The sequence below is a fragment of the Mesoplodon densirostris genome, chromosome 7 (assembly GCF_025265405.1).
Source record: "Mesoplodon densirostris isolate mMesDen1 chromosome 7, mMesDen1 primary haplotype, whole genome shotgun sequence".
NCBI classification, from domain to species: domain Eukaryota; kingdom Metazoa; phylum Chordata; class Mammalia; order Artiodactyla; family Ziphiidae; genus Mesoplodon; species Mesoplodon densirostris.
In genome coordinates this window covers 107914452-107986540 of record NC_082667.1, presented here as the reverse complement: position 1 = coordinate 107986540, position 72089 = coordinate 107914452, and the positions used below count along the sequence as shown (strand labels likewise).

The 72089-nt window shown below is 38.8% G+C and overlaps 1 protein-coding gene across 1 annotated transcript; it reads left to right on the top strand.

Annotated features, from left to right (window-relative positions):
* Window positions 1-22367: 22367 nt before the first annotated feature.
* On the top strand, window positions 22368-60136 carry LOC132494257 (NXPE family member 1-like). The gene is given in 8 exon segments (XM_060105254.1): window positions 22368-22381; window positions 24145-24774; window positions 24776-24869; window positions 27295-27342; window positions 30844-31410; window positions 59632-59674; window positions 59677-59718; window positions 59721-60136. Coding segments are annotated over 8 exon segments (1854 nt in total).
* The last annotated feature ends 11953 nt before the right edge of the window (window positions 60137-72089 follow it).

The window sequence follows — 72089 nt, the reverse complement described above, 5'->3', positions numbered from 1 at the left end:
CTAAAGCAATCTGGAGAAAGAAAAACGGAGCTGGAGGAATCAGGCTCCCAGACTTCAGACTATACTACGAAGCTACAGTAATCAAAACAGTATGGTACTGGCACAAAAATAGAAATATAGATCAATGGAACAGGATAGAAAGCCCAGAGATAAACCCACACACCTATGGTCACCTAATCTATGACAAAGAAGAAGAATATACAATGGAGAAAAGACAGCCTCTTCAATAAGTGGTGTGGGAAAACTGGACAGCTGCATGTAAAAGAATGAAATTAGAACACTCCCAAACACCATACACACAAAAAAAACTCAAAATGGATTAAAACCTAAATATAAGGCCAGACACTATAAAACTCTTAGAGGAAAACATAGGCAAAACACTCTTTGACATAAACTGCAGCAAGATCTTTTCTGAGCCACCTCCTAGAGTAATGAAAATAAAAACAAAGATAAATAAATGGTATCTAATTAAACTTAAAAGCTTTTTGCACAGGGACTTCTCTGGTGGCACAGTGGTTAAGAATCCACCTGCCAATGCAGGGGACACTGTTTTAAGCCCTGGTCCGGGAAGATCCCATATATTGTGGAGCAACAAAGCCCATACGCCACAACTACTGAGCCTGTGTGCCACAACTACTGAAGTCCGTGCACCTGGAGTCTATGCTCCACAACAAAAAGAAGCCACTGCAATGAGAAGACTGCACACCACAATGAAGAGTAGCCCCCACTCACCACAAGTAGAGAAAGCCCGTGTGCAGCAACAAAGACCCAATGCAGCCAAAAATTAATTAATTAATTAATTAATTTTTTATTAAAAAAAACTTTTGCACAGCAGAGGAAACCATAAACAAAACAAAAAGATGACCCTCAGAATGGGAGATAATATTTGCAAATGAAGCGACCAACAAGGGATTAATCTCCAAAATATACAAACAGCTCATGCAGCTCAATATCAAAAAAACGAACAACCCAATTAAAAAATGGGTGGAAGACCTAAACAGACATTGCTCCAAAGAAGACATACAGATGGCCAAAAAAACACCTGAAAAGATGCTCAACATCACTAATTATTAGAGAAATGCAAATCAAAACCACAATGAGGTACCAACTCACACTGGTCAGAATGGCCATCATCAAAAAATCTACAAACAATAAATGCTGGAGAGGGTGTGGAGAAAAGGGAACCCTCTTGCACTGTTGGTGGGAATGTAAATTGGTAACAGTCTCTATGGAGAACAGTATGGAGCTTCCTTAAAATACTAAAAATAGAACTACCATACGACCCAGCAATCCCACTCCTGGGCGTATACCTAGAGACAACCATAATTCAAAAACATACATGCACCCCAATGTTCATTGCAGCACTATTTACCATAGCCGGACAAGGAAACAACCTAAGTGTCCATCAACAGAGGAATGGATAAAGAAGATGTGATACATATATACAATGGATTACTCAGCCATTAAATAAAGAACAAAATAATGCCATTTCCAGCAACATGGATGGACCTAGAGATTGTCATACTGAGTGAAGTACAGACAGAGAAAGACAGATATCATATGATATCTCTTACATGTGGAATCTTAAATAAAAGGGTACAAATGTTATTTACAAAACAGAAGTAGAGTCACAGATGTAGAAAACAAACCAGGGGATAAGAGGGGGAGGGATAAATTGGGAGATTGGGATTAACATATACACACTGCTATATATAAAATAGATAACTAATAAGGGCCTATGGTATAGGACAGGGAACTCTATTCAATACTCTGTAATGACCTACACGGGAAAAGAATCTAAAATTGAGTGGATATATGTGCATGTATAATGGATTCACTTTGCTTTACAGCAGAAACTAACACTACTTTGTAAATCAATTATACGGCAATAAAAATTTTTAATAAATAAAATAAAAATAAAATTTCTAATGATATGGTAAAGAGCTAATATTTTATGAAATAAATAGGAGACTACAAAGCAAAAAAAATATAGAAATTATAAATATCCCCTGATATTATTTTTCTCTTCAGATATTGACACATATCTTCTCCTCTTTGTACAATACCTTCTTGAAAATGTCTTCACTACCTCCTCTTCTCTGTTACAACATATCCCAGTTGGGCTTGTGTTCTACACTGCTCTTGTTGAAGTTACCTTCATATTGTCCATCCCAATGGCCACTTCTCTATCTTCATCCAGTTCAGCCTCTCAGTAGAATTTAACCAAGTTGAATAAACCTTCTTTATTTAAACCCTCACTTTCCTTTTTTGTGAGACATGACTCTTTCTGTGTTTTCCTCCTTCCTCCCTGGAGGCTCCCTCCCACTCTCCTTTGCTAATTCCACCTCTTGGCCTCTAAATTTGGAATACCCTGGGGTTCAGTCCTACCACCTGCTTTGTTCTATCTATGCTCTCATTCTGGGTGATATCCACTCTCGGGTTTACATACTACCTGTATTCAATGACTTCTAAATATGTGTCTCCAGGTCTGATCTCTCCACTGAGTTTAGGACTTGCATATCCCATTGCTTAGGACATGCATATCCCATTGCTTACTTCACTCTCCATTTACCTATCTAGGAGGCATCTCAAACCCAACATGATCAAGATGGAATTCTTGACTTATATTCCGGAACGCATTTGTCCCCAGTCTTCTCCAATTCAAAAAATGTTAGTAAGATCCATACAGTAATTAGAAGCTGACCTTGATTCATCCATTTCTTTCACTCATTCCAAAGTCCTGCCATATTTTCTTAAAATATATGTAGAAAGTCGGTCTCTTCTTATCTACTTCCATTGTCACCATCCTAGCCCAAGCTATACCACTTCTTTCCTGGATTTAGGAAATGACTGGTCTTTCTGCTTATAATCTTGACACTTCACAAGTCAATATCTACAAAGTAGCCAGATTGATCTTTTAAAATGGAAATCAGATTATTTCATATCCTTAGGTAAAATCTTTCAATGGCTTCTAAATTTCCTTCCAATGATCCACAAGGCTGTATTCTTGTCAGTCCAGTCTCCAGTCAACTGTCTCCTGAGAGATCATTCTTCCTGACCACACAATATAGAAGTAGGCCTCTCCATCTCTCCATTAGTTAATTATTTGGCCATGTTCTCTTTTCATATGACTATGTATCACTATCCAAAATGGTCTCATTAAGTTAGGTCATATATGTGATTTTTACCTGTTCTACTCAATGCTAGATTCTAAGCTCCCTACCTGTAAGGGCCTTGTGTTGTTCACTAGATGCTTTGCCCACAGCATCTAGAACCATGCCCAGAATATATCAATAGCTCAGTCTGTATGTGCTGAATAAAATGAAGATTCCTTTCACATTTGCCAGGGAGGAAGCTAGATGCAATAGTTGCTAATATCCACCTATTTAGAATTAGGAAGAGGTTTATGTATAAAATGACATGGCATGTAATAGAGACATATTCTCTTTTAGGACAATAAATCCATGATATGACACAGAGCCTCCAAGATTCATCCGATCTGCCAAAGGCCATGAGATGTGTATCCCAAAATATTTTGATGCTCTGACTCAGAAATGAAGAATTTAGGGACACAGATTGTATTTTTCACCTTTATCTATTGATGACTGCAGCCTTAAAAGGGAAAAGAGAATATGCACATATGAGTTATACCCTTTGTGTTGCCAGAAAATATTTGCTCCTTTGGAATATAAACAATGATATTGATACAAGTGGTTACCATAAAAGGCTTGACAAACTTAGAAAAACAAGAAAGAATAAAATTTGATCCCTGCCCAGAAAGTACTCACAATACAACCAAAGAGAAGAACATGTACAGAAATAACTTACAGGGGGGACCTTCAAGATGGCAGAGAAGTGAGACGTGGAGATCACCTTCCTCCCCACAAATACATCAAAAATACAACTACATGTGGAACAACTCCTACAGAACACCTACTGAATGCTGGCAGAAGACCTCAGACTTCCCAAAAGGCAAGAAAATACCCACATACCTGGGTAGGGCAAAAGAAAAAAGAAAAAACAGAGACAAAAGAATAGTGACAGGACCTGTATCTCTGGGAAGGAGCTGTGAAGGAGGAAAAGTTTCCACACACTAGGAAGCCCCTTCACTGGCAGAGACCAAGGGTGTGTAGGGGGGAAGCTTCGGAGCCATGGAGGAGAGTACAGCAACAGGGGTGCAGAGGACAAAGCAGAGAGATTCCCACACAGAGGATCAGTGCTGACCAGAACTCACCAGCCTGAGAGGTTTGTATGCTCACCCACCAGGACAGGTGGGGTCTGGGAGCTGAGGCTAGGGCTTCGGAGGTCGGATCCCAGGGAAAGGACTGGGGTTGGCTGTGTGAACACAGCCTGAAGGGGCTAGTGAGCCACAGCTAGCCAGGAGGGAGTCTGGGAAAAAGTTTGGAACTGCTGAAGAGGCAACAGACTTTTTATTATCTTTTACCACAGTTGACCACTTCCTATACTGGAACCTCTCACGTCTCTTAGGCTGTATTTTTATTTTAACATTTTTATTGAAGTATAATTGCTTTACAATGGTGTGTTAGTTTGTGATTTATAATAAAGTGAATCTGCTATACATATACATATATCCCCATATCTACTCCCTCTTGTGTCTCCCTCCCACCGTCCCTATCCCACCCCACTATGTGGTCACAAAACACCGAGCTGATCTCCCTGTGCTATATGGCTGCTTCCCACTAGCTATCTCATAAATATCATTTTAACTAGGCCACACAACTGTTAGAATACAGAGAGAACAGTTTTTTGTGTTCTTTTTTTTCTGCTTTTAAGGCTCTATCAGTACTGTTACTCAGAACTCAGTCAAAACTGAGTCCAGCATTTAAAAACTAACAGAATGCTGGGGGAGACCTTCAAGATGGCACAGAAGATGTGGAGATCACCTTCCTCCCCACAAATACATAAGAAATACATCTACACGTGGAACAACTCCTACAGAATACCTACTGAATGCTGTCAGAAAACCTCAGACCCCCCAAAAGGCAAGAAACTTCCCACATACCTGGGTAGGGCAAAAGAAAAAAGAAAAAACAGAGACAAAAGAATAGGGACGGGACATGCCCTTCTGGGAGGGAGCTGCGATGGGGGAAAAGTTTCCACACACTAGGAAGTCCCTTCATGGCGTAGACGGGGGTAGTGGGGAGGAAGCTTCAGAGCCATGGAAGAGAGCACAGCAACAGGGGTGCAGAGGGCAAAATGGAGAGATTCCTGCACAGAGAATCGGTGCTGACCAGCACTCACCAGCTTGAGAGGCTTGTCTGCTCACCCGCCGGGACAGGTGGGGGCTGGGAGCTAAGGCTTGGGCTTCGGAGGTCAGATCCCAGGGAGAGGACTGGGGTTGGCTGCATGAACACAGCCTGAAGGGTGTTAGTGTGCCGCAGCTAGCCAGGAAGGAGTCCAAGAAAAAGTCCGGAACTGCCTAAGAGGCAAGAGACCATTGTTTCGGGGTGCACGAGGAGAGGGGATTCAGAGCACCACCTAAATGAGCTTCAGAGATGGGCATGAGCCACATCTATCAGCTTGGACCCCAGAAACAAGCATGAAATGTTAACACTGCTGCTGCAGCCACCAAGAATCCTGTGTGCAAGCACAGGTCACTATCTACACCCTGCCCCCCAGGAGCCTGTGCAACCCACCACTGCCAGGGTCCCAGGATCCAGGGACAACTTCCCCAGGAGAACACACGGCATGCCCAAGGCTGTTGCAACATCATGCCAGCCTCTGCCACCATAGGCTCACTCCGCATTCCAATTATAACTACAGTACCCCTACCTACCCCCCTGCCTGAATGAGCAAGAGCACCCTAATCAGCCACTGCTTTAACTGCCTCCTGTCTGGGTGGGGAACGGATACTTGAGGGCAACATACACGCAGAGGTGGGGCCAAAACCAAAGCTGAACCCCAGGAGCTGTGTGAACAAAGAAGGGAAAGGGAAATTTCTCTGTGCAGCCTCAGGAGCAGTGGATTAAATCCCCCCAATCAACTTGATGTACCCTGAATCTTCAGAATACCTGAATACACAATGAATCATCCCAAAACTGTGGTGGTGGATTTGGAAGCAACTGTAGACTTGGGGCTTGCTGTCGGCAACTGATTTATTTCTGATTTTTATGTTTATCTTAGTTTAGTGTTTAGCACTTGTTATAATTGGTGGATTTGTTTATTGGTTTGGTTGCTCTCTTCTTTTGTTTTTTATTATTTTCTTATTTTAATAATATTTTTCAATTTATTATTTATTTATTTATTTATTATTCTTTCTTTCTTTTTTTTCTCCCTTATCTTCTGACCCACATGGCTGACAGGGACTTGGTGCTCTGGCCTGGTGTCAGGCCTGAGCCTCCAAGGTGGGAGAGCCAAGATCAGGACATTGGACCACCAGAGACTTCCTGGGCCCATGTAATACCAATCAGTGTGAGCTCTCCCAGAGATCTCCATTTCAACGCTAAGACCCAGCGCCACCCAACAGCCAGCAAACTCTACTGCTAGACGCCCCATGCCAAACAACTAGCAAGACAGGAACACAAACCCACCATTAACAGAGAGGCTGCCTAAAATCATACTAACTTCACAGAAACCCCAAAACACACCACTGGACATAGCCCTGCCCACAAGGAAGACAAGATCCAGCCCCACCCACCAGAACACAGGCACAAGGCCCCTCCACAAGGAAGCCTACACAACCCACTGAATCAACCTCACCCACTAGGGGCAGACACAAAAAAGAACAGGAACTACGAACCTGCAGCCTGCAAAAAGGAGACCCCAAACACAGTAAGTTAAACAAAATGAGAAGACAGAAATATGCAGCAGATGAAGGAGCAAGGTAAAAACTCACCAGACCAAAAAAAAAGAAGAGGAAATAGGCAGCCTACTGAAAAACAATTCAGAGTAATGATATAAAGGTCATGCAAAATCTTTGAAATAGAATGGAGAAAATACAAAAAAAAACGTTTAACAAGGACCTAAAAGAACTAAAGAGCAAACAAACAATGATAAACAACACAATAAATGAAATTAAAAATTCTCTGGAAGGAATCAATAGCAGAATTACTGAGGCAGAAGAATGGATAAGTGACCTGGAAGACAAAATAGTGGAAATGAGTACTGCAGAACACAATAAAGAAAAAAGAATGAAAAGAATTCAGGACAGTCTCAGAGACCTCTGGAACAACATTAAACACACCAACATCCAAATTATAGTGATCACAGAAGAAGAGAAAAAGAAAGGGTCTGAGAAAATATTGGAAGAGAGTATAGTTGAAAACTTTCCTAACATGAGAAAGGAAATAGTCAATCAAATCCAGGAAGCGCACGGAGTCCCATACAGGATAAATCCAAGGAGAAACACACCAAGACATATATTAATCAAACTATCAAAAATTAAATACAAAGAAAAATATTGAAAGCAGCAAGGGAAAAGCAACAAATAACATACAAGGCAATCCACATAAGGTTAACAGCTGATTTTGCAGCAAAAACTCTGCAAACCAGAACAGAGTGGCAGGACATATTTAAAGAGATGAAAGTGAAAAACCTACAACCAAGACTACTCTACCTAGCAAGGATCACATTCAGATTCGATGGAGAAATTAAAAAAACCTTTACAGACAGCAAAAGGTAAGAGAATTCAGCATCACAAAACCAGCTTTACAACAAATGCTAAAGAAACTTCTCTAGGCAGGAAACACAAGAGAAGGTAAAGACCTACAAAAACAAACCCAAAACAATTAAGAAAATGGTAGCAGGAACATACATATTGATAATTACCTTAAATGTAAATGGATTAAATGCTCCAACCAAAAGACATAGACTGGCTCAATGGATACTAAAACAAGACCCATATATATGCTGTCTACAAGAGACCCACTGCAGACCTAGGGACACATACAGACTGAAAGTGAGGGGATGGAAAAAGATATTCCATGCAAATGGAGATCAAAAGAAAGCTGGAGTAGCAATTCTCATATCAGACAAAATAGACTCTAAAATAAAGACTATTACAAGAGACAAAGAAGAACACACATAATGATCAAGAGGTCAATCCTAGAAGTAAATATAACAAATGTAAATATTTATGCACCCAACATAGGAACACCTCAATACATAAGGCAAATGCTAACAGCCATAAAACAGGAAATTGACAGTAACACAATCATAGTAGGGGACTTTAACACCCAACTTTCACCAATCGACAGATCATCCAAAATGAAAATATATAAGGTAACACATGCTTTAAATGACACATTAAACAAGATGGACTTAATTGATATTTACAGGAGATTCCATCCAAAAACAACAGAATACACTTTCTTCTCAAGTGTACATGGAACATTCTCCAGGAGGGACCATATCTTTGGTCACAAATCAAGCCTTGGTAAATTTAAGAAAATGGAAATCATATCAAGTATCTTTTCTGACCACAACGCTATGATACTAGATATCAATTACAGGAAAAAAACTGTAAAAAATACAAATACATGGAGGCTAAACAATACACTACTAAATTACCAAGAGATCACTGAAGAAATCAAAGAGGAAATTAAAAAATACATAGAGAAAAATGACAATGAAAACACGATGACCCAGAAACCATGGGATGCAGCAAAAGCACTTCCAAGAGGGAAGTTTATAGCAATACAATCCTACCTCAAAAAACAAGAAAAATCTCAAATAAACAACCTAACCTTACAACTAAAGCAATTAGAGAAAAAAAGAACAAAAAAAAACCCCCAAAGTTAGCAGAGGGAAAGAAATCACAAAAAATCAGATCAGAAATAAATGGGGAAAAAATGAAGGAAACAATAACAAAGATCAATAAAACTAAAAGCTGGTTCTTTGAGAAGGTAAACAAAATTGATAAACCATTAGCCAGATTCATCAAGAAAAAAGGGAGAAGACTCAATCAACCAAATTAGAAATAAAAAGGAGAAGTAACAACTGACACTACAGAAATACAAAGGCTCATGAGAGATTACTACAAGCAACTATATGCCAATAAAATGGACAACCTGGAAGAAATGGACAAATTCTTAGAAAAGTAGAACTTTCCAAGGCTGAACCAGAAACAAACAGAAAATATAAGCAGGCCAATCACAAGCACTGAAATTGAGACTGTGATTAAAAATCTTCCAACAAACAAAAGCCCAGGACCAGATGGCTCCACAGGCAAATTCTATCAAACATTTAGAGAAGAGCTAACACCTATTCTTCTCAAATTCTTCCAAAACATAGCAGAGGGAGAAACACTCCCAAACTCATTCTATGAAGCCACCATCACCCTGATACCAAAACCAGACAATGGTATCACAAAAAAAGAAAACTACAGGCCAATATCACTGATGAACACAGATGCAAAAATCTTCAACAAAATATTAGCAAACAGAATCCAACAGCACATTAAAAGGATCATACACCATGATCAAGTGGGGTTTACCCCAGAAATGCAAGGATTATTCAGTATACACAAGTTAATCAATGTGATACACCACATTAACAAATTGAAGGATAAAAACCATATGATAATCTCAATAGATGCAGAAAAAGCTTTCAACAAAATTCAACACGCATTTATGATAAAAAATCCCCAGAAAGTAGGCAGAGTGGGAACCTACCTCAACATAATAAACGGCATATATGACAAACCCACCACAAACATTGTTCTCAATGGTGAAAACTGAAACCATTTCCTCTAAGATCAGGAACAAGACGAGGCTGCCCACTCTCACCACTATTATTTAACATAGTTTTAGAAGTCTTAGCCACAGCAATCAGAGAAGAAAAAGAAATAAAAGGAACCCAGATCAGAAAAGAAGAAATAAAACTGTCACTGTTTGCAAATGACATGATACTATACATAGAGAATCCTAAAGATGCTACCAGAAAACTACTACAGGTGATCAATGAATTTGGTAAAGTAGCAGGATACAAAATTAATGCACAGAAATCACTTGCATTCCTATACATTAATGATGAAAAATATGAAGGCAAAATTAAGGAAACACTCCCATTTACCATTGCAACAAAAAGAATAAAATACCTGGGAATAAACCTAACTAAGGAGACAAAAGACCTGTATGCAGAAAATTATAAGACACTGATGAAAGAAATTAAAGATGATACAGATGGAGAGATACACCATGTTCTTGGATTGGAAGAATAAACATTGTGAAAATGCTATACTACCCAAAGCAATCTACAGATTCAGTGTAATCCCTATCAAACTACCAATGGCATTTTTCACAGAACTAGAACAAAAAATTTCACTATTTGTATGGAAATACAAAAGACCCCAAATAGCCAAAGCAATCTTGAGAAAGAAAAACAGAGCTGGAGGAATCAGGCTCCCTGACTTCAGACTATACTACAAAGCTACAGTTATCAGAACAGTATGGTACTGGCACAAAAACAGAAATATAGATCAAAGGAACACGATAGAAAGCCCAGAGATAAACCTACACACTTATGGTCTCCTTATCTTTGATAAAGGAGGCAAGAGTATACAATGGAGAAAAGACAACCTCTTCACTAAATGGTGCTGGGAGAACTGGACAGTTACATGTAAAAGAATGAAATTAGAACACTTCCTAACGTCATACACAAAAATAAACTCAAAATGGATTAAAGACCTAAACGTAAGGCCAGACACTATAAAACTGTTAGTGGAAAACATAGGCAGAACACACTATGACATAAATCACAGCAAGATCCTTTTTGACCCACCTCCTAGAGAAATGGAAATAAAAACAAAAATAAACAAATGGGACCTAATGAAACTTAAAAGCTTTTGCACTGCAAAGGAAACCATAAACAAGACGAAAAGACAACCCTGAGAATGGGAGAAAATACTTGCAAATACAACAACTGACAAAGGATTAATCTCCAAAATATACAAGCAGCTCATGCAGCTCAATATCAAAAAAACAAACAACCCAATCCAAAAATGGGGAGAAGACCTAAACAGACAGTTCTCCTAAGAAGATATACAGATTGTCAACAAACACATGAAAAGATGCTCAACATCACTAATCATTAGAGAAATGCAAATCAAAACTACAGTGAGGTATCACTTCACACTATTCAGAATAGCCATCATGAAAAAATCTACACACAATAAATGCTGGAGAGGGTGTGGAGAACAGGGAACCCTCTTGCACTGTTGGTGTGAATGTAAACTGATACAGCCACTATGGAGAACAGTATGGAGGTTCCTTAAAAGACCAAAATTAGGACTACCATATGACCCAGCAATCCCACTACTGGGCATATACCCTGGAAAACCATAATTCAAAAAGAGTCATGTTCCACAATGTTCATTGCAGCTCTATTTACAATAGCCAGGACAAGGAAGCAACTTAATTGTCCAGCAACAGATGAATGCATAAAGATGTGGCACATATATACAATGGAATATTACTCAGCCATAAAAAGAAACGAAATTGTGTTATTTGTAGTGAGGTGGATGGACCTAGAGTCTGTCATACAGAGTGAAGTAAGTCAGAAAGAGAAAAACAAATACTGTATGCTAACACATATATATGGAATCTTAAAAAAAATGGCTCTGAAGAACCTAGGAGCAGGACAGGAATAAAGATGCAGACATAGAGAATGGACTCGAGGACACGGGGTGGGGGAAAAGTAAGCTGCAATGAAGTGAGAGAGTGGCATGGACTAATATATACTAACAAATGAAAAGTAGATAGCTAGTGGGAAGCAGCCACATAGGACAGGGAGATCAGCTTAGTGCTTTGTGACCACCTAGAGGAATGGGATAGGGTGGGTGGGAGGGAGACGCAAGAGGGAGGAGATATGGGGACATATGTATATGTATAGCTGATTCACTTTTTTATAAAGCAGAAACTAACAAACCATTGTAAAGCAATTATACTCCAATAAAGATGTTAAGAAAGAAAGAAAAAAAACTACAGAACAAAAAAGATACATGCACCCCTATGTTCATAGCAGCACTATTCATAATAGCCAAGACATGGAAAAAACTTAATCTTCCATCAACAGATAAATGGATAAAGAAGTGGTACATATATATCAATACAATGGACTACTACTCAGCCATAAAAAAGAATGAAATAATGCCATTTGCAGCAGCATGGATGCAACTAGAGATTATTACACTAAGTGAAGTAAGTCAGAAAGAGAAAGACATATAACATATGGTATCACTTATATGTGGAATCTAAAATATGACGCAAATGAATCTATCTATGAAACAGAAACAGAATCAGACATAGAGAATAGACTGGTGGTTACCAAGGGAGAGGGATGGAATGGGAGGTGGGGTTAGCAGATGTAAGCTTTTTTATATAGAATGGATAAACAACAAGGTCCTACTCTATAGCACAGAGAACTATATTCAATCATCTATGATAAACCATAATGCAAAAGAATATTAAAAAAGAATGTATATAATATATAGGTATAACTCAATCACTTTACTGTACAGCAGTAATTAACACACATTGTAAATCAACTATACTTCAATAATTTTTTTTTAAATGCCCAGATAAAATTGTGGCTCACACCCCACTGACTAGACATGGCTGGACAGAAATGTGGGTTTGCACTCCATTTACAGTTAGGGTACAACCAACTGCTGCCAGCTCTCAGGGCAATTGTCTAAGTCTTTCTTTCTCTTGGTTATCTTTGACTTTGGGGAAAGTAGTATGTTTTGCACCCTCTTTGGGAACACTTCTTTCGTCCATGGAGTTGTTCAGTCCTGTCAGGAGTACATACTATTTGTCCTGGCTAAAGCCTAACGAGATATTTGAAACGATTTTTTAAAGTAGCTTTATGTTGAGAAGTTGGCCAATTTTTATTTTATTTATTTTAAAATAAAGCCACCACGTGGCTTGCAGGATCTTAGTTCCCTGACCAGGGACTGAATCCAGGCCCACGGCAGTGAAAGCACGGAGTTCTAACCACTGGGGAATTCCCAGAATTTGGCCAAATTAAAAGCTGATATTCAGAGCCTAATAGGAACTTTCCTTTTTGGCCATGCCCCTAATCTAAAATGAAACTACATGCCCAGAGGGAAAGAAAAACATTCTGAACCCTTTGTGGGAGGATTTACTGAAACATTCCAAAGAGAACCTAGGAACCCTTTCACTTCTATCTTAGTAAAGGTCTTCTACTAAATATAAAGAAGCAAATTGAAGATAATGTACTTAGATGGTGGATTAGCTCCTTGATATATCTAAGTTTTCAACACAATCTTTTTTTTGTTTTTTTAAGATTTTTTGATGTGGACCATTTTTAAAGTCTTTATTGAAGCAATTACAATATTGCTTCTGTTTTATGTTTTGGTTTTTTGGACTCAAGGCATGTGGGATCTTAGCTCACCAACCAGGAACCGAACCCACACCTCCTGCATTGGAAGGCAAAGTCTTAACCACTGGACCACCAGGGAAGTCCCTCAACCCAATCTTTGAGGAATTAAAAACTGTCTGACAAACTGAAGACAACTTGTACAACTTGTCTTACAAACTGAGTCTTTACAAGAACAAAAAATCTCAGCTATCCTTTTTTACCAATCCCCAAACATCCGGTCTTCATCTCAAAAGGCTTGTAGGTATTGAAAAAACTCAGGCTTTAGGAAACAAAAGCCCTTCTAGGAGAAACTTGTAATCTCTCTCTGTGCCTTTGAGATATATTTAAATGTTCTACCCTGTCTTCTCTAGGAACTGAGGGCCATCTCTTTAAAATGCAAACTTCAGAGAGGTCATTCTTATCAGAAGGGGAAAAAAAGAGAGAGAGAGAAAAAAAAAGGCTATTTGGAAACTAGGTGAATAAAAATAATCTTGAAAACCTTCACTACCAATATTAGTGAAAAGTTTAAGCCACCTGAGCAAGTAACCTGAACTTATTCTATCCGCCAGGTACGCAATTTGGATCCAACTGTTCTTTTATAAACTAGTGAGTTTTGCATTATCATATATGTGTCATGGCTAAAATTTTTAAATGAAAGCTGTAAGATCTCTGTTTGCATCTGTCTGTATGTTTATATATGTCTATGTACGCATGTTATAGATATGTGATATTTTTCTACCTCTGGCTGGTATTGCCAAAATTAATTTGTAAAGAGCTCTGTTTGATTGACTTAAATTAAATATACTCTCAGGAATATAGAAATTACTGAAATGTTTTTCAGGTTCATAATCTTTAGTAAATAAAAGCTAGTTTAAGTTTGTTGGCTTAGTTAAAACAGGAATGTCTTTAGTTTTCAGTATTCAAATATAATATAGATATACAACTTTTATTCTACCTCGGTTTACTAAAAGTTAAATAAGCTCACATTATCTCTGTTACATAATTTGTCAGCAAGAAAGACATGATGATGGTTAGCATTTAATGTCATGTGAAGCTTTCATAAGTAATCTAAACATGATTGCGAAGAATAAGTAAATTAGATATAAGAGAAAAGTTTATTAATGAATTTTTCAACAGTAATTATGCTTTATAAGTCTACATAAAAATTGTTTCTAAATCTTTTTAAAAACTTGAAATCTTAAAGTTATATTGAGATAAGTTAAATGATGGCTATTCATTGAATAGCTAGATCATTTTCAACTAAGAAAAAATACTGAAACATTAATTACTGAACATACGTTTAACCACTTTTGGCTTCCTTTTACAGAGGAACTAAAGATATTTGGGTTTATTAGTAAACATGTTTTTTGAGGCATTGAAAATTTTACTATAAGGAAGAATATACATCCAGAAATTATTAAATGTATTTATAAATTTGGCAATCAACAGAATGCTAGCATAACCAACAGTCCACAATTGCTAACTTCTTAGTTTCCACTTGGACTTAAGGACTCTAAGGGTTAAGAATTCCAATCAGGGGGAGATCAAGATGGCAGAGTAGGAGGATGTGGAGCTCACCTCCCCCCAACACATCAAAAGTACATCTACATGTGGAAAAATTCTCACTGAAAACAAACTGGAGACTGGCAGAAAGACTCTTGTACAACCAAGGCTGTAAGAAAGATCCACACAGAGTTGGGTAGGAAGGGAAGAGAAGTAATCAGGTCAGGACCAGCACCCCTGGTAGGCGACAAAGATGAGGAGGGGGATTACACAAGCTCAGAGATCCTCCCTGAGGATCTAAGGATCTAAGGTAGAGCCACATATTGGGTAACCCAAACCTGGGGGTTTGACACCAGGAAGATGAGTCCCCTTAGCTGGTTTGAAAATCAGTGGGACAAACAAGAGGGCTGTAAGAAACCTAGACTCTGCTCATGAAGAGCACACACACGCTTACTCCCAAAACAAGGTGGAGGAAACTGACTGAAACTGCCCAGGACTCTGGCCAGTTTCCCACAACCACTCCAGTACAAGCCCCAGCCTGAGTCGTGCGCCTGCTCTAGCCACTCTTGCCCCATGGCAAAGCTCCACACTAGAGCAGCAGCTGTAGTGGCTGAGGGGAGTGTGCAGTTGTGAGGGACAGAGCTGTCTCAGACCCAGAATGGCATCTGAATGGGGCAAGAGTGGCCATTGCTGACACTTGTGGAGGCAGCACATAGGAAGTGGTCTGGAACTCTGACTGAGGCCAGGACTACCACAGCTCATGCCTCTACCCACACCAAGTGCCCACAATAGCCCCTCTTGCTCCAGCATAGCTCACCTCTAGGGCAAGAATGTTGCTGCTGAGAGTGGTGAGAGCACACAGTTAGAGGGAATGGAGCCACCTCAGACCCAAACCTAAAGGCATCTGCTCTAGTAACTAGGGAACAGACCCCACCCCCAATAGGGAGGTGGTGGCAACTGAGAAGAGGAGAAACCCAGGCTCACACCTAGCTCCAGCTCTAGTCCTTCAATCTCCAGCCCCACCTCCTACCAAGGCAATAGCTGCCAGCATGCCCTGGAGGAAGACATGATTCATGCTTATACCAGATCCAGCTCTCCAAACAAAGCCACTGGGAACACACAGACTGTGTAAGGATGCTTCCACATAAGGATACTGGTTCAAGATAAAAACAGGTAATATTTCACCTAATTTCATAGAGAAATTAAGCAAAATAAGAAGACAGAGGAATTTGTTTCAAATGAAAGAACAAGAGAAAACCCCTTTAAAAAAAAACCCACTAATGAAACAGAAATAATTTACCAGATAAGGAGTTCAAAGAATTAGTAATAAGAACACTAACAGAATTAGGGAAAAGAATAGATGAACACAGTGAGAATTTTAACAAGGAATTGGAAAATATAAAAAAAGAACCAGTCAGACCTGAAGAGTACAATAACTGAAATGAAAAACACATTGGAAAGAATTAACAGCCGACTACCTCATACAGAAGATGCATAAGTGATCTGGAAGACAGAATTATGGAAATCACCTAATCAGAACAACAAAGAGAAGAAAGAATTAAGAAAATGAGAACAGTTTAAGGGACCTGTGCCACATCAAGAACACCAACACTGGTACTGTAAGGGGCCCAGAAGGAGAAGAGAGAGAGAAAAGGATCAAAATGCATTTGATGAAATTATGGCTGAAAATTTCCCAAACATGAAGAAGGAAACAGATATCCAGGTACAGGAAGCACAGAGGGTCTCAAACAAGATGAACCCAAACAAACTCAGAACACAACATATAATTAAAATGGCAAAAGTAAGAAATAGAAGAATTCTAAAAGTAACAAGAGAAAAACAGTCACATACAAAATCAGCTGATTTTTCTGCAGAAACATTGCACGCCAAAAGAGAGTGTCATGACATATTCAAAGTGCTGAAAGGGAAAAATCTGAAATCTAGGATACTTTACCCAGGAATATTATTATTTAGAATTGAAGGAGAGATAAAGAACTTCTCAGACAAGCAAAAACTAAAGGAGTTCATTGATATTAAATCTACCTTAAGAAAAATGTTAAAGGGTTGTCTCTAAGTGGAAAAGAAAAGGCTACAACTAGAAGTAAGAATCTATAGCACCAAGGACATTTAAGTCAAGGATAGAAGAGGAAGAGCCCATCTGAAAAGATGCTAGTTTCTCCCCAGGAGAAAAATAATGGCGGAAAAATTCTTTTGTAAAACATTATCTCTGCCATCTTCAAGCCCCCTCACAAAAAATTTCAAAATGCTTTAAGTAAAATCTCACTAATACAGTCAAAAAAAAAAATCTATAGGAAAAGAAAAATCCCACTAGGAAAGGCAGATATATAATAAAGTCTGTGGATCAATTACTTAAGTTACAAAGATTAAAAGACAAAAATTTGTAAAATCAACTATAACTAAAATAAAGAGTTAAGGGATAAACATGAAGATATAAAATATGGCATCAAAAACACAAAACATGGGTGGGGGGAGTAAAAATTGTAGATCTTATAGAATATGTCTGAACATAAATGACTACCAGTTTAAAAGATATAGTTATAGGTTAATATATATTAAACCCCATGGTAAACACAAACCAAAAACCTATAATAGATATGTAAAAACAAGACAGAAAGGAACACAAGGATACCACTAAAGAAAATCATCAAACCACAGGGGAATAAACTAAAACATGAAGAAAAGAACAGAAAAGAATTACAAGAAAAACCAGAAAACAAGTAACAATATAGCACTAAGTACATACCTTACAATAATCATGTTAAATGTCAATGGAGGGACTTCCCTGATGGTGCAGTGGTTAAGAATCTGCCTGCCAATGCAGAGGACATGGGTTCGAGCCCTGGTCTGGGAAGATCCCACATGCTGTGGAGCAACTAAGCCTGTGCACCCCAACTACTGAGTCTGTGCTCTAGAGCCCATGAGCCACAACTACTGAGCCTGCACACCACAACTACTGAAGCCCATATGCCTAGAGCCCATGCTCTGCAACAAGAGAAGCCACCACAATGAGAACTCCACTCGCCACAACTAGAGAAAGCCCACGTGCAGCAATGAAGACCTAACACAGCCCAAAATAAATAAAATTAAATCTTAAAAAAAAAACAAAGAACCTCAATGGACTAAATGTTCCAATCAACAGACCTAGGGTGGCCAATTAAAAAAAAAAACAACAACAAAAAACAAAAAACCAAGACCCACGCATATGCTGCTTGCAAGAGACTTACTTCAGAGCTCAAGACACACACAGCCTAAAAGCAAGAGGATGGGGAAAGATATTTCATGCAAATGGAAACAAAAAGAAAGCAGGTATAGCAATACTCGTATCACAAAAAATACTTTAAAAACAAAGACTATATAAAAAGACAAAGAAGGGAATTATGTAATGATAAAGGGATGAATACAAGAAGAAGATGTAACACTTATTAATATACATGAACCTAACATGGACCACCTAAATATATAAAGCAAATATTAACAGACATAATGGAGAAATTGACAATAATAGCATAATAGCAGGGGACTTTAATACCCCCAATTAGACCATCCAAACAGAAAATCAGTAAGGTAACAGTAGTCTTAAATGACACATTAGACCATTGGAGTCAATACACATCTACAAGGCTTTCCATCAAAAAATAGCAGAATACACATTCTTTTCAAGACCACATGGAACATTCTCCATGACAGATCACATGGTAGGTCACAAAACAAGTCTCAACAAACTCTGGAGGACAGAAGTTATATCAAGCATTTTTTGCAATCACAGTAGCATGAAACTAGAAATTAACTACAGGAAGAAAAATGGAGAAAACACAACATGGGGTGACTGAACAAAATGCTACTAAAAAACCCATGGGTCAGTGAAGGAATCAAAATGGAAATCAGAAAATACCTCAAGACAAATGAAAATAAAAACACAACTTTCCAAAATCTATGGATGCAGCAAAAGTACTTCTAAGAGGGAAGTTTACAGCAATACAGGTCTAAGGTCTACATAGAGAATCCTAAAGATGCCACCAGAAAACTATTAGAGCTAATCAATGAATTTGGTAAAGTTGCAGGATACAAAATTAATGCACTGAAATCTCTTGCATTCCTATACACTAATGATGAAAAACCTGAAAGAGAAATTAAGGAAACAATCCCATTCACCATTGCAACAAAAAGAATAAAATACCTAGGAATAAACCCTACCTAGGGAGACAAAAGACCTTTATGCAGAAAACTACAAGACACTGTTGAAAGAAATTAAAGATGATACCAACAAATGGAGAGATATACCATGTTCTTGGATTGGAAGAATCAATATTGTGAAAATGACTATGCTACCCTAAGCAATCTACAGATTCAATGCAATCCCTATCAAATTACCAATGGCATTTTTTACAGAACTAGAACAAAAAACTTTTTAATTTGTATGGAGACACAAAAGACCCTGAATAGCTAAAGCAGTCTTGAGGGAGAAAAATGGAGCTGGAGGAATCAGGCTCCCTGACTTCAGACTATACTACAAAGCTACAGTAATCAGGACAATATGGTACTGGCACAAAAACAGGACAGAAAGCCCAGAGATAAACCCACACACATATGGTCAACTAATCTATGACAAAGGATGCAAGGATATACAATGGAGAAAAGACAGTCTCTTCAATAAGTGGTGCTGGGAAAAATGAACAGCAAATGTAAAAGAATGAAATTAGAACACTCCCTAACACTATACACAAAAATAAACTCAAAATTGATTAGAGACCTAAATGTAACACTGGACACCATAAAACCCTTAGAGGAAAACATAGGAAGAACACTCTTTGACATAAATCACAGCAAGATCTTTTTTGATCCACCTCCTAGAGTAATGGAAATAAAAACAGAAATAAACAAATGGGACCTAATGAAACTTAAAAGCTTTTGCAAAACAAAGTAAACTACAAACAAGATGAAAAGACAACTGTCAGAATGGGAAAAATATTTGCAAATGAATCAACAAAGGATTAATCTCCAAAATATATAAACCACTCATGCAGCTCAATATTAAAAAAAAACAAACAACCCAATCAAAAAATGGGAAGAAGACCTAAATAGACATTTCTCCAAGCAAGACATACAGATGGCCAAGAAGCACATGAAAAGCTGCTCAACATCACTAATTATTAGAGAAATGCAAATCAAAACTACAATGAGGTATCACCTCACACCACTTAGAATGGGCATCATCAGAAAATCTACAAACAACAAATGCTGGAGAGGCTGTGGAGAAAAGGGAACCCTCTTGCACTGTTGGTGGGAATGTAAATTGATACAGCCACTATGGAGAACAGTATGGAGGTTCCTTAAAGAACTAAAAATAGAATTACCATATGACCCAGCAATCCCACTACTGGGCATAAATCCAGAAAAAAAACATAATTAAAAAAGACACATGCACCCCAATGTTCATTGCAGCACTATTTACAATAGTCAGGTCATGGAAGCAACCTAAATGCCCATTGACAGACGAATGGATAAAGAAGATGTGGTACATATATACAATGGAATATTACTCAGCCATAAAAGGAACAAAATAGGGTCATTTGTAGAGACATGGATGTATCTAGAGACTGTCATACAGAGTGGAGTAAGTCAGAAAGAGAAAAACAAATATCGTATATTAACGCATATATGTGGAACCTAGAAAATGGTACAGATGAACTGGTTTGCAGAGCAGAAATTGAGACACAGAAGTAGAGAACAAACGTATGGACATCAAGGGGGAAAGCAGCGGGGCGTGGGGGGTGTGATGAATTGGGCGATTGGGATTGACATGTATACACTGATGTGTATAAAATGGATGGCTAATAAGAAAATAAATAAATAAATACATTTTGTGAGGATGGCCAAAATAAAAAGAAACAATGTGGTATTAGTATAAAAACGTCATATAGATCAATGGAACAGAATAGAGAGCCCAGAAATAAATCTACACACCTGTGGTCAATTAATCTTCGACAAAGAGGCTAGAATATACAATGGAGAAAAGACAGTCTCTTCAACAACTATTGTTGGGAAAGCTATACAGCCACATGTAAATCAATGAAGTTAGAACACTTCCTCACACCATAAACAAAAATAAACTCAAAATGGCTTAAAGACTTAAATATAAGACATGATGCCATAAAACTCCTAGATGAGAACATAGGCAAAACATTCTTTGATATAAGCCATAGCAATGTTTTCTTAGGTCAGTCTCCCAAGGCAATAGAAATAAAAGCAAAAATAAACAAATGGGACCTAATCAAACATACAAGGTTTTGCACAGCAAAGAAAACCATCAGCAAAATGAAAGGAAAACCTACAGAATGGGAGAAAATACTTGCAAACGATGCAAGTGACAAGGGCTTGATTTCTAAAATACACAAATGCTCATACAACTGAATATCAAAATACAAACAATATAACCAAAAAATGGGTAGAACACCTAAATAGACATTTCTCCAAAGAAGACATACAGATGGCCAACAGGCACATGAAAAGATGCTCAACGTCACTAATTATTAGAGAAATGCAAATCAAAACCACAATTAGATATCACCTCACACCTATCGGAATGGCTATCATCAAAAAGTCTAGAAATAACAAATGCTGGAGAGGGTGTGGAGAAAAGGGAACCCTCCTACACTGTTGGTGGGAATGTAAATTGGTATAGCCACTATGGAAAACAGTATGGAGGTTCCTTAAAAAGCTAACTATAGAGCTACCATATGATCCAGCAACTCCACTCCTGAGAATATATCTGGAGAAAACTATAATTAGAAAAGACACATGTGCTTCAATGTTCACAGCAGCACTATTTACAATAGCCAAGACATGGAAACAACCCAAGTACCCATCAACAGATGACTGGATTAAGAAGAGGTGGTATATGTATATAATATGGAATATTACTCAGCCATAAAAAAAAGAATGAAATATTGCCATTTGCAGCAACATGGATGGACCTAGAGAATATTATACTTAGTGAAGTCAGAAAAAGACAAATTTATGATCTCACTTGTATGTGGTATCTAAAAAATAATACAAATGAATCTATACACAGAACAGAAACAGACTCACAGACATAGAAAACAAACTTATGGTTACCAAAAGGGAAAAAGAGGCAGGGGAGGTATAAATTAGGAGTATGGGATTAACAGATACAGACTACTGTACATCAAACAGCTAAGCAATAAAGACTTACTATATACCATAGGAAACAATATTTGATACATTGTGATAACCTATAATGGAAAATAATTGGAAATATGTAGGTAGATAGATAGCTATAACTTAATCACTTTGCTGTATACCTGAAACTGACACAATATTGTAAATCAACTATACTTCAATTAAAAAAATAAATACATAGAATTTTTAAATTATTTGAGTAAAAATTAACAAATTTATAATATTAGGCTCTACTACTTTTAAAAATGTTAAAGCTTTTCGTTCAAGGTCTTTTAAAAATGTTCTTCAAAAGAGTTTTCAAAATGCCTCCAACGAGGTCAGAGATTATCTTCTATTGTATTTTCTGGTGATTATTACTGGTAAAGATAAATGCTATTTTTACAAGTTTATTTTGTATCCAGCTCCTTGCTGACTCTGTTAATGCTAACAATTTGCTAACTCTGGTGGGGTTTTTTGGTGGACAATAACAACATCTGCAAAACATAAAATTAAAAAAGAAAAGAAAAATGAAAAATAAGACAGTTTGCTTCTTCCCTTACAATTCTCATACACTTGTTTGTTTGTTTTGTTTTCTTTTGTTTTATTGTTCAGGACTTCTAAAGTAGATAACATTTTTGTCTTATTCATGACCTTGAAAGGAACTTGGGTTCTGTTAATTTTTATTTTTAATTATATCTCATTTTCTTCTTTCTTGTCCCTCTTGATTTACTCTATTGCTTTGTACCAACCACCTGGGTCTTATTGATTTTATGGCTGGGGTGCAGTGGACCTATTTTTTTGTTTAAGCTTTATGTGTGTTCTAAAGTACAAAAGGGTTGACAGCCACCAGTCTATAACCATTGTTCTCACAATTACCTGACTTGATTGCATGTGAGGCTTTTGAAAAACATAAACTCTTGGGCAAGGCACTTAGTGATTATGATTCAGCTGATCTGGGCTGCAGCTTGAGAATCCATATTTTTAGAAAAGTTTGCAGGCACCTCTGACTATCAATAAGATTTGGAAATTACTGAATTTGAGAACCTATAAAAACATGATCTAGTGCTAAAAGGATAAAAAGGAACCTCTAAGTTTCTAACGATTTTTCAGTAAGAAGTTAACAGATATTTAGGTGGTTTGGGGGAAAATGTGGAGGTGGCCAGCCATCCTGGAAGAGGTGTATTAATAAAGAGTGAGAGCTGAAGGAAAGGAAGGTCAGCTCCAGAAAATAAAAACAGTTACTCATTAAAATGTATCAATAGAATGCAAAAAAAGGGTGGCAGGAACGAGAGAGTTAAAAAAGAGGGCATAGGGCTTCCCTGGTGGCGCAGTGGTTGAGAGTCCACCTGCCGATGCAGGGGCCACGGGTTCGTGCCCTGGTCCGGGAAGATCCCATGGAGCGGCTGGGCCTGTGGGCCATGGCCGCTGAGCCTGCACGTCGGAAGCCTGTGCTCTGCAGCGGGAGAGGCCACAACAGTGAGAGGCCCGCATACCGCAAAAAAAAAAAAAAAAAGAGGGCATAGCATAAAGCCATATTAAAATTAGACTTTACCCCCAGGGTAATGAGAAGCCATTGAAGGGATTTAAGCAGGGAGGGACGTGAAGAGAATTTTGCTTAAGAAGGACTGATTTAGCAACAATGGAGAAAATTGGAGAGAAAGTGGGACTGAAGCTTTGACCCTTGGGATGACTTCTACAATTCAGGAAATAAACAATGATGACTTGAACTATAATACAGTTGGGGAAGAAAAGACTATTAGATAAGGGTAAAAGATACACATAAGTAGAACTACCAGAAAGTAATGATGACTGGTGATAAGATGTATAAGAAAAGGAAGAGTAAATGCACTGGAATCAATTTATTACTCATAAGTATTCTCTGAGCTCTATATTTTGGATTTAATATATTTATCTACAACTGTTCAGGTATTATCAAAAACACTGAGGTTAAAGATAAATGTGTAGTATACATTTTATTCAAAATTGTCAGAGTTTAAATAAAATTGATGATAATATGTAAATAAATATTCAAACACAGAATAAGTAAAAATTATCTGGACAGGTTCATTTCATAGTATGTCACATTCCTTGCCCCTTCAGTTTGGTTCACTCTAACTTACCCATTTCCCTCTGCCACTGGAACAGCTCCACAAAGTCCCCATACCCTAAAACATCACCGAGCCTGTTAAAGTCACCAACAGAGACTGAGCTGAGAATAAAGGGGATCATGGAGAAACTAGACCAGCTGATCCCACCCAGACCCTTCACCCACGTGAGCTCCACCACCAGCGCCACACACAGCAAAGCCACCCTCCTCAGCCCTCAAGACACATACTGCAGGGGGGATCAGCTAGACGTCCTGCTGGAGGTGAGGGACCACTTGGGACGCAGGAAGGAATGTGGCGGGGATTTCCTGAGGGCCAAGATGTCCTCCCCAGCCCTGAAGGCAGGCGCTTCGGGAAAGGTGACAGACTTCAAAAATGGCACCTACTTTGTCAGCTTCACCCTGTTCTGGGAGGGCCGGGTGTCTCTGTCTCTCCTGCTCATCCTCCCCAGTGAAGGGGTGTCGGCTCTCTGGAGGGCAAGGAACCAAGGCTATGACAGGGTGATCTTCACAGGCCAGTTTGCCAGTGGCACCTCCCATGTCAATACTGATAGTGCCCTGGTTTTAAATTCAAGTGCTGAACTGTGTGAGAACCTGGATACTCGTGTCCAAGAATTCTACTTTCTGACCTCAACACATACTCTGTGAGGCCCTGACTGACATGACCACCAGAAATGGAGAAATTTCTTATCTTACTGTCAAGGAAGAAGCTTTTTTTCACAGCTAAGTATACTTTTAGATACCCTGAGAGGTACACACAGGCAGAGCTACATTGCCTACCTCAATTAATATTGAGCATGACCCTCTCAGATGCCTCTTTAAGGTCTGATCAGGTATGCGGCATCTTCCTGAGCCCCCTGTTCATGACTCCTACCACCAGGGTTGGCATTCTCACTCAGATGTTCAATAAAAGAGGGCTGCCCAAGGTGAACTATATTACATATGCCTGTCCTTCTCCATGATGACCGGTATTCTCAGATTCAGTCATATCTTTTACTGTAGACCTAGGTTTCACAAAATATGTTCAATGGAAAAGTATTCTGCTGTGTTAGTTAATAGATGTTACACCAGAAAAGGATTCCTTGATAAATGTATGATAACATCCATGCTTCTTCATCCCCCATATCATATTCTGTAGATTCTACCTCTTAAGTATCTTTTGCATTTATCCATTTCTCTCCATGACTAGTGCTCTTACCTGAGTTCAGATCATCATCATCTCATCTAGATTACTTTTCACAGATTTCTTGCTGCCTAGCCTACCCTCTCTAATCCATTGTCCACACTGCAGCCTGAGTCATCTTTCCAACAATCCAACTCCTTCCTACTGGTCATCTCCAATTGATCTCAGATCAAGTATTCTCAGATATTCTCAGATATCAGGTTGGAGGAGTCCTTCATACTCCCTGAGTTGTGATCTAGTGATTCTCGGAAGCCTCCAGTTGAACAGACCTCCATAAACTGGGGTGTAAGCATGTTCCTCATATCAATCATGGCAGTGTCAATGCCAAGATTTTCTCCCATTCCTCACAAATATACTCACTTCCTGGTCTGCCAGCTCTACCATAAGCTTCAAAACACTTCATGAGTCACTTTGGGAATTTACAAAGGATAACTTAGATGCCACCACAAATCCCAGAACCTATGGGCCAATCCCTGAGACAACCTATCAGTTTCAGATTCTTTGGCTACTTTGCTAACTTTCTGTAAGTCTCAGGGGCTCAGTCCATTTCCTTTTCCCTTTCCATTCTTTTTCTTTCCCCTAGGGATCCATTTTTTTTTCCTGGGAATTCACTTTCCCTAAGCTTGGCCATAGAGTGGAATGCTAGGTTCTCAGCAACCCCTTTCTTAGCAGTTTTCTAAGTAAGCTTACAGTCTTTTCCCCTTAAGCTCCCAAAAAATATGCTAAGAGGAAGTAAAGTATGGATAGCAAACATGGAAAAATAACATGCATTTCAGATCTTACATAGTTATCCAAGTGTTGGCTCCTGATCAATAGTCTTTGATTCCCTTCTGAAACAAGTAAAAGCACAGTTGGGTTTCTGTTCTTTCCCTTTGATCTCTGATGGTACCCCTCACCACATCTCCTCCTACCCACTAAGTGTCCTTATGCCTAAGTCCCAGTAAGGATGAAAATGTGTTGATCCCTTCCTTTCTCTGGATTGAACCTGAAGAGACATCCATAGCAGTGAATCAGGTACCACTTATATCTGTTGTACTACCTGGCACCTGGGTCCCCATTTACCCGTGTCCCCTTTCTGCCTGCTACCGCTTACCTACACATGTACACAGGATTGGAACAAAGAGTGAATCAAAGGGAGGGTAAGAGCTTTGAAGTAGGAGAGTCAGATAGTCAGTCTTTCATCAACTGGAGGAAAGAAACGCAGTGTATATTTATTCATGCATCAGACTGAACATGACTTTATGCCAGTCACTTTGTGAGGTATTAGGGACACAGCAGTGGACCAGGCAAATGTATTACCTTCCTTCATAAAGCTTACAACCCTCAGAAAGCAAGTTTCTAGGAAAAATGGAAGGTAAACATGGCAGAAAACATACATAAAGAGGGAAGCAGGAACCCTGTGAGAAGAGGTCTTCATGCCAGGCTAAGAAGCCTGAACTCCTTAGGTAAGTGATGGGGATTTTAAATAAACAACCTTAAAATAAAGGATTTTAAGCAGTAATGCAGTTGCATTTGCAATTAGAAAGGATGCTCTGGCAATTGTGTTGAAGAATTTAGATGGGATAAAACTGAGATGGCCTGGCTAGAGGCTGACAGTAATCTAAGAAAAATATTGTATGAACTTGAATAAGTGATGTGTAAGTAGAGAGAGAGGAGGACTTTCAGATTAGATAAATACTTTGAAACTAAAATTCCAGGACACACTGATTGCATGTGACAGAAGAGCAGAGCTGCCCTGGACTTCAAGGTGCTCCCAGAAAGGTAAATAGTTTTCCTAATGCTTATACAATGGATATACAATAAAAAATCCCAATTCATATACAATGCCCAATAGATACAATATTTACAACAACCATAATAGCTTGCAGTTGTAGCAAATTTTAAATTATCCTTCACTCACAAGCTTCTATTACTTGTATTGTGTCAACAGACAGCAGGGTAATTTGTTGTCTTATTTTTTTGAAGGTCCAGTATAGGAGTTGAAATGATGAAACATCTTAACCATATTGATGTCTCCTGATATAACAGTAAGTTTGCTTTGTCCTGTGGTAGGTGGTGCTTGGCATGGATCTTCTAAGAGACATTCTGACACAGAGGAAACTTTATCAGAATCAACCCTAGCAATCACGATTTTCTGGGAACACCATTCCTAGCAGGGGTCTGTGGTGTCAATCACCTTGGATTTTAAAGAGAGAAATCAATTCAAGGAAATTATTTCAAACTCTTTTTATAACAGATTTCATCTCAATTTATCCCAAAGGGGAAAGTATTCATATCCTACATCCATATTTAAACCCAGGAATGCATCTCCTAGAGTCAGTGATTCTGTCTGAGGGACATTCTGTACAAATCTCTGATGGATACCACAGCTTCAGAGTAGGAACATTTTGGTTTAGTTAGCCGAATTCTCTGTGGGTATACCTTCCTAACCTTTAGTGGATGCACTTAGCAGTTTTATATGGAGTTTTCCATTTCATTAAATGTGTTTTAGTGTTAAACACAAAGCCATGTTACTTATGAAAGAACAATGTTTATACTTAGCTTTAAAATAACTTTCTTTAAAGCCTAAGAGTTTACCAATAACAATCATTTTGAGATGTACCTCAACTGATTTATTGCCTAATATTTATTCATTTATTCAGCAAATGTTTATTGAGATTCTAACAGATATGAGGCATTATGGGCAAATGGAGAAAAATAAATGTTCAGCAAGGCTGCAATCTGAAAGACATTTAACCTACCAATTCTATGAAGGAAGTAAAAAGGCAGAAGGGCTTATGATAAGGTGGTATTTGACTTAGCCCCACAGGATATCTGTAGACAGGGAATGAGGTGAAAGAGAAAACTCATAAAGATCATGAGTAAGGTTGCCAGGTTTAGCAAATAATAATACAAAGTATCAGTTCAATTTCAGTAATTCCTAATTTCTTATGCATATGACATGAGATAAAGGGAAAATATTGCACGAGAAATACTGACACTAAAAAATTATTGCTTGTTAAAAATAATTCAAATTCCATTTAGTATTCTGTATTTTTTAAATCTGATTAACTCTACTCAGGAGCAAAATCATCATGAACTTTGGTCAACAGCCCAAAGGAGTGAGAGCATTTGGTGGAATGTAGTGAAGCATGAGGCTAAAAAAAGGAAGAAACTGAATCATGGAAGGCTCTCAAGTACAAAGCTGAGGATTTTAGTGTTTATTCAGTAAGTTTTTGAAAGCTACAAAAAAACAATTAAGGAAGAGAGTGATGCAATCTGCTTTGTGCTTTAAAGAGCTAATTCACAATTTAACAAAATGTGCATGACCTACAGAAAGACAATTTAAATTGCTACTAAGTGATATAAAATAAAATTTATATAAATAGATGAAAAACTACTATTTGTTTCTGGGTGGGATGACTTGATACTGAAAAAAATGTCAATCATCTCTGCATTATTTTCTTATTGTTGCTGTAACAAAGTATCTTGAACAACAAAAATGTATCATCTTGCAGTTCTGTAGTTCAGTAGTTCAACATCAGTCTCACTGGGCTAAAATTAAGGTGTAGCAGGGCTGCATTCCTTTCTGGAGGCTCTAGGGCAGAATCAGTTTCCTTGTCATTTCAGGCTTCTGGAGGCTGCCCACATTCCTCGCAGCCCCCTTCCTCCTTTTTTCAAAGCTACAATGGTGGGTCAAGTCCTCACACCACATCTTTCTGACCCATTTTTCTGCCTCCCTCTTCCACTTCTGAGAACTAAGGTGATTCAGATTGGTCCCACCCAGATAATCCAGGATAATCTCCCAGCTCAAAACCCATACCCTTAATCATATCTGGAAAGTCCCACTTGCCATGGAAGGTAACATATTCACAGGTCTCAGGGATTATAAAGTAGATATTTTTGGAGGGCGATTAGTCTGCCTGCCACAATCTCTAAACTAATCAATAAATACAATGGAATCTTAAAACTATTACTAACATACTCTTAAAAATATTCAAGCCTATTCTAAAATTATCAAGTAAAATAAACATGTAAGACTGATCATAAGAGAATTTGCTATATATTTGAAATAGTCCTGCAGAGCGCTTAGTTTGACACTTGGCAAAAATGAATACCCTGAGACATTAATATTATACAAGATATGGTTTATAATAATAAACTCAAAGGCTATCTTTCTCACCAAAGTATGCCAGTGCATTATTAGGATGGGTATAGCAATGTTAAGTTTCCAGGGTTATGATATTCAGCCATCCAGGATGTGATGCTCTCAAACATCATAGAAGGTCAAACATGTCACATGGAAATTCCAACACAGGAATTTCATAGGATTATGAAAACTCTCTTTAGCAGGCCAAAATCACCAGGACTTAACAACTCCTCCAGGTCATCATGGAATAGCTAATCCAGAACTTTTCTAGTTCTGCAATCAGCACCATTTTGTCATTTGTCTAAAGGTTACATGCACAGAACAACCATGTTGATGACTATTATGTGGACATTGACAAGCAGAGACCACAAGGCCTACACGGGGCTAAGCACGGAAAGTGAAGCAGGTGGTCTCCCAATATCCGTTCCCCTCTCCCTCTTTAGTAATTGAACACCATAATTTTAGCTGGGTCCATTATCACAGACTAAAGGCCACAGCCTTCTTTCAGCTAGTTAAGTAAATATACAAGATTATTAATTTCCGTATTAACAGAAAATGGGGAAAATCTGTATGTCCACCAACAGGTGACTGTTAAAGAATGATACATCCATTCAATGAAATACTTTGTGTCCATCTTAATGGATGACTAAAGCAGCTCAGTATGTGCTAAAATGAAGAGAAATTCAGAATACATCCTTACATTAAAAAGCAAGGCACAGAACAATGCATATAATGTTACCATTTATGTAAAAAGAAAAGAGAATATATGTAGTGTGTGTGTGTATGTGCACACACATGTGTATATATACATAGGCTCTGGAAAGATATTTATAAAAGAGATAAGAGTGATTAATCCTGGGAGGAAAACTGTGTGGCAGGAGACAGGAATGAAAGAAGGAGGCTCCTTTCATACTTCTTTCCATTTTGTATCTTTTTAATTCTGTACCTTGTTTATGCGGTACCTACCAAAAAAACTTGACATTTCACTGTTAAAAATGTTTATTTTTTATTATGATTTTTCCTTTCATTTTATTAGGACAAGACATAGTGAAATATTTCTTAATATTTAATTCTTTCAATATACTGTTGTAACCACTTCTTAATCAAAAGAATTCTTTTAATATTTTTTAATGGGCTTTAATAGCCTATGGAATAGTAGTGAAGTAGTAATGGAACAACTGACACATAGGTTTTACCAAAAGTTTTCTGCACTTTAATTATGGAAATTCCTGGACTGGACTCTTTGGTGGTAATATATTAATAAAGATATAAATCCAACCTTAAGGTTAACAGAGACAGGCTCAGCGGTGTACAGAGAATATGTCTCAGTCTTTGTCATTTCAAGTTTGGTGTGAATAAGAGATGCCTCCCTTTATGCATCAGAGAAATACCTTCAGAATGGTCTCACACCATGAAGTACTACTGGATCCAGCAGTTTCACCAACAGAGACTGAGCTGAGAATAAAGGGGATCATGGAGAAACTAGACCAGCTGATCCCACCCAGACCCTTCACCCACGTGAGCTCCACCACCAGCGCCACACACAGCAAAGCCACCCTCCTCAGCCCTCAAGACACATACTGCAGGGGGGATCAGCTAGACGTCCTGCTGGAGGTGAGGGACCACTTGGGACGCAGGAAGGAATATGGCGGGGATTTCCTGAGGGCCAAGATGTCCTCCCCAGCCCTGAAGGCAGGTGCTTCGGGAAAGGTGACAGACTTCAACAATGGCACCTACTTTGTCAGCTTCACCCTGTTCTGGGAGGGCCGGGTGTCTCTGTCTCTCCTGCTCATCCTCCCCAGTGAAGGGGTGTCGGCTCTCTGGAGGGCAAGGAACCAAGGCTATGACAGGGTGACCTTCACAGGCCAGTTTGCCAGTGGCACCTCCCATGTCAATACTGATTGTGCCCTCATTTTAAATTCAAGTGCTGAACTATGTACCTGGATACTCGTGACCAAGAAGCCTTTTACTAAAGTCTACAAATAATGACTGTTGGAGAGGGTGTGGAGAAAAGGGAACACTCCTGCACCGTTGGTGGGAATGTAAATTGGTACAGCTACTATGGAAAACAGTATGGAGGTTCCTCAGAGTTGCCATATGACACAGGAATCCCACTCCTGGGCATACACCCAGACAAAACTATAATTCAAAAAGATACATGCATCTCAATGTTCATAGCAGCACTATTTACAATAGCCAAGACATGGAAACCATCTAAATGTCCATCAACAGGTGAATGGATAAAGAAGATGTAGTATACACACACACACACACACACACACACACATACACACACACACACACAATGGAATATTAGCCACAAAAAAGAACAAAATAATTCCATTTGCAGCAACATGGATGGAACTAGAGATTATCATACTAAGTGAAGTAAGTCAGAAAGAGAAAGACAAACACCATATGATATCACTTATATGTGGAATCTAAAATATGACACAAATGAACTTTTATGAAACAGAAACAGACTCACAGACATAGACAATAGAGTTGTGGTTGCCAAGGGGAGGGGTTGGGGAAGGGATGGAGTGGGAGTCTGGGATTAGCAGATACAAACTATTATATATGGAATGGATAAACAACAAGGTCCTACTGAATAGCACAGGGAACTATATCCAATATCCTGTGATAAACCATAATGGAAAAGAATCTGAAAAAGAATATATATGTATATGTATAACTGAATCACCTTGCTGTATAGCAGAAATTAATACAACACTGTAAATCAACTATACTTCAACAAAATTTTGTTAAAAAAGAGGCCTTACTATGTAAGGCCTCAACACATGCTCTGTGAGGCCCTGATCATGTGACCACCAGAGACTCAGTCAAGAAGCGTAGAGACTTTTACATAGCGCAAGCAAGCTTTCAAACTAATGTGCATTGAGACATTTTCCTATAGCAACCACTCCAATCATTTTAATTAACAGTGAGCACTGCACTCTCAATGTTCAAATACCTATGGGTTATCAGCTTTATTCTCCTAAAGGTCACAGTTCTATCAGGTGATTTTCTCCTTACAGGTGGTTCAGGCCTGGGGATGGATGGTTCCCTGCTCTTGTAGGCCCCAAAGTACTGCATCATCCCTTGGTTTCCTTAAATCTCGCCTTTATTAAACTCTCCTGGGTCACCAAGTTTGCGCCTGTCATGTTTCCTCCTGGGCTCCTAAATGAGCCAGAGGAAACTTCATGTGCAAATTTACTAAAAAAGGGTGTTTACAAAATTGAAAGAAGGTAATGTGGCTGGGGGTTAGACAAGGAGGAAGATGATGAAAGATGAGGAAGGAAGGTGGCCAGGGCCAGCCATATCATGAAGAATCTGTTAAAGGAGTTTGGATTTTATTTCAAGTAAAATAGGAAGATATCAAAGTGTTCCATGCAGGAAGATAGTCTTCTTTCTTATTAATCTGTATTTTATTAAACTAATACATATGCATTGTCCAAAATATCAAATTGAGCTCACTACAGCATCAATTGTACCAAAACCCAGCAATTTCTACCACTCTCCCCATCCCCCCATACAATCACTTTGAATTATTTTAACTGTTTTAAACACTATTTACCACCATATTTTTTAGCTATTATGCTTATGCAGCTTGATCAACTCAATTTTCTAAACAAATCTCAATTTTATGAACAATTGACTAAATTTTCTGAATAAATCTCAATTTTCTGAACAAATCAGGGAATTTCTCAGGTAAAAGAAGCCCAGAGGCAAAGCAGGGATGGCACACGACCCAATACGCCATCAAGACCCATCTGAGACCTTTCTGCTCTAACTCCCCTCATTAGCACATGACTTTCTCTCTCATCCTTGTCACCTCAGTATCTCAAGATGGATGTTGCACCTCCAGCAACTCAACTGTATTCCAGGCAAGAAGAGGAAGGGCAAAGGACACATTTCAGCTGCATCTGCCACCCAATGACTTCTGATCATGTGTCACATGTATCACTGGCCAGATTGATATAAAATGACCACTCTTACTGACAAGAAAGGCAAGGAAATAAAATTTTTTTGCTAAGCATGTTGCTACCGTATGTTCTGTTAGGAAGGGAAAGAGAAGAATGGACCCCAGGTAGGTCTCTAGCAGTGTTTGTAACACTGCTATGTCTTCCTTTTTCCATTTTGGCATTTTATATCAATTCCCTAGGTTGGTTGTAAAAGATTTCATTCTCTCACATCACACTTGCACCACATTTTCCTTTACTACTTTCTCTAACTATACACAAGGGCTTTACTAAGTTAACTTAGTAGTGTTTTGCATTGCTAATTAAATTTTGCTATCTGCTGAGCCAAGTAGTACACCTTCCTTCCCCCCTCCAAAAAAATACAATTTTTTGGTTTTACTGGAATTTCATTTGCTTCATTTTCTATGTATTTATCTTCAGTTTGTCCACATCCTCCATCATAACTGTCAAAATTCTTCCATTCTTATTTTCCAAAACATTGACGGCATCAGATAAGGTTTCAAGTCTATCTTTATCCCTGCAGAATTCTTACCCAGAGCACTTTGCCACCTATTCTGGTTGGGAATGACTGCTTTCCACCTGCTATACAAGGAAGAAAATGACCTAGGAACTCCTCACCACTTCCCTGTACAGCATCTCCAGTCTCCTGAGTTTACTGCTCATTTGGCTTAAGCATATCTTTCAAAAACTTTCTTAGAAAAGAAGAATTTAATTTTTACTTCTTGCTTATCTAAAAATATCTTTATTCTACCTTGGCACTTTTTGGAAAGTTTGGTTGGGTTTAGAATTCTGAGTTGATTAATGATTCTCCTTCAGAATTTTAAAGTCCATTATTTTTCAGTTTTCTCTAACTACAGAGTTTGGTGCCATTATGATCCCTAATACTTGCTATGTCATCTGTTTCTCTCCTCATCTCTTTTCTTCAAATCATCTCTATACCCTGGTGTTGTGATTATTCAATTTTAGGTGGGCAGGAGTAGGGATTTTTTTCATTTATTGTGCTGGACACACCCTGGATCTTGGCAAACTGGAGGCTAGTGCTCTTAATTTCAGAAATATTGTATTTTCCTGGTATTTTCTCTATTTTCTCCTTCTGGAGTTCCTAATAGTCTATTATATCTCCTGAATTTACCTTGTAAACTTAAGTTTTCTACTGTATACCACTCTATCTTTTGCTATATTTTCTACCAGATTTTCTTGATCTTATCTTTTGGCACTTCTGTTGTTGATTTTTTTTTCAGTCACTATATTTTTTTTCATTTTAGAGCTCCTAATTGTTCTCTGGTTATTCTTTTTCACAGCATCCCATTATTTCCTGGATGCAATATTTTCTCTTACATGATGAAAACATTCAGATTATTATTATGATATGATAATTTTTTTGAAATTTTATTTTATTCTTTACATTGTCCCTGTTGCTTCTGAGTTTCTTTTATCTGTGTGATTATTTAGTATCTCTTTCAAGTAGGAGGTATTCATCAAATACCTGAAATCCTTAGATGTCTGCTCATATCTTTTCATTGGGCACTTGAAAATCAACATGGATGCTCTATGTACATGGATGGGGGTGGTCAACAGGAACATCTGATTGTGCAGTGATAAGGTGGCAAAAGGCCTATTCAGTGGACTACACACACACACACACACACACACACACACACACACATACCAGTACCTGGAAGCTTTTCTCTTGGCCCATCCAATTTCTCAAGAGAAAAACATCCCCTAATCTCTGAGGAGTCCAGCTCCTGTCCAAAATCCTATATATGATCTTTCAGGCCTGACCGTAGGTAACTGCAAAGGCTGTATCTGACAGGTCTCATGGGGAAAGCTGTTCCACTTCCCACACCAGACCTAGTGCACAGCCAGTGTTTGGCATTTTCTGGAGGTAGTTACAGTCAAGGACTCAGACTTCCAGCCATGCTCTTTTGCATATCTTCACTTAGAAAGGTGCCTGACAAAGAGTGAGTACCCAATATTAGTTGAACAAATGAAATGTCTGCAAAGTGGCAGGCACCGTGCTAGGCACTGGGGATACAGTGATTGTGCCAGCACCTGGCCTCATGGAGCCTATATTCTAGAGGAGGAATCTGAGGCTAACAGAGGGACCCTAAGCTCATCTGGGTGTGTGGTAAGGGGAAGGGCAGTCATGGAAGCCTTCCTTGAGAAAGCAGTATTTGAGTTGAGATATAAAAGTTGGGAAGGTGATAGAGATGGGGATGGGGCAGAGAAAAAGAAAAGCATCTGAAAATCCATGAGGAAGGGAAAAGCATGGTGTGGCCATATCATAGTGCCGTATTATGGGAGAAAGTGATGTGAAATGGAGCTGGAGATATTGGGGCGGGGGAGGGGGAGGGGGAGGGCGGGAGGCAGTGTGGAATGAAAGCCACACCAAAGATTTTGGTCTATTGTAAGGAGACAGTAGACCATTGAAGGGATTTTTGTGTAGGGAAATGGGGGAGGGGAACATAATCAGATTAGCTTTAAAAAAAAAAGATCAATCTAGCTGCAAATTGGATAACAGGTTAGAGTGGGTCAAGAGTATTTGTGATTTGGGATAGAAGATAAATGTTCTACAATTAGGTTTTAGAGATGGCTGCATATACTAAAAACTACTGAATTGTACATTTTAAATGGGTAAATTTATGCTATGTGAATTATATCACAATAAAGCTGGTTTGTTGGGGTATTTTTTTTTTTAAGTAAATGTAAGGAAACAAGTTTTCAGGCTATTCCCGTAACCTGGATGATAGGATGATAATATAAGCCAGGGTGGCACTGGCAGAAATAAAGAGAAGTAGGGAGATTCAGAAGATATTTAGTAGGCAAAATAAAAATGGACTTGTTTAATGGAGATGTTGACTGAAAAAATATGCACAACCTAAAAGTTGAGAATTATATTTTATTTGATGGACAAAACTGAGGACTGAAGCTTGGAAGACAGTCTCTCAGATAGCTCTGAGGGACAGCTCCAAAGAGGTAAGGGAGGAGCGAGGATATATAGGGGTTTTTTTGCAACAAAAACCAGGTAGTTGGAACATCAAAAGATTACTGTTGATTAAAGAAAACCAGATATCTCAAGTTAATGAAGTTAGTGAGCTTTTTTGTGTATGGGAAGATGCAAGAGTCTGGGCTATTGAAATCATTCCTTTTATATGCACCTTAACCATCTAGGTAGGGTCAGTGCCCAACTTTCCATCCTGACTTCCCTCAGGGTGCACAGTAGGGGGTGGCTGCAGTGGCCTAGGGCTTGATGGCGGCAACATCCTTTGTTTACTGATATGGCAGGCAACATTTTTCATCCACAGAGAGGAGATGACAAGAATATATTTCTAACCCTCACATATATGGTCAAATGATTTTTGACAAGGGTGCCAAGACAATTTAATGGATAAAGGACAGTCTTTTCAACAAAAAGTATTGGAAAAACTGGATTCCATATGCAAAAAGAATGAAGTTTGATCCTTACCTTAGACCATGGAAAAAAATTAACTCAAAGTGGACCAAAGGCCTAAATTTAAGACCTAAAACTATAAAACTCATAGAAGAAAACAAGGAAAGCTTTACGACATTGGATTTGGCAATGATGTCTTGGATATAACACCCAAAGCACAGGCAACAAAAGCAAAAATAGGTAAATGTGACTACATCAGAATTTAAAACTTCTGTGCATCAAAAGACACAATCAACAGAGTGAAAAAGCAACCTATGGAATGGAAGAAAATAATTGCAAGTTAAATACCTGATAAGGAGCTAATATCCAGGATGTATTAAAGAACTTCTACAACTCAACAACACAAATCCAAATAACCTGATTTTTTAAATGGGCAAAGGACTTGAAAAGACATCTCTCCAAAAAAGATATACAAATGGCCAACGAGCAAAGAAAAGATGCTCAATATCACTAATCATTAAAGAAATGATTTAAATGATTTAAATGACTAATCATTTAAAGAAATGTAAATCAAAACCACAATGAGATATCATCTCACACCCACTAGGGTGGCTGCTATACAAAAAATTTTAAAAACAGAAAATAACAAATGTTCACAAGGAGATGGAAAAATTGGAACCTTTGTGCACCACTGGTGGGAATGTAAAATGGTGTGGCCACCATAGAAAACAGTATGGCAGCTCCTCAAAAAATTAAAAATAGAATCACCAAATGACCTAGCAATACCACTGCTAAGTATATATCCCCAAAATAATTGAAAGCAGGGTGTCAAAGAGAATTTGCACACCCATGGTCATAATAGCTTTACTCATACCAGCCAAGAGGTGAAAGCAAACCAAATGTCAATCAACAGATGAATGGATAAACAAAATGTGATTGATACACACACACACACACACACACACACACACACAGAGGAATATTATTCAGTCTTGAAAAGGAAGGAAATTCTGACACATGCTATAACATGGATGAATCTTGAAGACATTACGCTAAGTAAAATAAGCCAGTCACAAAATGACAAATGCTGTATGATTTCACTTATATGAAGTATCCAGAGTAATCAAACTCATATAAACAGAAAGTGGAATGGTAGTTGCCAGGGGCTGGGAGGAATAGAAGAATGGGGAATAGTTATTAATGCACATAGAGTTTCAGTTTTGCAAGATGAAAAAGTTCTGAAGATTGGTTGCACAACAATGTGAATATACTTAACATTATTAAACTGTACACTTAAAAACAGTTAAGATGATAAATTTTATGTTTATATGTATTTTACTGCATTTTAAAATATATATATACTTTTATTTCTTCTAACACAGTAGAGACAATGTAATCTAAAATTACATCTGCTAGGATTTCCCTGGTGGCGCAGTGGTTAAGAATCCGCCTGCCAATGCAAGGGACGTAGGTTCAAGCCCTGGTCCAGGAAGATCCCACATGCCGTGGAGCATATGTGCGCCATGACTACTGAGCCTGTGCTCTAGAGCCCATAAGCCACAATTACTGAAGCCTACACAGCTAGAGCTGGTGCTCCGCCACAAGAGAAGCCACTTCAGTGAGAAGCCCGCGCACTGCAACGAAGAGTAGCCCCCACTTGCCTCAACTAGAGAAAGCCTGTGTGCAGCAATGAAGTCCCAAGGCAGCCAAATTAATTAATTAACTAATTAAAAATACATCTGCTACAAAATACCCAGAAATTCTAGGTGATTTATAACATCTTTTTAAAATGAATAATCTTATAAAATTCCATAGAATTTCATATCATATATAACCTGGCAATTACCAAATTTATATATATAATGTGGATATTTCCTCTCATGTCTCCCAGCATCATAAATTCAACTGTCAATCTACATCTCCATTTGTATGGCTTAACAGACATCTCAAGCTTATAATCTGTGTCCAAAACCAAATTCTTGATTTTCCTCCACCAAACTGGTCTATCCAGTCTTCCTCATCTCAGCAAATAGCAATATAGTTCTTGCCAGTTGTCTAAGTCTAAAAACCTTGAAGTCTCTCCCATATATTCAATATTCAGTTTATTATCAAATCCTATTTTCTCCACCTTCAAACCATACCCAGAATTTTACCACTTCTCACCACCTCCGCCATAACCACCTAAGTGTACACCATCATCACCTCTCACCCACAATACTGCAATAGCCTTCAACTTTGTCTCCCTACTTCCATCCTTGGGTCCCATAGTCTATTTTCTAACTGCAACCAGCAAATCCATTTAAAATACAAATCAGATCACATTCGTGCATGTCATATCTTTGCTCAAAACCCTCCAATGATTTTTCATCTGAGAGTATAAGCAAAAAATCTTGTCCTGACTCACAAGGCCTTACATGTTCTTGCCTCTCATTACCTCTCTGGCTTCATATCCTGCCATCATTGCCCCTCATTAATTACCCTCCAGCCTCACTGGCTTTCTTATTTTCACTCAGACAGGAGGCAAGGGGCCTGAAATCCCTGCATAAGCCTAAACCTTCAAAGGACTACTCTCAGAGAAAGGGAGAACTGGAAAAAAATATACCCATGAAAGATGACAAAGAAGTTTGTCTGTCTTGTCCTAGATTCTGATAGAAAAGGGGAAGTCTCCCTTTATGAGTTAGTAAGCACAGACCTGCCTTGATAAAGATCTGAAATTCTAATCCATACTACCTGTTCAATTCAGGAAACCTCAATCCAGTAACTAAGTAAATAAATAAGCAAGTAAGCTGGGGCTAATTCCCTAGGGGAACTTGACAGAAACAAATACAAACTCTTTCTGAATTCACACACTCAAACCAAACCACACAGAATTCCCATGGTAAATCTCACGAACCATAATATGATTCACAATCCAGATTTACAACAACACAAGAAAACCATCTAGGGGACTTCCCTGGTGGCGCAGTGGTTAAGACTCTGTACTCCCTATGCAGGGGACCCAGGTTCGATCCCTGGTCAGGGAACTAGATCCTACATGCATGGTGCAGCTAAGAGTTCACATGCCACAACTAAGGAGCACGGAAGCTGGGCTCCTTTTTTAATATTCTCACCAATATAATAAGATCGTAAGTCTCTCCAAAAGCCTTCCCTCTGGTCCTGAACTGTAATGCACTTCATTTGACAGCTCTCTTGGCTTTCTTGGAGCTTCCCTGATCCATTAGCCATGGAATAGATAAGGCACCTGCCTCCATGCCCCAAAGAGTTCTCCCTAAAACTTTAAGTCATGATACTTGAACAGCAGAACAGTCATCCAGAATCCAGTTGTTTCCTACAAAAAAAAACTCTTAACTACACCACAACAATAATAGATATTACGTCCTCCCAAATTAAAAAGAAGGTCATTCAAAGATGATGTGAGGTTCATGTTCATTTCAATGCCTGCCTGAAGAAGTAACAGGCTAATTTTCTGTTTCTCTTTTTTGAAGGTCTAGTCTATACACTGAAATAATGGAACGGATTGAACCCACTGAGATCTCAGCGTGTAACTATAAGTCTGCTCTTTGCTGTAAGAGGTGATGCTTAGGGCAATGGTTCTCAAATTGACTGGACGTCTTAGAGTCACCTGGAGGGCTTTTTAAAAAGAGAAATTCCCCAGTTTTTACACTTAAAATTAGGTCTGGAATAGGGTCCCAAAATCTATTCTTGTTTGTTAACTCCCTGTGTAACACTGCTAAATTTTAGAACTACTGCTTTAGAGGATGACATTCTTACTCGGCCTCATTCCTGATCTGGCTCCAACATAATGGTCTTCAGGGTCATAAGTTAGAGTTGTTGTTAAAGATGGCAGCATATTCCTAAGCAATTCATGGGTCAAAGAGAATACCAAACCTGCAACTACAGAAACAGTCTAGAAAGTCTAGAAATAGACCTACAAGATACATTCAACTGATTTTCTTTCTTTTTTTAAAATTTATTTTATTTATTTTTAGTTGCATGGGTTCTTCATTGCGGCTCACAGGCTTTCTCTAGTTGCAGCGAGTGGGGCTTCTCTTCGTTGCGGTGGGCGGGCTTCTCACTGAGGTGGCTTCTCTTGTTGCAGAGCTCAGGATCTAGGTACATGGGCTTCAGTAGTTTTGGCTCACGGGCTCAGTAGTTATGGCTCACGGGCTCTAGAGCGCAGGCTCAGTAGTTGTGGCGCACAGGCTTAGTTGGTCTGTGGCATGTGGGATCTTCCCAGACCAGGGCTCGAACCCATGTCCCCTGCATTGGCAGGCGGATTCTTAACCACTGCACCACCAGGGAAGCCCTCAACTGATTTTCAACAAAGGCACCAAGATAATTCAATAGGAAGTGGATAGTTTTTTCTACAAATGGTGTTGGAACAACCAAAGAGCTACTGGGTAAAAAATAATGAATCCTGACCGCTACACTTTACCCCAAAAGTTAATTGGGAATGAATGATAGGATCAAAAAAAGCTAAAACTGGAAAGCTTCTACATGAAAATATAGAATATATTTGCAATATTCAGGTAGGTAAAAATTTCTTAAATGAAACACAAAAAACAATAACCATAAAAGAAAAAATTACAAGAAGGGAATTCATTAAATTAAAACCTCCTATTCTTCAGAAGACACTGCAAAGAAAAGATAAACCACAGACTAGAAGAAAATATTTAGAATCATAAATCTGACAAAGAACTTATATCCAGAACATATTAATATAAAGAATTCCTACAACTCAAATAACAAAAAGACAACCCAATTTAAAAATAGTCAAAAGGCTTGAACATTTAACAAAAGAAGCTATATAAATAGCCAAGAAGAAGCACACAAAAAGATGCCTAATATCATTAGACAACAGAGAAATACAAATTAAAACCACAATGAGATTCTATTTTATACCCCCAAAAATGACTAAAATGAAAGACAGACAATACCAATTGTTAGTAAGGATGTGAACAACTGGAGTCTCATGCATTTCCGGAAGGAGTCTGTAATGATACAAGTACTGGAAAAAGATTGGCACTTTCTTTAAAATTAAGCATACATCTACCCCTTGGCCCAGTAACACCATTAAGTATTTACCCAAAATAAATGAAAACATATCCACAAAAAGGCTTTTACAGGAATGTCCAGGCAGCTTTATTCATTATAGTCCAACACTGGAAATACCACAAAAGTCCATCCAGAGGACATAGGATAAACTGTGGTACAGTCAAATGATACAATTTTTAAAACTCAGTAATTTTAAAACTCAGCAGTTTACAAAAAATGTGCCACTGATACAAGCAACAATATGGATTAACCTAAAAATAATTATGCTGAGGGAAAGAACTCAGACACAGAGAGCACTACTGTATGATTTCATTCATATGAAGTTCAAGAATCAACAAAATGACTCTGGTGATAGAAATCCAAACAGTGGTTGCCTGGTGGGGGACTGACTGGAAGGGGGCAGAAGGAAAGCTCAAGGGAGGGGTTCTGCATCTTGCTTGGTGTGTTGGTTACACAGACTTGTCGAAACTCTACAAACTGCACAATTAAGAAATGCATTTCACTGTACATAAATTTTACTTCAATAAAAAACTTATCAAAGCGTACTATTCAAATATGTGCGTTTCAATGTTTGTAAATTATACTCAATGTTTACAAAAGTTAAAAATACGTGCAGCTATAGAACATTACACCTATAAAAGCAACAACATCTACAAATCAAAATTGATATGACGAGGCCAACTACATTTAGAAGAAATCTCACAGCCTTAAATATATTTATTTTTAAAAACAGAAAATGAAACTAAATTTGAAAAAATGTCAAAAAAGAAGAGAAATCTGAGAGATAAGGAGAAATGAATTAATAATGATGTAAAAATAATGATGTAGGGCTTCCCTGGTGGTGCAGTGGTTGAGAGTCTGCCTGCTGATGCAGGGGACACGGATTCGTGCCCTGGACCGGGAAGATCCCACATGCCGCGGAGCGGCTGGGCCCGTGAGCCGTGGCCGTTGAGCCTGCATGTCCAGAGCCTGTGCTCTGCAACGGGAGAGGCCACAACAGCGAGAGGCCCACATACTGCCAAAAAAAATAAATAAATAAAAATAAAAAAATAAAATAAAAATAATGATGTAGAAATTATTAGAAAACAAAAATAGATATGATAAATAAATCCGAGAAATAATTTCTTTGAAAATATCAATAAAATAGACAAAGCTTACAGATTTAGACAACAGAAAATATATTCAAATCATTAAAAATGAGAATCAGGTTTTATTCACAGATATACAAGTACCCTGTAATGCTATAAGAAATTTAAATGCACCACTCTAAGCTAAAAATTCCAAAAATAAGGATGAAACACATGATTTTCTAAAAAACACGTAAATTTCCAGAAATGATTTGAGAAAGTAGTCCATGTGGATACCAATAACCATGGAAGAAATGGAAATTTTTGCCTAGGGAATAACTCCAAATGCTGTACCGTGTCTAGACAATTTTACTAGTGAGTTCTAGCAGGTCTTCAAGGAAAGATAATTCACATATCACTTAAAGTGTTCCAGAGTACAGAAAAAGATGGCACATTGCCCAATTCATTTTCCCAAACTAGCAATACTCTAATCCCCAAGTCCAACAAATAGAGCACAAAAATGTAAATCACAAACTAATCTCCCTATATAACATGCTAATCCAGTAGCATGTAAAATATACCAGTCATTTAATTAGTCACTTCAGTACCTCAGAAGATTAAAAAATAGTTATTTTAATAAATGCAAAGATTACAAAATAAATGAAATATTAAATAAATACAAAAGCTTCCTGACAATAGAGGAAAACCTCCTTAATCAATTAGAGAATAGTTATTACATAGAGATAGCCCATATTAGAGTTAATGATGAAATACTAGAGCCCATTCCCATTAAATTTAGCAACAAGAGCAGTGTGCTGGTTATTATTTAGCACTTTCCTGGAAGTTCTAGCCAATGCAATAAAGGACAGAAGAATTCTTTTAATTGGTAAATTTTAGAAACATGGGGACAAATTAGTCTCTATTTTTAGATCATCCTTCTTTAAATGGAAAACCTAAGTAAATCAAATGAAAATAAACTAGTAGAAGTCATTAAGGTAATTAGTTTTAAAATATACAAAAGTCTAGAGACCTTCAAGATAGTGGAGGAGTAAGACGTGGAGATCACCTTCCTCCCCACAAATACATCAGAAATACATCTACATGTGGAACAACTCCTACAGAACACCTACTGAACACTGGCAGAAAACCTCAGACTTCCCAAAAGGCAGGAAACTCTCCACGTACCTGGCTGAGTGGCTGACAGGGTCTTGGTGCTCTGGCCAGGTGTCAGGCCTAAGCCTCCAAGGTGGGAGAGCCGAGTACAGGACACTCGTCCACAAGAGACCTCCCGGCTCCATGTAATATCAAACAGCAAAATCTCTCCCAGAGATCTCCATCTCAACACTAAGACCCAGATCTACTCAACAACCAGCAAGCTACAGTGCTGGACACCCTATGCCAAACAACTAGCAAGACAGGAACACAACCCCATCCATTAGCAGAGAGGCTACCAAAATTCATAATAAGGTCACAAACACCCCAAAACACACCACTGAACACGGTCCTGCCCACCAGAACACAGGCAGTAGTCCCCTCCACCAGGAAGCCTATACACCCCACTGAACCAACCTTAGCCACTGGGGACAGACACCAAAAACAACAGGAACTAAGAACCTGCAGACTGCCAAAAGGAGACCCCAAACACAGTAAGTTAAGCAAAATGAGAAGACAGAGAAACACACAGCAGATGAAGGAGCAAGGTAAAAATCCACCAGACCAAACAAATGAACAGGCAATAGGCAGTCTACCTGAAAAAGAATTCAGAGCCATGATAGTAAAGATGATCCAAAATCTAGGAAATAGAATACAGAAAATACAAGAAACGTTTAACAAGGACCTAGAAGAACTAAAGAGCAAGCAAACAATGATGAACAACACAATAAATGAAATTAAAAGCTCCCCAGAAGGAATCAATAGCAGAATAACTGAGGCAGAAGAACGCATAAGTGACCTGGAAGACAAAATAGTGGAAATAAATACCACAGAGCAGAATAAAGAAAAAAGAAGGAAAAGAATTGAGGACAGTCACAGAGACCTCTGGGACAACATTAAATGCACCAACATTCGAATTATAGGGGTCCCAGAAGAAGAAGAGAAAAAGAAAGAGACTGAGAAAATATTTGATGAGATTATAGTTGAAAACATCCCTAATATGGGAAAGGAAGTATTCAATCAAGCCCAGGAAGCATAGAGAGTCCCAAACAGGATAAATCCAAGGAGAAACATGCCAAGACACATATTAACCAAACTTTCAAAAATTAAATTCAAAGAAAAAATATTAAAAGCAGCAAGGGAAAAGCAACAAATAACATACAAGGGAATCCCCATAAGGTTATCAGCTGATCTTTCAGCAGAAACTGCAAGCCAGAAGGGAGTGGCATGACAAATTTAAAGTGATGAAAGGGTAAACCTACAATCAAGATTACTCTACCCAGCAAGGACCTCATTCAGATTCGATGGAGAAATTAAAACGTTTACAGACAAGCAAAAGCTAAGAGAATTCAGCACCACCAAACCAGCTTTACAACAAATGCTAAAGGAACTTCTTCTAGTCAGGAAACACAAGAGAAGGAACAGACCTAAAACAACAAACCAAAAACAATTAAGAAAATGTTAATAGGAGCACACATATCGATAATTACCTTAAATGTAAATGGATTAAATGCTCCAACCAAATGACATACAAACTGGCTGAATGGATACAAAAACAAGACCTGTATATATGCTGTCTACAAGAGACCCAATTCAGACCTAAGGACACATACAGACTGAAAGTGAGGGGATGGAAAAAGATATTCCATGCAAATGGAAATCAAAAGAAAGCTGGAGTAGCAATTCTCATATCAGACAAAATAGACCTTAAAATAAAGACTATTACAAGAGACAAAGAAGGACACTACATACTGATCAAGGGATCAATCCAAGAAGAAGATATAACATTGTAAATATTTATGCACCAACATAGGAGCAATACATAAGGCAAATGATAACAGCCATAAAAGGGGAAATTGACAGTAACACAATCATACTAGGGTACTTTTAACACCCCACTTTCACAATGGACAGATCATCCAAAATGAAAATAAATAAGGAAACACAAGCTTTAAATGATACATTAAACAAGATGGACTTAATTGATATTTATAGGACATTCCATCCAAAAACAACAGAATACACTTTCTTCTCAAGTGCTCATGGAACATTCTCCAGGATAGATCATATCTTGGGTCAAAATTCAAGCCTTGGTAAATTTAAGAAAATTAAAATTGTTGGGCTTCCCTGGTGGCGCAGTGGTTGAGAATTCGCCTGCCGATGCAGGGGACACGGGTTCGTGCCCCGGTCCGGGAAGATCCCACATGCCGTGGAGCGGCTGGGTCCGTGAGCCATGGCCGCTGAGCCTGCGCGTCCGGAGCCTGTGCTCCACAACGGGAGAGGCCACAACAGTGAGAGGCCCGCGTACCGCAAAAAAAAAAAAAAAAAATTAAAATTGTTTCAAGTATCTTTTCCAACCACAATGCTATGAGACTAGATATCGATTACAGGAAAAGATCTGTAAAAAATACAAACACATGGGCCTCCCTGGTGGCGCAGTGGTTGAGAGTCCGCCTGCCGATGCAGGGGATACGGGTTCGTGCCCCGGTCCAGGAGGATCCCATGTGCCGCGGAGCGGCTGGGCCCGTGAGCCATGGCCACTGAGCCTGCGCATCCAGAGCCTGTGCTCTGCAACGGGAGAGGCCACAGCAGAGAGAGGCCCGCGTACTGCAAAAAAAAAAAAAAAAAAAAAAATACAAACACATGGAGGCTAAACAACACACTACTAAATTACCAAGAGATCACTGAAGAAGTCAAAGAGGAAATCAAAAAATACCTAGAAACAAATAACAATGAAAACACAATGACCCAAAACCTTTAGGATGCAGCAAAAGCAGCTCTAAGAGGGAAGTTTATAGCAATACAATCCTACGTCAAGAAAAAAGAAATACCTCAAATAAACAACCTAACCTTACACTTAAAGCAGTCAGAGAAAGAAGAACAAAAAAACCCCCAAAGTTAGCAGAAGGAAAGAAATCATAAAGATCAGATCAGAAATAAATGAAAAAGCAATGAAGGAAACGAGAGCAAAGACCAGTAGAACTTAAAGCTGGTTCTTTGAGAATACAAACAAAACTGATAAACCATTAGCCAGACTCATAAAGAAAAAAGGGAGAGGACTCAAATCAACAGAATTAGAAATGAAAAAGGAGAAGTAACAATTGACATGGCAGAAATACAAAGGTTCATGAGACATTACTAAGAGCAACTATATGCCAATAAAATGAACAACCTGGAAGAAATGGACAAATTCTTAGAAAAGCACAACCTACCAAGACTGAACCAGGAAGAAATAGAAAATATGAACAGACCAATCACAAGCACTGAAATTGAAACTGTGATAAAAATTCTTCCAACAAACAAAAGCCCAGGACCAGATGGCTTCACAGGCGAATTCTATCAAGCATTTAGAGAAGAGCTAACACCTATCCTTCTCAAACTCTTCCAAAATATAGCAGAGGGAGGAACACTCCCAAACTCATTCTACGAGGCACCATCACCCTGATACCAAAACCAGACAAAGATGTCACAGAAAAAGAAAGCTACAGGCCAATATCACTGATGAATATAGATGCAAAAATCCTCAACAAAATACTAGCAAACAGAATCCAACAACACATTAAAGGAATCAGACACCATGATCAAGTGGGGTTTATCCCAGGAATGCAAGGATTATTCAACACACGCAAATCCATCAATGTGAAACACCATATTAACAAACTGAACGATAAAAACCATATGATCATCTTAATAGATTCTGAAAAAGCTTTCGACAAAGTTCAACACCCTCCAGAAAGTAGGTATAGAGGGAACTTACCTCAACATAATAAAACCCATATATGACAAACCCACAGCCAACATCGTTCTCAATGGTGAAAAAATGAAACCATTTCCACTAAGATCAGGAACAAGACAAGGTTGCCCACTCTCCCCGCTATTATTCAACATAGTTTTGGAAGTTTTAGCCACAGCAGTCAGAGAAGAAAAAGAAATAAAAGGAGTCCAAATCAGAAAAGAAGTAAAACTGTCACTGTTTGCAGATGACATGATACTATGCATAGAGAATCCTAAAGATGCTACCAGAAAACTACTACAGGTGATCAATGAATTTGGTAAAGTAGCAGGATACAAAATTAATGCACAGAAATCTCTTGCATTCCTATACACTAATGATGAAAAATATGAAAGAGAAATTAAGGAAACACTCCCATTTACCAATGCAACAAAAAGAATAAAATACCTAGGAATAAACCTACCTAAGGAGACAAAACACCTGTATGCAGAAAACTATAACACACTGATGAAAGAAATTAAAGATGATACAAACAGATGGAGAAGTATACCATGTTCTTTGATTGGAAGACTCAACATTCTGAAAATGACTATACTACCCAAAGCAATCTACAGATTCAATGCAATCCTTATCAAACTACCAATGGCATTTTTCACAGAACTAAAACAAAAAATTTCACAATTTGTATGGAAACACAAAACACCCCGAATAGGCAAAGCAATCTTGAGAAAGAAAAACAGAGCTGGAGGTATCAGGCTCCCTGACTTCAGATTATACTACAAAGCTACAGTAATCAAGACAATATGATACTGGCACACAAACAGAAATATAGATCAATGGAACAGGATAGAAAGCCCAGAGATAAACCCACACACATGTGGTCACCTTATCTTTGATAAAGAGGCAAGAGTACACAATGGAGAAAAGACAGACTCTTCAATAAGTGGTGCTGGGAGAACTGGCCAGCTACATGTAAAAGAATGAAATCAGAACACTCCCTAACACCATACACAAAAATAAACTCAAAATGGATTAAAGACCTAAATGTAAGGCCAGACACTATAAAACTCTTAGAGGAAAACATAGGCAGAACACTCTATGACATAAATCACAGCAAGATCCTTTTTGACCCACCTCCCAGAGTAATAGAAATAAAATCAAGAGTAAACAAATGGGACCTAATGGAACTTAAAAGCTTTTGCACTGCAAAGGAAACCATAAACAAGACAAAAAGACAACCCTGAGAATGGGAGAAAATATTTGCAAATGAAGCAACTGACAAAGGATTAATCTCCAAAATATACAAGCAGCTCATGCAGCTCAATATTAAAAAAACAAGCCAATCCAAAAATGGGCAGAAGACCTAAATAGACATTTCTCCCAAGAAGACATACAGAAGACATTTCATGGCCAAGAGGCACATGAAAATTTGCTCAACATCACTAATCATTAGAGACATGCAAATCCAATCTACAATGAGATATCACCTCACACCAGTCAGAATGGCCATCATCAAAAAATCTACAAACAATAAATGCTGGAGAAGGTGTGGAGAAAAGGGAACCCTCTTGCACTGTTGGTGGGAATGTAAATTGATACAGCCACTATGGAGAACAGTATGGAGGTTCCTTAAAAAACTACAAATAGAACTACCATATGACCCAGCAATCCCACTACTGGGCATGAACCCTGAGAAAACCATAATTCAAAAAGAGTCATGTACCACAATGTTCATTGCACTATTTACAATAGCCAGGACATGGAAGCAACCTAAGTGTCCATCGACAGATGAATGGATAAAGAAGATGTGGCACATATGTACAATGGAATATTACTCAGCCAAAGAAAGAAATGAAATGGAGTTATTTGTAGTGAGGTGGATGGACCTAGAGACAGAGTGAAATAAGTCAGAAAGAGAAAAACAAATACCATATACCAACACATATATATGGAATCTTATAAAAACAAAAAAAGGTTCTGGTGAACCTAGGTGCAAGACAGGAATAAAGATGCAAATGTAGAGAATGGACTTGAGGACACAGGGAGGGGGAACGGTAAGCTGGGACGAAGTGGGAGAGTGGCATGGACATATATACACTACCAAATGTAAAACAGATAGCTAGTGGGAAGCAGCCGCATAGCACAGGGAGTTCAGCTCGGTGCTTTGTGTCCACCTAGAGGGGTGGGATAGGGAGGGTGGGAGGGAGACGCAAGAGGGAGGAGAAATGGGGACATATGTATATGTATAGCTGATTCACTTTCTTATACAGCAGAAACTAACACACTATTGTAAAGCAATTATACTCCAATAAAGATGTTAAAAATATATACATATATACAAAAGTCAAGATTATTTTTTTCTATATACCACCAGTAATCAGTTAAGAAATTTAGCAAGAAAAAAGTCTCATTTTAAACAACCATCAGAAATATAAAAGGCCTAGGAAACTTCTAATAAGAAATGTGGGGCTTCCCTGGTGGCGCAGTGGTTGAGAGTCCGCCTGCCAATGCAGGGGACACGGGTTCATGCCCCTGTCCGGGAAAATCCCACATGCCGTGGAGCGGCTGGTCCCGTGGGCCATGGCCGCTGAACCTGCGCGTCCGGAGCCTGTGCTCCGCAACAGGAGAGGCCACAACAGTGAGAGGCCCGCGTACCGCAAAAAAAAAAAAAGAAATGTGAAACACCTTATATGAAGAAAACTACCAAACTTTACCAAGGTCCAGAAAAGAAAATCTGTTTATTTGAATGTTTAATGTCATAAACATTAAGGTAATCTTAATGAAAATACCAATAAAGTGTTTAAGAAGTTAACAATAATTCCAATGTTCATTTAAAAGAATAAACAAGTTATAATTGGCAGAAATTATTTTAAAAGATGTGTAATAAGATAATAAAAGATGTATAATATTTGTTTTACCAAGTGTTAAAATGTACTATAAAGATACATAAATTACAATAATAGAGTATTACAACAGGAACAGAAAGAAAGAATCAGAACCAACTGTATATAATAATTTCCCTCTGTGATAAAAATGCCATCTTGAATCAAAACAACCCACTTGGGAGGAAGAGAAGGGGTTATTCCCATTTAGCAAAGGAGAAAACTGAGCATCAGATAGTAAAGTAACTTGCTCTAAGTCACCCAGTTAGCACCCAGCTAGAAAACATTATTAACTGTGATTATTTCCTGGAGATGGGATTACAAATGATTTTTTTCTACTTTGTGATGATCCCTTTCTATAACAAACAGAAATAATAAGGATGATATTTTTGAAATATTAAACTGATGTAAGTTTCATTTCCCATGTGTTGTGCTATCCTGCCTAAGCAACAGCATCCATTCAACATTTTGGGGAGACAGAGAAGTATTGCTCAGGTTTGATCTTCAAACCAGAAGTCTAGCACATAGGAACAAGAAAAGATCTGAAAGCTAGGTCTGGTTGTTTGTTTTTTGAGGGGACAATACCTCAAAAGTGTATTTAATATCTTTCATATATCAAGAGAGTCAAATCTGGCCAACTTGATCAGAGTCTTACAAAATCCATAGAACAGGCAAGAAAGAAGATATGGCATTCTCATCACATAGAGAGGAAAAGTAGAAAGCCCTTTGGCCACTGGGAAAAGAAGCTGGGAAGGAGAGAGAGAGAAGTTATCAAGGAGAGTCCTCAATTCTGTCCCCCTGCCTCCCATATCTCCCACTGTCAAACCTTGGGTAAGGTTTGCAATAAAAATACTCCAGATAGTTTGAGGTCACGCCAAAAGCAAAGAGGAGACTTGAATTTCCTTTTTCATTTGGAACTTTGATAAAAGAATGGCTGGCAGGTACCTTGTGCCAACATATAATAGAGTGAAAATGAAAGGGGAGGGGAGAAGGGAGCAATGTTGCTGGGTCACATAAGGGCATCAGCATCAGTAGGAGTCAAGTGGGAGCTCAGGAATCAGTGGGTCATCTTGCATTTCCCTTGACTAGAAAACACAAGCTACATTGGCCACAAAGCATCAACAACAGCTGCAGAAAAGACAGAAGCAGACTCTCAGAGATGAAGTGGCACAAGTTACGCATGGATCAGAGTTCAGTGGGAACCAGCAGAGAAAGCCCTTTCTTAGGATAGAAATCTTTCCTTCTACCAGGTCATGTAAGTGTCTCTGTGACCAGATGGAGGTAAAGAATGAGGAAGACAGGGCAATCAAGAGGAATATGGCAGGGAGAGGAATCCTCCAAGATTGTCCATTTACCAACAAAATGGGGAAATAACCTGAAAGATACCATTTATCTGAAAGATACTAGAAGAGACATTGACCTGTGAAGGGAAATTTCACTTTTGTCCCCTCAACAGCAGAAACAATATTCATCCAGTCACAAAAAAAGTTAGAAAGCTATATACTATTTTACATATCTGAGTTTTAGTTTATCAGCTTTGGCCCTGCTGTGTGTTTTTCCTAAGAATATCTAACATGTTTTTCTGCACTTAAAGTGTGCCAGGCACTGTGCTAAATGCCTTACATGCATATCATATTCCATACAATAATCCCAAGAGGCAGGTGCTATCGTTATCCTTGAACTGCAGAAGAGCACATTGTGACTTAGAAAGGTTAAGTAAATTTGACCAACATTAGACAGCAAATAAGTGACAGTGAAGATTTGAACCCAATGCCAGAACCCTCTCAATACAACCTGTGTACCACTATTACACTCACTCTTTGGATGTTTAAAGAAACAGAATAAATGACTAGCCCAACCAGCAAGAGGCAGAACTGGGGTTTGAACCAAGGCAATCTGCCTCAAGATACGCCAGTTTCTATTTCTTGAATAATTTTCTAACCATTTTAACAAATCTACTTATTGAAAATGTAAACATTACTCTTTCTTGTATCACTATGGAAAACAGGGAATATACCAATTAGGAAATACATAGATTAAGGTAGTGGGAAATGAAAGAATAAAAAGGTAACAGAATATAAATAAGTTCAGCAAGGTTTTATGAATAGAAACTTGGTGAAAGAAAGACAAACTATAGGAAGGAGTAAAATTACTGGTAGCTGGACATTGGAAACAGTGAGAGGAATCTAACTATTATAATCTAGCAATGCGAGATTACAACTAACAACTGGCTCAGGGAATGGGTAGGAGCCCAAGAAAGAATGCTGAAAAATCCTTGTGGATTGTACATGCTCAGTTCTCATAAGACAACCACACTTCCTACTGCAAAGAAGCTTCTTATTTATTTTTTTTATTGAAATATAGTTGACTTAAAATGTTGTGTTAACTTCTGCTGTACAGCAAAGTGATTTGGTTATACATATATACACATTTTTTATATTCTTTTCCATTATGGTTTATCACAGGATATTGAATATATTAATAGTTCCCTGGGCAATACAGTAGGATCTTGCTGTTTATCCATTCTATATATAGTAGTTTGCATCTGCTAATCCCAAACTCCCACTCCATCCCTTCCCCAACCCCTCCCCTTGGCAACAAGTCTATTGTCTATGTCTGTGAGTCTGCTTCTATTTCATAAAAGTTCATTTGTGTCATATTTTAGATTCCACATATAAGTGATATCATATGGTATTTGTCTTCTCTTTCTGACTTACTTTACTTAGTATGATAATCTCTAGTTCCATCCATGTTGCCGCAAATGGCGTTATTTCATTCATTTTTATGGCTGAGTAGTATTCCACTGTATATATGTACCACATCTGAAAGAAGCTTCTTAAAAAATGACACACATGCAGAGGAGTGCTGGACAGCCCATGTCTAAGTGTACAAGGATTCAAAGTACAAGGGTGGAAGGTATGGGAATGACAGACTGGACAATGTGAGAGTATTTGGTGTGCATTATGGGGGGAAGATAGTTGTGCAAGACCTTTGTAGTTGTAGACTGTTAGCTAAGGCACCTTGCACCTGCTTTCAACAGGGATGAATAACTAAAGAAATGTAATTTGCTGTTATGTAGGGAGGATGGAAGGGAGAAAGAAGATTTGTAAATGTTCAAAGTACAGTTAAAACTATTGGAAAATGCGCCAACATCCCAAATAATCAGCATGTGTTGATTCCTTTGTTTGTAAGATTTCCTGGGAGTTACTGTCTGAAATCTTTTCATTAGAACTTAGGTAACGTCTACACTTCAGAGACAACTCTAGTTGCTTAACTCAGTTCATTAAATCACAATATTGACAAGGCAAGTGTCTTGAGTGTCCAGGTCAGTTAACTGCCTTGTTTCAGAGCTAAAAGCTGCTCTCCTAACCTCAGAGTCAATGGTGAAGAGGCTGTATAGTATTGCCTTTCATATTTGGAGTCACACTAGGCTGTAGGTTACTTAAGAGCAGGAGATATTTTTTCATCTCTGTGTCTCCTGAGCCTTGCAGAGCTATGGTGCAGGCACTTGATAAATGGGTGAGGAAAGAGCAGGCATGCAACCACCACTTGCCAATGAGCACAAATTGAGAGATTCTTTAATGTCTTTCAGCTGAAACCTGCACATAGCCATCCTTAACATAGTAGCTGTGCTACGTTCCTCCACATGCCGAGGTAGGAGAAATATATGGCTGATGTTTCTGATACTTGCAAGTGTACAGGAAGGTCTGTAACAAAAACAGCAAGGCTTGGCTTCCCTGGTGGTGCAGTCGTTGAGAGTCCACCTGCCAATGCAGGGGACGCGGGTTCGTGCCCCGGTCTGGGAAGATCCCACATGCCGCGGAGCGGCTGGGCCTGTGAGCCATGGCCGCTGAGCCTGCGCATCCGGAGCCTGTGCTCCGCAACGGGAGAGGCCACAACAGTGAGAGGCCCGCGTACCACCAAAAAAAAAAACACCCAGCAGGGCTGAACATTGCTTATGAGGGGTATTTGTTTTACCAGAGAGTGAAAAGATGGGGGGAAACAAAAGATTGAGATAAGTTCTCACCTCCCAGTGGTTGCCCTTTGGAAGGAGGATGGATTGCAGGAATTTGCTAACAGAAAATTAAATGTCATCAACGACTCTTTGAAAGGAAAACTGACTTATACCTCTACACCACAGGATTGACTACTTTCCAACAGTTTCTGAAAGTACGTTTCTTCTATCTTAATTTTAAAATTCAAGCATCATTTTTTGAATCTCTTTAAATGTGATCTTCTATGCTAATGGTCTTATTTGGGCTCATCCGCCTTTTCGACTTGTGAGTTAACTTTTAAAATTTCACTTCTCCTGTCACAAGGAATATTAAAAATATTCTTCCTCTTCACATGTCCTAATAAAAAGTTCTATCATTGCAGTTTTAATTCATCTGAGCTAGAGATCTGCCCTTTTTAGGCAACATGCTCAAAATTTGATTATCTTGTCATGTGTTTTAAAACCTTACCAAAATCTGGGATGGGTTCGTTTTCTGTTCTGGGCTAACTTTGAAATTTGTTAAGCAATGAGATGGAAATTTCAGGACACCAATCAAAGGTCTCTGTTCGCTCATTTTCCAAGGCAGGACTAAGCAACATTAAATATTACTTTGCAGTTTTCAGCCATCTGCCACAGTGTGACACCATCATCCCACCCCCACGGTAAGCTGGGAACTCACTTAGTACCAAGGGTTGGACAACCAAGTTCTGTGCACACAATAGGGTGAAGTTTCTGACTATTTTTGCTTAGGCCCTGGGGTAGAAATAAATGGTCCTTGGTGAATCCAATCATAACTCTAGAACCTCGTCTGAGGCAAGTTCAGTGGGCAGAGTCCCTCTCTGATCCTCTACTTAAACATTTAAACAGCAAGTAAGCATCATTTCTAGAGAGAGATTTCTCAAAAAAAATTAGCAACTATTGTATATTCTCTTCTCTTGTTGTAATAAATATCATTTATTTCCCTAAAAGGGAGAATACTGTTCTTAACTGACTTAAAATTTACAAGTCACATCTTTTTTTTTTTTTTTTTTTTGCGGTACGCGGGCCTCTCACTGTTGTGGCCTCTCCCGTTGCAGAGCACAGGCTCCGATGCGCAGGCTCAGCGGCCATGGCTCACAGGCCCAGCCACTCCATGGCATGTGGGATCTTCCCGGACAGGGGCATGAACCCGTGTCCGCTGCATCGGCAGGCGGACTCCCAACCACTGCACCACCAGGGAAGCCCAACAAGTCACAATTTGATGACCCCTTTTTTGTTGTTGTTATGGTAAGTATAGAGGAATAGGGTAGTGGGCTTCAGGCCCATAAATGATGTTTAATAAATACCTCTGAAAACATTAGAGTGAATACTTTAACCACTGGGTCATTGGATTAATTAAGACTCTCTCAGTTGTTGATGACTACAGTCTACCGCCAATCAGTTTAAGTAAGAAAGGGTATTATCACGTTAAGTGGGATACAAGGATTCAAAGTGAGAGCTGGATCCACCACTCACACTGTCACCGGAGCTCATCTCTCAACTTTGCTTCTGGTTATGGGCTGGTTTCCTTCTTCAGAGAAGCCCTTCACCATGAAGAAAGAAAGGCGGCTGCCCAAAGACCCAGAGGCACATCCTTCTAGCTCAGCCACCGCAACAGGAACAAAGGATTTTCCGCCCCTAACATCCAGGTACCTATTCCGGGCAGAAATCTGTATGGGCCATGTGCCTATCCCTAAACCAATCACTTGGCCCAGGGGACCCCTAGCCATGTGTCCACAACCCATGTGGTGGAAAGACAGGGCACCAGTCCTGACAGGTTGACAGAATGACAGCTCACCTGGTGGGATGAGGGGGGGGACTAGTTGCTCGAGAAAGTTAGACTTGGCAGATATATGGCTACTACAGTCAAATGTTTTAAAGTGACAAATTCTATTCTTTTCTTTAAAATAAAAAAAAACTATGGTTTATTTACCATCAGTAACAGGTGTGTGTGTGTGTTTCTACCGTCATGGAAGTGGATTACTTAAGAAACGTGTACGGACTTCCCTGGTGGTGCAGTGGTTAAGAATCCGCCTGCCAATGCAGGGGACATGGGTCTGAGCCCTGGTACGGGAAGATCTCACATGCCACAGAGCAACTAAACCTGTGTGCCACAACTACTGAAGCCTGTGTGCCATAACTACTGAAGCCCACGCGCCTAGAGCCTGTGCTCTGCAACAAGAGAAGCCACTGCAATGAGAAGCCCATGCACCGCAAGGAAGAGTAGCTCCCACTCACCGCAACTAGAGAAAGCCCATGCACAGCAACGAAGACCCATCGCAGCCAAAAATAAGTAAATAAATTTATTTTAAAAAATAAAAGAAGCGTGTACTTCTGATAAGGGGTTAATACCAAAATACATAAAGAACTCATACAACTCAACAGCAAAAAGAAAAAAGAAAAGAAAAAGAAAAAAAGAAACAACCTGGTTAGGAAATGGGCAGAGAATCTGAATAGACATTTTCCCAAAGACAACTCAGAAATGGCCTACAGGTGCTGAACAGCACTAATGATCAGGAAAATGAAAATCAAAACCACCATAAGATACCACCTCACACCTATTAGAATAGCTTTTATCAAGAAGACAAGAAATAACAAGCATTGGCAAGGATGTGGAGAAAAGGGAACACTTGTGCACTGTTGGTGGGAATGTAACTGGAGGTTCCTCAAAAAATTAAAAATGGGGAATTCCCTGGCAGTCCAGTGGTTAGGACTCTGCTCTTTCACTGTCAAGGGCATGGGTTCAATCCCTGGTAGGGGAACTAAGATCCCACAAGCCGTGCAACGTGGCCAAAAAAAAAAAAAATTAAAAATAGAACTACAGGGTACTTCCCTGGTGGTCCAGCTGTTAAGACTCTGTACTTCCACTGTAGGCGGCCTGGGTTCGATCCCTGTTCAATCCCTGGTCAGGGAACTAAGATCCCACATGCCGCATGGTGCAGCCAAAAAAAAAAAAAACCAGTAGAACTACCATATCATCCAGCAATTCCACTTCCAGGTATTTATCCAAAGAAAACAAAACTAATTCGAGGAGATGTATGCACCTCTATGTTCACTGCAGCATTATTTACAATAGCCAAGACATGGAAACAACCTAAGTGTCCACCAACAAATGAATGGATAAAGAAGATGTGGTATATATATATATAATGGAATATTTTTCAGCCATAAAAAAGAATGAAATCTTGCCATTTGTGACAACATAGCTGGATCCTGAGGGTATTATGCTAAGTGAAATAAGTGAGACAGAGAAAGACAAATACTGTATGATCTCACTTATATGTATAATACAAAAGTGAAACAAGAAAAAAAAAAACACCTGAGCTCATTTATAGATACAGAGAGAAGATTGGTAGTTGCCAGAAGTGGGGGGAGAGGGGAGGGGTTGGGAAAAATGGGTGAAGGGGGTCAAAAGGTACAAACTTCCAGTTATACAGTAAATAAGTCATGGGGGTATAATGCATACCACAGTGACTATAGTTAATAGTAATACTATTGATATATTGCATATTTGAACGTTGCTAAGAGAATAGATCTTAAAAGTTCTCATCATAAGAAAAAAAATTTTGTAACTGTGTATCGGTACAGATGTTAACTAGACTTATTGTAGTGATCATTTTGCCATATATACAAATATCAAATCATTACATTGCACACCTAAAACTAATATAATGTTATATGTCAAATATAACACAATTTAAAAATTAATTTAAAAAAGAAAGAAAGAAATGCCATGTCTCTGGTCCCACTCCAGACACCGGGGATGGAGCCCAGCAATCTGTACCGGAACAAGCCTTCCAGGTGCTTCTGACCTATGCTGAAGTTTGAGAACCACTGGCCTAGTTGCCTTTCCCATTTGAGTGAAAAGATTTTTTTTCAGTCTTTGGTAGTTAAGATCAGGGATTGCAAAATGTTTCCATAAAAGGCTGAACAGTTAACATTTTAGGTTTTGTGGGCCAAGAGGCAAAATCAAGGTTATGTAGGTATTTATGTAATCCCTTAAAACAAAACAATTCAAAAATATAAAAACGATTCCTGGCTGGTGGGCTGTACCAGAGCAAGTGGTGGGCCTGGTTGAGAGCTTTGGGTCAGGCAGACTTAAAAAAAATATTTTTTTAAAAAAAGAAGAGAAATATGTACTATTAGATGCAGAAAAAATATTCACATTCAGTAGAAAAGATAAGGATTTTATCACGCTGAATTTTTTCTCAGTAAAAGATAAACACATCGCCCAGAAACTGACCTGAGAGCAGCAAAAAATACAGTCATCCTCATCCCCGTTGACTGGAACTTCAGATCGTTTCTTATCAGTGTTTTCATTCACAGGGTCAAAAAGCCATTGAGGGCTTCCCTGGTGGCACAGTGGTTAAGAATCCGCCTGCTGGGCCTCCCTGGTGGCGCAGTGGTTGAGAGTCCGCCTGCCGATGCAGGGGATACGGGTTCGTGCCCCGGTCTGGGAGGATCCCATATGCCGCGGAGCGGCTGGGCCCGTGAGCCATGGCCGCTGAGCCTGGGCGTCCGGAGCCTGTGCTCCGCTACGGGAGAGGCCACAACAGTGAGAGGCCCACATAACGCAAAAAGGAAAAAAAAAAAAAAAGAATCCGCCTGCCAATGCAGGGGACACGGGTTCGAGCCCTGGTCTGCAAAGATCCCACATGCCGTGGAGCACACATGTGCCAAAACTATTGAGCCTGCGCCCCAGAGCCCGCGAGCCACAACTACTGAGTCCGCACGCCTAGAGCCCACGCTCCGCAACAAGAGAATCCACTGCAATGAGAAGCCCATGCACCGCACCGAAGAGTAGCCCCCACTCGCCGCAGCTAGAGAAAGCCCATGTGCAGCAACGAAGACCCAATGCAGCAAAAAATAAATAAAATTAATTTATTGAAAAAAAAAGCCATTGAATGTCTGCTCCTGAGAAGTCCAGACACCAAAGTGAGATGGAAAACATCGATGATGTGCATATGGAAGGAGAGAGACTTGTGACTTTCGTGGCTGTATTAACTCACTTATCCTGAAAGGTATGTTTTAAGATCTCATTGTGAAAGTGATTGATGCCTGGGATAAAACCATTGCATGTGGCACTGAGAATATCCACCTTCCGGATCGTGTGATTGGAAATGAGACTGAAATGTTTTTTAACTTGCTTTTGCCAAATTACAAATATAGAAAAATCACCAAGGGCCACTCTCCACAGATATCCACATGGATACCACACTCTCCCAGTTTCCCTCCCATCACTTTAGCCATTCCTTTCAACATCGACTGCTGGATCCTCTTCCTACCAAAATATATCCTGATATTGCTCACACTTTGCTCCAGACCTTCTTCCCTTCTCATCTACAGCCTTTCTTTGGGGGATTTCATCCGTTCCATTCAATTACCATCTATCGGCTGACTGCTCTCAAATCCCCATCTCTAGTATAGAACCACCCAGAGCTCCTGAGCTCCAGACTGCTGCATTCAGCTGCCTCCTAAACATCTCCCTGTGGCTGTCCCTGTGTCTAAAAAATGAACTTCTCATCCCTACCCCTCAGTCCCAATGCTCTTCCTCCCATGTTCATTATCTCAGGAAATGACATCACCATCCTGCCCATTTCTCGAATATGAAATCTGGGAGTCACCCTTGATACCTCCCTCTCCTTCAGAATCTCCTTTCACATTTAAACAATCACAAAATCCTATTCTACCTCCTCAATGTCTCAAAACTGTCACTTCTCTAAATGCCCACTAATCCTGGCCACCATCATTCCTTCCTTGACTACTGCAGTAGCCACCTAACTATCCTACCATTCTTGTCCCCTCCCTCCACCAATCCATTCAAATCCAATTATGTCAATCTCTGCCTTTTAAAATTTTCAAAGGCGATGAAGTCCAGAGACTCTCAAAGGGATATGTTGGGACTAACTGCCCCAGAGTCCTACAGAAGAGCTCCTTAAAACCATTGGCTCTTGAGTTGCACCAAACCCAAAGAATCAAAATCTCTAGGGATAGGCCCAAGACACTGAATTCTTAATCCCAAATCCTCACTAAAGTTTACAGGACCTCCATAATCTGATTTCTTGAGATCCCGGGCTAAGGCAGGCACTTTATTCACTATCCACCCTGTACTTCCCCTGGAGTTGTACTCAGGGCATTGATTCCTATGTGTTAAACTGATTCCCTCCCAGAGAGTAAGATCCAGGAGGGAAAGCACCGCAGCCACCATGTTTAGCACTTATCCCTAGTGCACAGGACAGTGGGGCACAACATCTGCTGTTTAATATTCATTGCCACTCAAAATCAAAGAGAATTTAATGTAAAGGACTTTCTCTTTAGCATGGTTAGTTGAACATGCCTGAAAACATCTTCATTTGTTGATATAGTTCACAGGCCAAGAAAAGAAAGGGCTCAGATAACAATGACTGGAGTAATTAATTAGTGGCCTAAAGGAGAGAGGATAATCTTCAAAATCAAAGTAATTATTTGGAGGTTGACAACAAGCTCTTCTTCTGTCTCCAGTGAGATCATATGAACAGAAATAAGCTTTGGACTATGTTCAAAGACTTTCTGATCCTAAGTACTGTAATGGCACATAGGGAAAGACACCTCCCCCCTCCATTTCCCCTTAGAAAACTTGTAATTATAAATTCTTTCTCTGTCTTTTTGAGAGGTATGTAAATCTTTTTAAAAGCTAAATAAGCTTCTTGCCAGGTTTACAACTCCGGAATGTCTTTCTTGAGGACCTAGGAGCCACATCTTTGAAATGTAAACATCAAGGGAAAGAACAGCCCAGTCTCGAAGTCTCCGTGAGTGTTTAACTTAGTCCTCTGGCTCCAAATTCTAACTACCTACTGTCATAGAGAGAAGCGAAGCTTCATTATTCTTCCAGATGAAGACCGTTAACAAACACAGAGGGTCACCCCAATTACCAAGTGAATCTATGAGGGAATATTTGTGACAAATGGTGCTGTCATGTCCTCTTACCTGAGGACTGGTTACCATTTATCTTGAGAACATGGTGTAGAGGTATGTTTTATCTGCCTGGCTATATGAGAGGGTGAGATTTCCTTCTGCCTTTAACATTCTCTTTAGCTGACTGCCTGTGATGTGCATCCCGTTCTGCTCAAACCCTCATTCAGTAATAAAACTCTTTGGTCTTCAACCTTTATGGAGCAGTTTCCTGCGGTGTCAAGAGATGCTGTTTTCAATTCTATTTCCCCAACAGCACCGATCACCAGCAAGACTGACCAAATGAAAGGTGGGGAATTTGTGTCCAAAAAGTTGTTTACCAGCAGAGAAAGCAAGCTAAAGCTGCTTGAACATTTCCAGATCCTATGCACCTGGAGGACCCTGCACAGCTGAGTTTGGGTGAGATATCCTGCCCTTAAAAACCTTTCGGTCTTCCCTGATAGCGCAGTGGGTAAGAATCCACCTGCCAGTGCAGGGCACACGGGTTCGAGCCCTGGGCCAGGAAGATCCCATGTGCCACGGAGCAACTAAGCCCGTGCACCACAACTACTGAGCCTGCGCTCTAGAGCCTACGAGCCACAGTGACTGAGACCACATGCCACAACTACTGAAGCCCGTGTGCCTAGAGCCCAGGCTCCACAACAAGAGAAGCCACCGCAATGAGAAGCCTGCGCACCGCAACGAAGAGCAGCCCCCGCTCGCCGCAGCTAGAGAAAGCCTACACGCAGCAACGAAGACCCAACACAGCCAAATATAAATAAATAAATAAAATTAAAAAAAAAAAACAGTCTTTTCCACTTGTACGATACTTGCCCACTGTACCCCTGTCTCCACTGACTTCTCCCTCCTGGTCTCAGTATATATATATATATATAAATATTTTAACTTTGGCATATTAGCAATAGAAAGCTCAGGCAGGGCACACTCGGACCCAGACCCACAGAAGGGCAGATATGCAGCCTGAGGGACTTAGTGAAGGAGGATTTATAAACATAAATGAGGAAGTGGTTATGATGAAAATGATGAGACATCCCAGAGGGAGTAATACCCGCAAAACTTCACATTAAATCGACTCTCAGAAATATTTCACAACACTGAAAGAGGAAAAGCTAAAATTTTGGAAGCTGATTTACAAACACAGATGAGAAGGCAAGCACTGTTCAAACTAATCTTGGTATGTTACAGTGAAACAAACACTTTTGTCTTTAATGTTTTTAATGTTTTAAATTACAATGTACTATAAGTATTAGTTTTACTAACTTTTTTCACTTCCCAATACATTAATAAACAACAGTTAAAGCTAGTTAAAATACAGAATGTTTTGGGCTTCCCTGGTGGCGCAGTGGTTGAGAGTCTGCCTGCCGATGCAGGGGACACGGGTTCGTGCCCCAGTCCGGGAAGATCCCACATGCCGCGGAGCGGCTGGGCCTGTGAGCCGTGGCTGCTGAGCCTGCACATCCGGAGCCTGTGCTCCGCGACGGGAGAGGCCACAACAGTGAGAGGCCCACGTACTGCAAAAAAAAAAAAAAAAAATACAGAATGTTTTGACAAAAATGTTAAAGGTCACATCTTAATCTTTCTCACTGATTTTCAAGATTGCTTTCCATGGTTTTAGTGCATGTGGTCTTACACTGTCATACAAACCAAGGACCAGCTGTATTTCTTATTCCTCATTAAACAAGTTAATACAAGTGCCTAAAACAGTGTCTGTCACACAGTAAGTGCTCAATAAATGTCACCTATTATTTCAAAGACGTTACATACTGTTTATCACTTTTAATGTAAAACTTTATTTTTTTTAATGTCTATACTTCTTGCTCCTATTTCTCTCCTTCCATTCTCTCTTGAAACCATTCCAGTCAAGCTTTTGTCCACTCCTCCACCAAAACTGCTCCCCTCAAAGTCACCAATCACTGCTGAATGGCTAAATCCAACAGTAGCTGTAAATCTTACTTAATATACTAGACAGCAGAATTTAATTCAATTAATCACAAACTAGTTTGGTTTCTAAAGACACTTTCCTGGTTTCCTCCTACCATGTAAGCTGACCCTTTCCAATTTCCTTTGCTAGTGTTTTCTCTCTCTCTCTCTCTCTCTCTCTCACACACACACACACACACACACACACACACACACACACACACACACTCCTTAACAAAGTCATCAGCATATTCTGTCAAGCTGGTACCTTCTCGTCATTAGAATTATCCCCATTTTATAGATGAAGAAACTGAGCCACAGGAAATTATGCACTTGTCCAAAGTCATGCAATTAATTAGTTACAGAAATGGGATGTGTACCCAGGTAGACCAGCTTTACAAGTTTTTAAATGGGAAATTTCCTCAATTCTAGATATCAAGGTTTCCCAAAAAACAGGTCTAATTTCAAGAGTGCTTTCGATAAAGACAAAAATAATCATTTTCTAACAGTTTCTTCCAACTAGACTAGGAAAGGAATGTACAACTAGAAAGGAAATGTACACCTAACACAAAACAAAGCTTTGTAAACCAAAACATAGCTCCAACAGTCTGTAACGAAATTTCCCTTTCAGTTTTCTAAACTTTGTGTTTGTATATACAATTTTTAAAAATTGGAATTTTTTTTGTTTTTTAAATTTGTTTTTCTTAATTCAAATGTATCATAATGTTTTACCCACTGTAATAGAGTGCCCTCAGTAAAATTAAACTTCAATTTTTTAGGGAACCCTAAGGACTAGGAATAAGAAAATCTGCCATTTTAAAACTATAAGAACTTTTTCCATTTCTCCAGAAATAGAGGATTATTTCACTTTTAACACACTGACTGTTTTGATAAAAACACTCTTTGGTTTTGCAAAGATGGGGCAAAGACCCTATTCTGGAAAAGGAAATATTGAGAAAATGGAAAGCTAAAATTGCTCAGTAAGGAGGCAAGAAAACTAGAAACACTTGATCTAATCTAATCTGATTTAATCACTGTTCCATTATTTCTGGGTGTCCCTAGATGAGATTAGCATTTGAATTGGCAGCCTGAGTAAAGCAAGTTGCCCTCTCCAATGTGGGCAGGCATCATCCAATCCATTGAGGACCTGTATAAAATGAAAAGTCATAGGAAGATACAATTCGCACTCTGCCTGACTGTTGAGCTGGGACATTGGTCTTCTCTGCACTCAGAACTTACTGGGACTTACATCATCGCCTCCCTGGTTCTTGGGCCTACAAACGCTGACTGGGACTTAACAACACTGGCTCCCTGGTTCTCAAGACTTTGGGTCTGGACTGGAACTACACCACAGGCTTTCCTGGGTCTCCAGCTTTCACTCACAGGATTTCTCATTCTCCATAATTGCTTGAGCCAGTTCCTTATATCAATCTCAATCTCTCATATATATCATCAATAAAAGATTTGAACAGACATTTCATAAAAGAAGATATATGGATGATAAATAAGCACAGGGAAAGATATTCAACATCATTAATTACTTACATTAGAGAATACAAGATACTAGTACTGCTATGCTCTGAATGTTTGTGTCCCCTCAATATTCATATATTGAAATCCTAACCCCCAGGTGATGGCATTAGAAGGTAGGGCCTTTGGGAGATGCTCAGGTCATAAGGGTAAAGTTTTCATGAATGGGAATAGGGCTCTGAGACCCCAGAGAACTCCCTTGCCCCTTCCACCATGTGAAATTACAGTGAAAATACCATCATCTATGAACCAGGAAGCAAGTCCTCACTGGAACCCAACATTGCTGGAGACTTGATCTTAGACTTTCCAGCCTCCAGAACTGTGAAAAGTAAGTTTCTTTTGTTTATAAGCTACCCCGTCTATGGTATTTTGTATAGCAGCCCAAACACACCTATTAGAATGTCTAAAATTATAAAGACTCACCATAACAAATATTGAAGAGGATGTGGAGCAACTGGAACTCTCTTACACAGCTGGTGGGAATGTTATATGGAACAATAACTTTGAAAAACAGCTTGGCAGTTTCTTGAATATTGAACATATCCTTACCATATGATCCAGCCATTTCACTCTCAGATATTTACCCAAGAGAAACAAAACCATCTGTCCATACAAAGACTTGTTCATGAATGTTTATAGCAACTTTATTTGTAATAGCCAAAAACTGGAAACAACCAAATGTCCATCAAAAGGTGAATGGGATAAACAAATTGTATTATATCCACACAATGGAATACCATCTATCAGTAAAAAGAATGAACTGTTGATACATACAATGACATGGATAAGTCACAAAATAAACATCCTGAGTGAAAGAAAACATAACTCCCCAAAAAGTATATATTGTATGAGTTCATTTACATAAAACTCCAGAATATGCAAACTAATCTATAGTGACAGAAAGCAGATCAAAGGTAGATAAGGATTGGAGGAAAGACCAGAAAGCGAGTGGAAGGAAGGATTACACTCCAAGAAAACTTGGAGTGATAAGGCATGTTTTGTCCCCTAGGGGACAAAATCACCCCCAGCTGAGAACCACTAATTTAAAACAATGCCTGGAATATAATAAAGGCTATGTAAGTATTTGTTACATAATTGTTCTGTGGCTTTGGCTGTGGCCTTCCTCCTTTCTAAGGCCATGGGCCATTACACTATGGAAAAGCCCAGCTGTATCAATAAGCAGCCCATTGCCCACATACTACTATGTTGATGTTGCCATGTTTATCCTGGGGCCCCTTGGTTTAACTGCTTTAGATGCTGTTGATTCATATCACAGTGTTTACTTTTTGTCCCACAGCCCTCACCTCTAGCTCTCACCCCTCTAAATGAGGGCTCTCAGTAGGGTTCTCCCATAATCTCCCTTCATTTCATGTGATACTGATGATTTTTTAAAAAGCAATACTGCAGGCCAGTTCTAATGTTTTCTTTCAACATAGTTCCTCCTGTATTACAGTAGATGAGCTCTTAGTATCGGGGCATGTGGCTTTCTTCCCTACTTCCAGGGCTCTCTCAGATTTGTCCTCTTTTGGGGTCATCTTAAGTCAGTTTTGGGAATGTGGGGAAGCCTGTGGCAGAGTTTACATATTTCCTAGACCTCTATCCTACATAGATCTCCCCCCCACAAAAAAAAAAAGCCTCTTTTTTATTTTCCAAAGAGAAAAGATTTAGCTTTTCTCAGTCAAAAATGTGGAACAGATTGGATTTTAGTAGAAAAACAATGTGCTTAGAAACTCTTAGTAGGAATTAAACATGTTTAAAAAAATATCCTGCAGTTTTCTTTTACAACAATATAAAAATACTAGCAGTTCACAGATTTATTAATAAGTTAAATTTCTGAAGCTCTGACCTTTGCCAAATGTCAATGTTATTCCTTCACTATAGATAGCAGAGATGTTTTCCCTGGGATTGTTTGATAAAGTGTGCACAGTGTATTTATGAAGTCACCTAAGATAAAATTTTGTCAAGGAATCAGAAGGTCATATTTTCTTGACATGCTTAAATATGAGGTCACTACTGTATCATAAGGAAGATTATATTTCAGTTATCTATTATCTGAAAGCTGTCTGAATAGATGTGATATTCACTGACTTACAGAATTGGAGAGGATCAGTGCTCACATTCTTTAACCTTCAACTGAATTCTGCAATCTGGGCTACATTATCTCTGCCAAATGATCATCTTCTCCCGGCAATAAAAGACTAAACTTCTCTAAATGAACTAAGATGAAAAATGTGGGGATATTTTTTCCTGAAGAAGAGGAAGAAAAGAAAGGTAAAAAGAATAAGTTGAAATTAAAAAGTAAATAGCAAACGGGGTGGGGGGGATTGCAACAAGGGATGATATCATCCTAAATACATAAATAGGTTTTTAAAATTAATTAAAAGAAAAACATTGCTTCTACAATACGAAATTACATGAACAATTCACACAGAGTGACAATTGGATAATGTATGGATAAAAAAGTTAAACCTTAATTATAAAGAATAAAATATAAGTGAAAGATATATAAAGAATAAAATAGGGCTGCCCTGGTGGGGCAGTGGTTGAGAGTCTGCCTGCCAATGCAGGGGACACGGGTTCGTGCCCCGGTCCGGGAGGATCCCACATGCTGCGGAGCGGCTGGGCCCATGAGCCATGGCCGCTGAGCCTGTGCGTCCGGAGCCTGTGCTCCACAACGGGAGAGGCCACAACAGTGAGAGGCCTGCGTACCACAAAAAAAAAAAAAAAAAAAAAAAGAATAAAATATAAGTGAAAGATATATATATTTCAAATTGCCAAAAATTATTTTTGAAAGATATTATTCAATACCACTCACCAAGGGACAGGGAAATGGGCACTCCCATACATTGCTGAAGGTAGTCTAAATTGACACTAAACAATAAGTTAAAACACAAAATATCATAGTCTATTCTGTAATATCACTATGGTTACGGTACTAAGAAACCTCAGCTTAACAAAAATAGAGATATTAAAATCAAGGCTAAAATGGGGAAAGAGGGGAATGGACTAGAGAGTTTCAGAACTGCAATACCAAAATTATTTTCACTGCATGAAACTTCAAAAGATATTTTTATTCACCCAAGTACAATTTGTTATTTCAAGCTACAAATAAATTTATTCAATAAATGTCAAAAAATAAAATAAAAACTACCTTCATAGACTGTTTTCTATAATGCAGCACTGAGAAATTGAACAATCCAATGTACCCAAAAACTATAATCTACTAAATAATACTTGTTTTAAAGAGAACATTATGAGCGAATTTTAAAAAGACTTTAAGCTAGATAAAAGCACTATATGAAAAATTTGTGAGATGCAGCTATAGCTATATTTAGAAGGAAACAATTTGATATTAATAACTAATAAAGCAATAATAAATTAAAAATGTAGAGTACTTTCTATACATGATGCATTTGTTAAAGTTTTCCTATTTAACTTTCTAATTGTATTTTTATTGTAATATACTGGTGAAAATAAAATATACATATTTTTCAAAGAATATTCATTTTTAGAAAGCAAACACCTAGGCAAAAGCACATCTTATAGAAAGAAAAATATTGCCAAAACCTTAGAAGCTTCCTGTGTGCCCCTCTTCCAATCACATCCTCTCCCTCCCCTGTGAAAGTAGCCCACTGTCTTGAGTCCGACTTCATAGTTGTTCCATGTATGTATATATTACACTGCTTAATTTTGGCTGTTCCTTTAACTTTACCTAAATGGAATCATACTGCATGTATTCTTTTGTAGCCTGAATATTTTGCTCATCACTGTCTTTCAGCCCATCCATATTGCTGCATGTAGCTATAGATCTTATTTTCACTGCAGTATCATATAAACTCACCTCAATTAATTATACATTCTACTGATGATAAATACTTGGATCGTTTCCACTTTAGGGCTTTTATGAACACCACTTATACTTGTCTTCTGGTGTATACGTGCAAGATTTTCTCTAGGTTAAAAATCTAGAAGTAGAACCACTGGATTTTAGGATTTGCACATATTTGAATTTACTAAGTAATGCCAAATTAGTCTCCAAAGTAGTTGAACCAATTTACATTCTCACCAGTAGTGCCTGAGAGTTCCCATTGCACCATATTCTTTTTTTCCCAGTTTTACTTATTTAAAATGCATTTTTGGGACTTCCCTGGTGGTCCACTGGTTAAGACTCCTTGTTTCCACTGCAGGTGGCACGGGTTCAATCCCTGGTCTAGGAAGTTCTGAATGCCGAATGCCATGCGGTGCAGCCAAAAAATAAAATAAAATTTTAAAAAATAATAAAATGCATTTTTATTGGGGTAACATTGGTTTATAACATTATGTTTCATGTATACATCCCTACAGCTGCACCACATTCTTAATCCCAGGTATTATCAGACTTTATAATACTACCAATCTCATAGGAATGTTTTTTATTGTACTTTTAATTTGAATTTCCTAATTAATAAGGAGGTTGAACATATTATCATGTTTATTGACATTCAGATTTCCTCTTTTGTGAAGTACCTTTTCTCATGTTTTTCTCATTTTTCTATTAGATTCTTTCATTTTTGTTTATTTGGTAGGAATTCTCTATATATACTGGATATCAGTTTTTGTCAATTATATGATTTGTAATTATCTTCACCCAGTTTGCAACTTGTGTCTTTACCGTCTTTATGGTAGCTTTCACGAAAAGAAATTCATTTTAACAATCTTTCCTTTTACGCTATGTGTATGTGTGTTTCTGTACACACACAACTGCACTTTATTTTATTTTGCTTTTGGCATGCATGCGTGAGGGTAGTCTTATTTAGGAAATTCTTCCTTATGTGGAAAATACAAAGATATTTTTTCTGGAATTCATTTGTGTATGGTATAAAGTAGGGGTCCTGTTCCATTTATTAGAATATGGGTACCCAATTGTCCCATTAATATTTATTGAAGGAAAAAAACTATCCTTTCAAACTGATTTGAAAACCATCTTGTTATATATCAAGGGTCTTTTAAAGTGTGGTTCTGCTTCTGGATTCTCTATTCTGCTCTTTTGGTCTATTTGTCTATCCCTGCAACAATACCACACTCAACTAAATTCAGTAGCTTTATCAGTCATTATATCTAAGAGGGCTAACTCCCCCACCTTATCATTCTTCTTCAAGAGTGGGCCAGGGGCATCCCTGGTGGCACAGTGGTTAAGAATCCTCCTGCCAATGCAGGGGACACGGGTTCGAGCCCCGGTCCGGGAAGATCCCACATGCCGCAGAGCAACTAAGCCAGTGCACCACAACTACTGAGCCTGCACTCTAGAGCCGGCGAGCCACCACTACTGAGCCCATGTGCCACAACTACTGAAGCCCACGTGCCTAGAGCCCATACTCCACAACAAGAGAGGCCACCGCAATGAGAAGCCAGCGCACCACAACAAAGAGCAGCCCCTGCTCACCGCCAACTAGAGAAAGCCCACGCGCAGCAACGAAGACCCAAAGCAGCCAAAAATAAATAAATAAATAAAAATTAAATTAAGTTAAAATTTAAGAAAATAAATAAAATAAAATTCTATTACTATTGGCCTTGAACTAGCAATTTTGGTAGCAATTCACTGCCACTAAGAATAAGTAAAAGAAGAATTAAATTTAATTTAAAAAAACCTAAGTGGTCAGCCATTCAAATAAACAGTAATGTGTTCCTATGAGTTACTTAACAGCTATTTTCCTATTAGGCTCTATGTTATATCCAAAACGCTATCACTTTGTAACAAAGAGAGGTCCATGTAATAAGACTTTCACACTGTAATCCCTAATCAATTCATCATATTATATCCATTTCACTTTATGAAAACATATATGTATCATGAGTAACCTTCTAGCCTTCTGGGGTCATATTTTCCTTAAGATCTAATGAAAGGAAATCAAGCCCCTTCTTTTATGATAGGAAATTCAAGTCTCTCTTGTATGTTTGAGGATTCCCGTGAGGGACTTCTATGTTTTGGTTATTGTCACGTGTCACCTTTCACTGGTGATTGCTGTTCTACAGCTGCTCTCTGAGAACCACTGACCAGCTATTGCTACAGCTTTACCTGCTCACTTCTCTCAATGTTCCTTTGCTAATTAATGTTCATGCCTGACAGAAGGCATTTAACAAATTTCACGGAAAGTATAAATTACAACACACAAAAAGAAAACCTAAAATTATAGATTCATCATCAGAGCTCCTTCAGTTCATCAGCCAAGGGAGCTCCCTCTGGCCATTTTTTTTCCCCTTACATTCTCCTGGAATACCTATTCAGCTGAGTCCTTTCTTTTGTCTTCTACTCTTTACCAGACCCAAGGAGACTACCAGGAAAAAAAATATTATTTGACTTCAAAATAATTCTCTGAATCCCACCCCCCTTCTCCAGAAGGTAGAGCTTCATCCTCTCCCTCCTGGAATGTGGGCTGCACTCAGCAACTATCTTCAAAGAATTCTGAGTATGGAAAGGGAAAGAGTAAAAACTCAAACCTAAGTCTCATGCACCCACTAGATACAAATGCAAAATTAAATGGGAAACACAGATGGGGAAGTATACACTTGCTATATGATATTAAGAAATCACTGTTGAAATTTTTAGGTATAGTAATCATATCATGGTTATTGTTTTAATTTTTTTAATAGATACAAATGCAAATTAAATGGGAAATACAGATGGGGAAGCATACACTTGCTATATGATATGAAGAAATCACTGTTGAAATTTTTAGGTATAGTAATCATATCATGGTTATTGTTTTAATTTTTTTAAGAGTCCCTACAGAGCTACATACTGAAATATTTACAAAAGAAATGACAAGCTGTTTGGGGACTACTACAGAATAATCTGTGAGGGAAGAGACCAGATGGGGGTACAGACGACATAAGAGTAGAGCAAACTGTTCAAGCTGGATGAAAGTCTATGGGGGTTCATTATACTAGTCTTTTAACTTGTACTATGTCTT